This window comes from Chroicocephalus ridibundus, chromosome 1 (assembly GCF_963924245.1).
Source record: "Chroicocephalus ridibundus chromosome 1, bChrRid1.1, whole genome shotgun sequence".
NCBI classification, from domain to species: domain Eukaryota; kingdom Metazoa; phylum Chordata; class Aves; order Charadriiformes; family Laridae; genus Chroicocephalus; species Chroicocephalus ridibundus.
Genome location: NC_086284.1, coordinates 106278276 through 106340040, shown reverse-complemented (window position 1 = coordinate 106340040; position 61765 = coordinate 106278276). Strand labels below are relative to the sequence as shown.

At 41.8% G+C, this 61765-nt stretch overlaps 1 protein-coding gene across 1 annotated transcript; it reads right to left on the bottom strand.

Moving 5' to 3' along the window:
- Positions 1 to 8694: 8694 nt before the first annotated feature.
- Positions 8695 to 57307, bottom strand: ADAMTS5 (ADAM metallopeptidase with thrombospondin type 1 motif 5). The gene is made up of 8 exons (XM_063347154.1): positions 56236 to 57307; positions 44438 to 44570; positions 29385 to 29552; positions 23095 to 23378; positions 21674 to 21857; positions 21063 to 21238; positions 20041 to 20216; positions 8695 to 16521 (listed from the first exon to the last, which is right to left on the bottom strand). Exons 1-8 carry the CDS (start codon positions 57163 to 57165, stop codon positions 15945 to 15947), a joined length of 2628 nt encoding a protein of 875 aa, XP_063203224.1. The 5' UTR covers positions 57166 to 57307; the 3' UTR covers positions 8695 to 15944.
- Between the last annotated feature and the right edge of the window lie 4458 nt (positions 57308 to 61765).

The window sequence follows — 61765 nt, the reverse complement described above, 5'->3', positions numbered from 1 at the left end:
TGTTTTATATCTCTGTTTTAGAGCCTAGAAGCCCACGGTATGTTCTTGGCTGTGCTTTTGCTCACTGTGTGACTTAAAACAGGGTAATGATGACTTTTATGTCTTCCAGTTGCTTCATCTGGGAATCAGGGGTAAGGATATCTTCTGATGCCTCTTTGTTTGTCACCACTTCATTTGACCTGTGTCAAGCACAGGCAAATTCTCAAATCTTGCAGCTCAACTTCAGAATTAAGGGAAACTTGGGGATATTTGATTAGAATTATGCTTCAAATAGTGACACTTTCTTTTAGCTAGCTTGGTCCTGGATCAACCAAGCGTAACTTGTTTGGGAGAAAACCCAAGCCATGAATTTATCAGTGAATCCTTGGAGATACAAAATTAATTTTATTTTGCGGCACCATATGTATATGCTTTGCCTTTTCTTCTTATTTCTTTTCATTCTTCTGTTGCTGCAATGCACGCTGGCTCAAATTTGGGAACTGCAGACAAAAGCAGGAGCAGACATCCCTGTTGGTGTACAGCCTTCTTTTTTGGAACTACTCCACAGAGAGAGCTTGTGTAACTCCACCATTAGCCACACAACTCACTTGCACACTAAGAACATGCGTGAGGGGGCCACTTGATGACTCCGGCCATTAAGCTAACCAGTGGGAAGGGGTTTTTAAATACTCTGAAGTGCTATTTGCAATAGCTCTCTCTGTTTATTGTATAAAAGAAGCTCAAATGCCTAACATAGCCATATAATACATCACACACGTGGAGGCAGTGAAAATCATTCTGAAGGCAAAAAAGTCTGTTAGGTAGGTACCTCATGGGGAGAAAAAGGGTTTTGATCAGTGAAAACTGCATTGACACAGAGTACTAGGTGATGCAGTCTTGTTGCTGGGCTTGGAATTAAAACCGTAGTAGTATCAGCCTTACAGTTTTGGATTGGACCAGTGTCTCTGCTGTTACTGTTCCTTCCCCTCTAATTTTCATAATTTCAGGCTTGTGTAGTGTATGTGCTTTTGGGTGCTTACACTGTCTACACCGTGTTTCTGCAATTTTTTTTTGCAAAATATCTTGTAGGCTGAAGTTACTGTGGTGGAAATGATTAATCATCAGAATCTGTGCAATGCCTAATTAGTGCTGGAACTCGAGTCTTACCTTCTTCTTACACCATGCCAAAAATCTCAGAGACTTGTATCATGATGGTTGTGTTGCATTTTAATAAAACTTCCAAATTCAGTCTATAAGATAATTCCTGCTTTGTAAGTGGCTGTTCATCTCATTGTTATCAAGACTCTTGATCCATTCCATTTTTTGATGTTCTTATACATTTGTATTCATTCGCTCTACAGGGGCTTGAAAGACTAGCACATTAGACTGTTTGTTGAAGTGGTCTCTTGCAATGTTTTCTCATAATAAGAGAGCATGAAATCATCCAACTATCTGCTGGAAAATGTGCTAATTATTTTCTGAGTGGGTAAAAGGTCACAGCCAACAGGGCAAGGGAAAGACAAGCAAGCTCCACATAACTGTGCATTGGAATTACACCTAGGGAGGGAAAATAATATTTATAAAAGCAGTCCATAAAAATAATTTTAAAGCTTTTCTAAAAGCTTTACCATGTTGTCAAACAGGAAATATAAGAATTATTCTGTGTCAAGACCAGAAGGCCTACTCATAGAAGCAGAGTTTTGGTACTAGCAAAGAAAAGGAATATTTTATTTTCAAATTCATAAAGCAAACTTTGATCATCATGCAGGAAATACACCAGACTTCAGAAATCCTGCCACTGACCTCTATGGTAGAATAAAACTGAGAGAGAAGGGGAAATAACTCACCAATTTTTTAATTACTATTATGCCAAGACTTTTAAGAGAGTTTGAATTCCAAACGTGCATTCAAGAAAGGAAAACATTTTCTTTCATTGAAGAGCCCGGAGGGGTGGCTGGCTTTTCTCCCCCAACTCCCCTGAGAGTTTTTTTTTTTCTTGTATGTATGTGTAAAAATACAAAATCACTTGTAAGAAGTGCGCTTAATTCCTCACTCTCAGCTCACATTTGTTACAGATTTTGTTTGGCTTCCAGTTTGCCAGAAGGGAAGGGAAGAGTGTGCTCCAGCCAGGGAATGCTGCTGTCCACTGAAAAATGTGTTTGGATGGAGCAGCTCTTTTTCATGGATGGATTGTGGCTTTTGGCAGCGGAGGTGGCAGGAAGCAGTTGCCATAACTACTATACCATTAAAAAAAAAAAATGCTTTAAGTAAAGAGACATTTTTGAAATTATGCTTTTATTAACAATCCTGGTAGAATCAAGCAGTTCAATATGACGGGTGACAGGATGCTGAATGTGGTCTCTTGGGTGTAGGCTAAGGATACGGTTTTAGGCTATATTCAGGCATTGGCTTGTAAGGTACATAGGGGAGGAAAATATGTAGACAGCCAGAGAACTGAACATAATCTGCCTTGCGTGGGATTTCAGGGCTTGGCTAGAATCACACTATGGTGTTAAATAGCAGACTAAAAAAATAATAATATATGTTTTTCAAAAATTTCAGGGATGGGATTTACAAATTCACTGAAATGATTTAGAAACATGAGTTACATTTTAAGTCAACACTAAGGATTCGGCCTTAAGTGTAAGCATAATTTAATATTTATCTATATTCAAGTGACAGACGCTACTCAAATAAAAAAAAAGATATAGTTGGTTAACACTGAATATTACCAGAGTAGACCCAGGGATGGTTTATACTGGGTCAAACCCAGCCCAAGGTTTTTCATCCTCAACATTACACCACGTGTTATTGTCGCTGGCAAATTGCTTTGGCAGTTTTCTTTTTGGTGTTGTTGGAATCACAAAACATTTCACACTGCTAAAATAACCTCTGTCTATTGCCATAGGGATACCAACGTAGTTTTTGTGGTCCTCTAGCTACTTTCCTGCAGTGCTTTGAGACATGTCCCAAATGACCAAGCTATTTATTTACTCACGAGACCTTTACTGAACTAGTCAGGTGAATTGGACTCATATCCCTGCTTAAACACTGGTTCTCAGACAGGTTTTATCCCTTCATTCTCCCAAGTTTCTGAGGTCATCACCTATGGGACTGTCCCTCAATGAGCCTTTGCAATCCGTGGTCATGGTGCACCTTCAGCTGGGACCCTTACTCTGGTCCCACGGAGAGAAGTGCTCCCACATTCCCGTTTCGTTCAGCCAGCAGCTTTCTCTTGTGTAATGACACCAAGAGCCCTTGGGGTGCTTGTTAATCAAGCTTAAGCCTAAATCCCTTGTCTGTGAGGTGCATTTCCTATGGTACATCTTACTGACCCGAGCGGGTGTATCAAAGACGCTTTCTAGCCTACCTACTAACCCTTTGCTTCAAAGGCAAGTGTGGCACTAGGAAGTACACTAGGAATGACCAAGTTACTCCCACCCCTTTGTGAGTTGTAATGTATATTACAGCTACAATTGCTTCTATGCAAGAGTAGGAACCTCTTGACATATCTAATTAAATAAATCAAGTAAGACTTTATTTCAAGCTTTAAAAGGGCTTAAAATATAACACCATTTGGACTGCAATTTTCATGATTTTTTAGTAACAATATCCGCATTCTCATAAATAATCAGGCTATGAAGTCTCCAGCTACTAGTTCTAATGGAAATCCATGTTTATTCTTATAGAACCAAAATGTTCCTTACATTTATCTGATAAGTTTAATCTTGTATGAAATTATCTTAAACTGTCTGAGCTCCTTTCTTAGTTAGTTCTTGTCCCTCGCTGTACTTAACTGAAAAGTAAAGCATTTTTTTCCTCTATTGCTACTCCATTCTCTTATTTTAGCTGTTCTGCTTTATATTTTAAAGTTTACCCCAATATAGGGATTTCTACAAGATCCAAATTAACTGCCTGAGTTTTCCAAAGTTTTTGGATGCTGCCTGGTTATGGCTTACATCCAGATTCAAGATAGAAGAGATACTGTTTGGAGATACTCTTCCTTCTTAGAGATTCCCCCCCCCCCTTTTTCTTTTGTAGTTGTAAATGAGAAGTAACTACATCTCCTAATCTTTTTGCCAATGTCTTTTTTTTCCTAATCTACTAGGTCATTATCATCCTTTTTTACATATTTCTAGAAATCTGACTAGGTCTGAAAACAAACCAGGTGATGATTTAAATAAACATTGTGAATGCAGCCAAAGGAAATGGCTCCTGGGGTAGAAAGTGCAGGCTCTGGGGAACAGGAGCCCAAGACAGGAGTCATGCTGGAAATGCCTTCAGCAGGCTGAGGCAGGCAGAGACCTTTTGGAGGCAAAGTTGTTCCACAGTAACCTCACAACTTGTCTTTGGTTCTGGCTCTGGCTCTGCCTTGCCTTAAGAAGCTATTTTTGGGAAAAAAAATAGCCAAAAATACACAATGAACTCATCCCAAAATAATAATTATTTTGATGGAGAGGGAAGCGAAACATCCTTTGCTTCTTTCTCCTCTCCTCTGAAGGAAAAGTTCTTCATATATATTTCAGTTCACTATTTCATGTTAATCCGATGAAGGGCTAGGATTTTGATGGTGATTTCCGGCAGACATGAAGAGGCTGAGGTTTACACAGAGAAGTCCTGCAACTTTCCTTCTCCCTTTGAAGTGAAGCTGAAGAGCATTACAGCGTGTCTGCATGGCCAGGACTCTGACTGTGTGTTTTGGCATTTGAATGCCAGACTGGTTGGTAATTTCCCCTTAAATCCTTTCATAGCACAAATTCCTGTCGAAAGGACCTGTATCTCTGTAGCTGTTGGTTTACCATACAGAGTCTGTCTCAGCTATCTGCGGTCACTCTGCCATTCGGTCTACCCCTCAGAAGCAACGTGGGTTCACGTGCTTTTATTCGGTTGTGTGCAGCATGTATTTAAAATGAAGTATTGGCCGAAACCTCTCTCTGGATGGTTGTCAGATCTTCGCATGCCACATAAATATGAGTGTAAAAACATTCCTCCCAGCCCACACAGAATGCATCTAACACTGTTTTTTCTGGATGAAACCATCCCTAAGTACAGCGAGGCCTTCAGCAAAGGACCACTTCCAGTGGGCAGGGCCCTGTCTTAAATTGACCACTTTAAAGTGCTCTGAAAGTTTCCAGTATAATTTTCGTTACCCTTTACTTACGGACCACCTTTACTAGGTAACTAAGCTTGTTTGCCAACCCGTTGGGGAGCTGCCATCTAAGCAATTGCCTAGGTGGCCTTCTGCCAGCTTTCAACTATTTCAAGATGTGAGTTACCTGATGCTCCCAGGCACTACGGGACTGTAGCGATGTTCACCTCGTTGCTGCCTTCCTGCTTACCAAGCAGATGTTTCTCTGTGGTACCTTCAGGGCTTTATGGCTGCACAGGGTCAGTTTCCAATGGGCCTCTCTGCTGGATTGCCAGTCGAGGGCAATTTGCATATTTTTTTGCAAGGATGTGCACTTTACGCGTATGGCCCTTCTGTGGTTACCAGCGTAGCTAGGGCAGAATTTGCATCTGCAAACCTCACCAGGGCGTATGGCCTTCGATCATTACAGCAGATAAGCAGAATTATCTATGGGCATGAGAACATATGAGAAATTATCCATGGCCATGAGGATGAGACTCAACTCTGATGAGACCCAACCTGGAGTACTTCATTCAGCTCCGGAGCCCCCAACACAAGAAGGACATGGACCTGTTGCTGGAGCGAGTCCAGAGGAGGGCCACAAAGATGATGAGAGGGCAGGAGCACCTCTCCTGTGAAGACAGGCTGAGAGAGTTGGGGTTGTTCAGCCTGGAGAAGAGAAGGCTCCAGGGAGACCTTATAGCGGCCTTCCAGTACCTAAAGGGGGCCTACAGGAAGGATGGTGAGGGACTCTTCATCGGGGATTGCAGCGATAGGATGGGGAGTAACAGTTTTAAACTGGAAGAGGGTAGATTTAGATTAGATATTAGGAAGAAATACTTTCCTGTGAGGGTGGTGAGGCACTGGAACAGGTTTCCCAGGGAAGCTGTGGTTGCCCCATCCCTGAAGGTGTTCAAGGCCAGGCTGGATGGGGCTTTGAGCAGCCTGGTCTAGTGGGAGGTGTCCCTGCCCATGGCAGGGGGGTTGGAACTGGATGATCTTTAAGGTCCCTTGCAACCAGTTCTATGATTCCATAATAATTCCATATAATTCCATAATTCCATTCCATAATAATTCCATATAATTCCATAATTCCATTCCAGCTCCCATCAGCAGAGGGCCTGGACACAACGCCTGCTACTGCAGCAATTCAAAGCTTAAATGGAGTAAGGGCCTCAGTGCCTCCAGAGCAGAAAATGTAGAATCTGTTTTGACTGCGCTCTATCAAAGTAACACCACAAATGTGTAAGTAGGAAAAAAGATGATTAGCAGAGCCGGCGCTATAAAGAGAATTAATTTATGGTACACACCTTGTGTGAAGCACTCAGATGAGCTAGAGACAGGCTTGTCCTTGCACATACGCAGGATCTGAAAGTTCAGCCGGCTTCAGCCCTTGAGACAGCCTGAGAGCCGATGCCAGCAGGGCTCTGTCGCGGCACTGCCAGGCTCGTGCCCCTGCCCTCCTCTTCTCCTGGCAGCTGCAAGGGCAGGGGGTGCCGTTCCTTCCGTGCCCGTCCGGCAGCAATTACGGCTTCCCAGGAAGCATTTCTGCTAACACGAGTCTGTTTAGCAGAACTCAAGCTTACGCAGTCAGAGATGTGTGGGAGGGTTTGGCAGATTTGGGTGCTTTAGGTAAAGTCTTATTGAGACAGAGGAATAGATGGAAGAAATTAAATAAAGACGCATCAGTGAACCAAATTACAGGTAGGCAAAAATACATGCTTACGAGCTTCCTGTGGCAAAATACATTAAAAACAGTAAAGATTACAGAAAGCAACGCTTCTTACCCCTTATGCCTTCTGAAGCACCCCTCTCTCTCCCATAGCTGTGAGAGAACGCATGGAGAACATGTGTTCTCCAGAATTTCATCCGACTATCCTGTCTTACTCTATTTGTTTAGCAACACTTGGAGCAGTGAGGCCATGGTGGCAGCGGCCACAATGGCTGTTTTAATAAGCTCACCCTTAGGTTGCACATCATTGCTCCAACAAAGCTTTCTTGAGGAGCTGCTTAAGAAAATGTCAGTGTGCTTTCACTTAGATGCACTTTTCCCAGAATAATCAAGGGAAAGCAAAGAGACTGCCGCCCTGGTCCTCCCAGCATGGAAAATAATAATTTTTCCTCGGCTTTTGTTAAATTATTTTTTCCCACGCATTTACTCTTCAACCCTATCCTTGGGTCAGAGTAGAATGCTGAGTGGCCTAAGTGTGATGAATTTATTACTTTAAACTTTGCAGAGCACAGCATAAGGAGAGTGAGGTAACGGCATAAACAATGTGGAAAGACTTGAATATTTTCTAGTATAATTATTGGATATGTTTCGAGGTTTCCAAAACTTATGTGTTTTTTTTTTAAAGGATCAGTTTGGCTAGAGGAACAAAATTGGATCAAATCCATCGTGCATCCACACCTAAAAATGAGATTTGGGTCTGCAAGTTGAGAGTCTTGGGAACAGAAGTCTCCCTCCTCATATATAATTACGTATAGTTTCTGAAGAGGTGAAATGTCACATTATGAAGAGATGGAAAATACATTAAGAGAGAATGAGTTCATCTTCCTGATACAGAACAGTCCCTGCACAGTAATGGGATTATGACAGCGTTGGACATTTGAGAAAGTCTATACTTCTGTCTCTGCTCTATTTGATTTGTATACAAATGGATTTCCGTTCCCAGTAAGGGCCTTCTCTGAGCTACTGCAAACTTTAAAATGGGAAATAAAAATGGAATTTTGGGAAGATATGACCTGCCATAATTACTCGATGACATTGAAGCTTGCTACACAGACAAAAATACCAAGGAGGTACTGAAGTATCTCTGAGGTGGTAACACCTGTGGAGTTCCCTAAGTAAAAGTAGAGGACAAAGTTGTGGCATAGTTTGCACATCTGCTGTTTCTACCTGCAGGTGGGCAGGAGGAGACAAGGAGCTGGTGGAGGTTTTGCTCTGTCCCAGCCTCCTGGCTGAGGAAGGACACAGGGAGGGATGAAAACCTGTTAGTCAATTTTTACCAAAGAACGTAGCAGATAATTCATGTCCTAGACCCTTGAGACAGGGTAAATGGTAAAACTGCCTTCTAGCAGAGGTTTTTCACTTCACCCTTTGCTGCTGTTGACCACCGTGTTCTTTCTGAAGGGAAGCAACCATTCTTATCACTATCGAGCATAGATCTAAAAGCAAGATTTTTGGAAACATCTTTATATAGACTATGTAATAGTAATATTACAAATATCTAATATTATGCATATATATAGAGACATATAATGTACCAAGGAGTAGCAGAACAGCTCTCTTGTAATGCGGTTCAAGCAGATTTATATGTAGTGTAACAGATTAGCCAAATTTTTCTGAAGACCTTGGTACCGGCAGCTCTGTAAAGCTTCACTGCCGTTCCTTGAACAACCTAGGAAGAAAAGTTATTCCTAGGCATATATAAATTGTTTCTGTAAATAAAAGTCAATTTCATTTACAATTTGCAAAATGAAATACAGCAAAAACTCCACATTAAAAAAAGGCAAAATCCCAAATTCATAAAAATGCCAGGAATCAACAGATTAGACACACACATGGGGTAAGATTTAGACAGGATGAGTTTACTTCTACTTTTGGAAAGAAAGCATTGTTTTCGGGAACAAGAAAAACTTCAACTTAGCGCTGTGGAATGAGAAAGGATAAGCAAGAAATCAGCGTGCAAATTGAATTATAATGCATAATAATACAGTTCTATTAGAAACGTAAATCTTGGTAATAACGCCTGTTAAGAGCCGCAGTTCAATCGGAGTGGCGCACAACTGTCTCACCAGCCCAGCCCCCTACTTACTGCTCTTACCTTTCCTTTGACACATACGCGGTACCACCACTGCTGCACACAGCGTACACCGCCACTACCTGTTCTGGCAGGTATTTACTACTCTTAGACTGGTTTATATGGCTAATGACGAATCTCACTCTGAATATCTTAATCCGCGAATTCTGCGGGACATTGCGTTTGGACAGAAGCCACGGATTTCACGGGGGGCTTTGGGGATGCTCAGGAGATGACAGGTATATGCGATCTTTCTGAGCTGCAACAAACAGGAACTTCGTCTAAGGGTCTGGAGAGGCACTAAAATGCCGCTGTCTGCACTCTCCTGTTCTATTTCACGACCCACAGACACACTCCACCCCACCACAACTAAAGCGCAGTGTTTACACACAGAAAGAATATCAATGCCTTAATGCAGGGATCAGCTCACACTGTCTCATCTGTCTCTAGGAGGGCACAAATGGCAAACAGTAGCCCACAAATATACCATATAGAACAAGTATTTTGGACCTATGATACAGTTTATATTTATTACTTTTACTGAGATCACAGAATCAAATGTTTTAAGATTACAACTGGTAAATTATACATATGTAATAGTTTACAAAACAAAATATTGGCCTTCAATGTGTCATAGTACAGTGTAGACCTTGTACAATTCAGTTCAAATGAATTTATATTTTGCATAATATTTATGATGTAAACTGGCTGACATAGCAGTGCTCTATAAATGTTAACTCTCTTCGATTAGACACGTACTATAATGAAAAAAGGGTTTTTGACACATCTTGTTTTTTCAAAGGGTACTGGTATTTCATCCAAGTTATCTGCAATGCACAAAGTGACACTTCCCAGAATATGCCGAGTGTATAAAGAGGCCCATGAAATAAACCGAGCAAAACCAAACGTTGTGCTTTCCCATTAGTCTTCCCTACAATACCTCTCCTGTTTTATCTTATCTGATGTTAGGCAGATGACCTGGCAATAGCAATTAAATGGATTTATTGCTATACAGGAGTATTACGCCATCTCTAATTTACTTGAATTCAGTCTATTATTTCCTGTATCTGATGGGATTTTAACAACACATATATGCTTGACTGTCAATGAGTATGTTTCATATGATAAACTATCTGAAAATTTCACAGTTCATAAGATAAATTGTGTAAACCAGTTCCTATAAATTAAAAGACAAATTATGCTGTCACTTAAAGTGGTATAAGTCTGAAGCAGCTCCTGCAAAGCCAAATGATGTAATGAAGTTACTCAGAATTTACACAGGTATAAGTAAAACCGGTGTAACTATTTTACCCTGTAAGTGGGAGTAATGGAGACCCAAATACTCGTTTGTGTATATATGTACGTGTTTGTGTTTATATATGCACAAGTATACACACGCGCACACAAAAAAATATGCATTTGGCCACAGATAAGTTATACATGTGCCCATCTATGTGTTTCAACACGGGCTGCGCAAGGCTGAAGTACGTGGAAATGATTTTAGTGTCCTTACAGTGACCGGGAGCCTCTACAGACAACTTTCAGGGCAAATGACACTGGGAGTTTTGTTTTCGAACTGCAACTCTGCGGTGCCCTGAGCAGCGGGGCAGTACCAGCATGTGTGGTACAGTGTGTCTGGAGAGAAGTTCTTACACCACTCACCTGGAAAGACTAAGAATGTATTTGGGGCGTTTTAAATTTTGTATGCTATCACTGAAAGCTTGCACTGGTAATAAAATCTTCTAAACTACAAAGCTACAATTTGTGGTGCCAGCTGAGGACCTGACAATTTCGTTAAGAGTCATTACCGGTACACATGATAAACCAGAAATATCTGCATTTGCAGCGTTATTCAAAACAAGAATGTTGAAGTCGCTTTACTATACAAGCTAGTATCAGTGTACCCACAGTAAAAAACCCTTTTGAAAATGTTACCAATGAGAAGCATGAATGCAATGATGCACTCTGGCAACTCTATAAAAATTAAAAAAAGGAACAAACCCCTCCAAACCAGCAACTTTTTTTCTTAAAATTGCAGCCCATGCTCAGAGAATCTAATCTTGGCTCTTGCCATAGGCTCCATCTGCCTCAGTGACACAGAACCCCACGGCATTCATTAGCCCGAGGAGAAACACTCACCTGAACACATTGCCGAAACCCCACAATTATTAAGGCTTCACCCTCACAAGTCCAGTTTAAAGCCTGGCCTGCCCTAAGGATGGTCAAAGTCAAGGCTTATAGTAATTCCCTGGCATTTTGGAGTGGGTTTTAAGTGAGGGAGCATCACCCCCTGGCCATCGCAATTTCATCTAAAGCCTTGTGGCTGGCTCTGGGTCTTCGGGGGTGCCTGGGTGGCAGCAGACACTGGGCAGAGAGGCTGAGCTGGAATTTAACTCGTGTGAATGTGGGCACTGAGAAGCAAGATAGCTTTCAACAGTCTGAAATGGATTATTTGGGGTCTGTAGTACTGCCCTTATGGTGAAGCAGCTACAGAAGTCATTTGTATTGTTAAATAAACTGACTGTAGAAAAGCTGTAGGTTTGTCTATATTGCATTTTTTCCCCTTACACTGGGCCCAAAACAAGTTCCCTTGAGTACAGCAGTAGTTGGACTGGATGAAAAGTGGAAGCAAACAGATATTTTTATTTTCAAGGAAACACCGGGAATGCGTGCTTTGCTGGCTTTTTTGCGTCTAACTTTGCCTGACGTGGTGCAAAGAGCTAGAATACAACGAAGTAAAACACCGCAAAGCCTTCCAAATTGGGGTTTTGACTTTTTATAGCCATATATACATATTTATATATGTATATAAATGGTGGAAAGACGGAGAAAGTAGCTTTTTGAATGGTTCATCCTTCGTAATCACATCATACATTGTTTCAGCTCTATTTTTAAAGAGGCACCCAGGAGTTTCTCTGTAGCGTTTTCACTTCAACACAAGAAGCCGCATGAGAGAAGACGCCCTTGCCACCCTGACAACTCAGAGAAACTTCATTCCCATCTAGAGGACTCCCACTGACTAGAAGCCTGACCTTGCTCCCATTGACTCCTACCAGCTCCAGTGGTAAATCCCGGAGGCGTGCAGCATGAACCGCAGGCACCTGTGCGAAGTCAGTCTGTTGTCTGACTTCTTTAGGAGATGGTATGTGGTTGTTTTTTTTTTTTTGGTCCAGAGACCTTTATGACTTGCTAGTTGAGAGATTTTAGAAGCAAAGCGTAACAAGGAGCTTTGAGCTTGAGGTGTCACAAAATCAAAAATCTACGACTTCTCTAAGAAAAAGATGGTAGCAGAAAAAGAATATACATCTATACAGTGTGCACACATGTATACACATATACTCCTGTTTCATGCAGAAAGCTTTCTAAATAAAAATATACAAAAAATAACCAGTGCCATACATTATGTAAACTCACAAGGTGTACTTTCAACACAAATTTGAAGCATAAATTAAGAGAGCAAGAAAGAGAGAGACAGAGACGATAGCAAAACATTTTAAATATAGAATTTGCACAATTGGTATTTTTGTTAAATAAGAATAAATAAATTCATTACATCCGTTCACATACCAGTTGTAAAAACAATAAATTATTTTATTTTTTTCAGTGCTGTGTTGCTTTTTTTTTTTTTTTTTACAATTGTGATTAATCCACAAGATTATTCCCTCTCCCCCTTGTGATAAAACTGTTTCCACAGGAGGGCAGCTAAATTTAATTTCTTGTATACAGTCAAACCAAAGATGACAGGCTTTTTCCTAGTGAGATTGTCTTATTTGAGAAGCAGTTGCTCTAAAACCCACCGATGTTTACGGGTACAACTCCACGCAAAGGTGCTGGAGATGTGTGTCCCCAAAAGTCAGCAAAGAGCAATGCTCCGGGTTTCTATCCCCTGGATGCATTTTCTGAATCCTGTTTGGCAACACTCGGTGGTAATGTAAACAATGACATAACAGTGTGAGTGACAAGGAATTTAGTTGAGAACAGAAGCTGAAATGACAAAGTCACATACCTTGCACCAATTTTTTTCATCAGTTACATGAGATATAGCCATGACTGACACAAGCAAGGTTTGGAACTGGAATCTGATTACAGAGAACAGCTCAAAAGCAAGTGCAAACTAGAGCAGGCTGACCTAGTATAACTTACACTTTTAGGGTTGCTTCCTTGGTCTGTCTCCTTTGCCCTCTCACCATCTAAAGGCAACTGCTTTTTGCTCATCACAGAATCACAGAACGGTCGGGGCTGGAAGGGACCTCTGGAGATCATCTAGTCCAACCGCCCTGCCAGAGCAGGGTCACCTGGAACAGGTGAATGCCTCATGCCAATTTGCTTCGTTACTACACCGGTGAAAAGGGAAAAATCACTCTAGTGGTTTGTTCTCATACTTATTTATTTTTTATAAATAAACTCTTTCTATGAAAAAAGATACTCAATCTAAGGAAGCATTAAATTTATACCCGCGTATGGTATTACTCTTCTGGAGCCTGAATAGCATCCAAAAGCTTTACTCATCCTGTTGAATATATAATAAATTATTACTATGATGCAAACACAAATACTTGCACATTCTGTCTCTATTATGATAAAACACATGCCACTTAATACAGCAGTTCTATGTTGAGACAAATGTTAAGTCTACACTGAGACGCATTAAGTCTCCATATTTTTCCTCTCATGATGGTTTCTATTTGTTATGAACTTTTTTGAGAGGTTCTAGAACATGTTTAATACATATATATAAGTACAAAAATTAGATTATTTGAAAGGAAAATAAGACACTTCAAAATGATCCTCTGTTAATAGGAAGAGAAGGCATAAGTCTTAACTTTCTAGAACTCTGCAACTATTCAGAGCCTTGATCTCAGTTCTTAGGGTGGGATCACAGACTAAGTGGGGAATTTTCCTCAAGATCCACAATTTTGCATAGTCCTACTCCTAATAAAAAGGCCACACCATTCTTGGAAGCTGAAGATGACTAGTAACATTCGCTGGCAATTCATTTTGTCAGAGGAAGAGGCCCTGCCCCTATTACTGTTTATTTAGAACAGGCTACACAAATAGATACTTCTCCAGGTTTCATACTTGTAGATGTAGCAATTCTATGCTGTGTTGAAACCATCACATGCTTTCTTAGAGTTCATACAAACATGCCACAGTTGCAAAAACATGTTTGTGTCAGCCTGGAGTGAGACCTGCCCTTCTTGCTATGCGCGCCAACAAGTTTTCTCTCCTGATCTCACGACTGGGATTTTCAGAGGCGCCTGGGGTATTTCAGTGCTCCAGGACCACTGACTTACAGCTGCGAGGCTCGTCTGAAAATCCTCCTGCAGTCTCATACTCACCTGTGGGGATGAAGGGAGGAATGAAAAACAGACGAGATTCTTTTTTCATCCACTTATTACAACTATTTCTTTTGGTACCTGTTATTTTAGAGCTTAATTCAAAGCCTGCTGATGCAAAAGGAAGCGATTTTGACAGGGTTGCTATGAGGCCTCCACCTGTTACCTGCATAAGGTGAAATGCCCATCTCGGTCACAGAACTTCCACCAGACAAGAATGGGATTCAGAAGCTGCTGCCAGTGAAAACAATTACTAGTACGGTAATTGTTACAGTACAGCTACTGCCTGTACTGTGGAAACAGTCTTATTGGTATCGGGCAAGTCCTCCACATCCTGATGTGGTTTGACTTCCTAGTCACCCCTCTTCCTCCCAGATGTGGTAGACATACAAAACATGAATGCCTTCTGTAGCTTTAAAAAAACAAAACAAAACAAAACCAAAACCACACACACAACAATCAAAAAAGACAAATAGTTACAAACTTTTGCTGGTAAGATGAATACCAGAGTTAGACATGATGGACAAAACAGTGATAAAATATTAACTGCTTGCTGTGTTTTTTTGACCTTTATAGCCTCTTCAGAAGATCCAGGTACATTACACATTGTTAGATTCAAGGTGGAAGCCATAGAGAAAATAACAGAGAAAGCAGTTGAACACAGCCTCAGAATATCTGAGTTAGAAGACACTTGATTATCTTACCTGTAATTTTTGGTTCTCTAACTAGTTTCTACAAAATACAGTATGCCTTTGTTTTATGGAAAGAAGAAGCTGGCAGCCATTGTTCATCGACAACCCGGACCCCAAGCTGTGACACAGCTGGAACTAGTGGAAGGTTGACAAGCAAAGTGTACACAAATTCCTTCTAGCAGCCAAATCCTCCTCCTGTGTGCACCTGACACACACAGGGTGAGGAGTCACTGATGGTGCTGGTATTTCAGCAACGTACATGCGGGAATCCCTGGTCTGCAAGCTGCTGCACTGCTCCTTCTCAGAATTACTTGGTGGAAACACAGTATTTGTCATAGAGTAATGATCTGCTGTCAGGAAATTCCTAGCACGAAAATGTGTTTCCTTTTGTCAAAACCAAAAGGTATTGTTTTTTAAAACCAGCAGCAAGCTCTTCGTTTTCCAGTAAAACATCTGCGGCCCTTTCTGAAGAATGGATCGAGTCCACAAGGGCTGCAGATATACTTTGGTCAATCACTTTGCCTATGTACTTTGTCTTTTGATTTTTTAATAGAACCAAGTGATATAAAGTGACATACCAAATGAAAGATATTTACAAAACAGTATAAAACAAGCTACTGTGGTATCATGGGTACATGTGACGCTTTCTAAGCACATACTGTATTAGAGGTAGGTGAAAAAGGGGAGATGATTCTGTAACCTTCAAATATCCCAGGATCCTCCATTCACTAGTTTTTCTTCTTTTGCATTATTTTATTTTATACTTTTGCAGACACAGAGGGCTTATAACAACTTTAATGCTTAGTTTTTTGACATATTAAGATCACCCTACTATTACTTAAAGCAGTGCACATCTTCATTTGGTCCAAATAGGCAGATTCTGCCCATAATTTGAGACTGTATGTAAGTACATTGAAGCCTTTGCTTCTCTCTCTGGGCAGACCTAATACCAGTATGTCAACAATGGCTTAATCAAACCTCTTTCAAAGAAGGTCGCAACCACAGGTTAACACTTTTTCAACAAGCACTGTTTAAACGCTGACGGTCTCTGCGAGAGAAGACATCCCTTAGCTAATTTTCCATGCCCGTCTTTGCACTGGACAGTCCTGGTGTGCCATCCCGTGTCACATGTTCGAGAACAAGAAAGCCACGGCCCCGTAACCCAGCGGGGTTGCGTGAGCTGTGGAGTTACTTTGCTGCTGCTGCCGCCGCCACTGCTGGTGACAGAGTTAGTCATTTGCCCTTGCTTCTTTGGCACGAAGAAACTGTAGCGGACATCCACTGGTTGAGTGGGGTCAGTCGCAAGTATCTGCACAATAAGAACCTCTTTTGTGGCAGAGTGTCCCATCGCGTGCAAGAAATCATCTTTGTGACTCCAGCCGCTGTAGTTCATGACAGTCCCATTGATGTCAATGATTGTTTCTGAAGTGGAGATCATGTATTTTCCATTAACAAGGTACTCACCGTTTTTCTTTTTCAGGGCCAGGTAGGCAGTGAACCTGCTCTGGTCCTTGGTCTTGAACTGCCGAACTTTGATGTGGGTTGCCCCTTCCGGGATTTTCACTATATCCGTGTAGCCCTTGCTGAATGAAGGGAGAAGAAAAAAAAGTATTCAGTAGCTGGTGTGAAATAAACCTCAGGTCTTACTGGAAAGCCCAGTGAAGTCACTGGAATGACACATCTTGCTTCATTTTAGTTCAAGCCCTGAATCCATCTGGCTTGAGGCTCATCTAAGATTAGTTTAACAAGGTTCCACTGTTTGTCTATTGATTTGTTCTTTATGTTCTTGAAGAAATATCTACCACACTTGAGTTGCTTAATCTTAAGTTTTAGTAACGATTTTACGTGAGTCAGATACAAGAGGAATGAAAAATAACAGATAGCTTATATATTTCAGCAAAGGGTGGGAGATATGAAATACGATGCACGCTTTGCCTGCCAAGGAAAGATAATGAGATATGCATTGGTTACAGCTGTTTCTTGCTGTCTTTGCTATAATGATGATTAAGGAAAGCATGAGCAGAGTAACAGCTGGATAGAGGTACCTTGGGATCATATAAAAATAATCTTGATCACTGAGAAAAAATTTGTTTACTTTGAAATTCATAAAGCCAAAGATTAATTGTCAAGTGTCTAATACGAGGTGCACCCAAATGTTTAATTTGTACCACCACAGAGTTCTCTCAGTTGCTACTTATGAAGTAACTTAATGCAGATTAGAAAAAGGTATTTAACTCTTCTACGGAAAGTGACAAGCATTCAAAACCTGCAAGTGTGCTGGAACGTATCATTATCTCAAGTATGTTATTTGTTTTAACTTTACTGATATATAGAAAAAAATCTGAAGACTACACATAGCTATAAGCTACCAGCTGGACTTTGGAGACATGCATTTTTCGTTTCTAAACCTGTGACAAAACATTCTTCAAGTATCTCATATCTGAAAAGTTTAGTGCTGAAACTTTTAGAAAAAAAGGGATGAGAAAATATACTAAAAATATATAGAAGTGAAGGTGTCTCCCTTGGGATTGCCTAAAGAACAGACTGATAATTTCAAGAATTTTTTGGCTGTAGAGACCGCACAGGCTACAGATTAAACGCTTGTGCTATTCCCCTGCTATTGCCAGCCGCTATGGGACAATGAATAAAACTCTATTGATTTAGCACCTCCATAAACCTGAAGGTATATGGTGCAAAAAACAGGCTGGGGGGACTCTGCTCTACAGTACTGCATACATATTTTTACGTAACAGTTGCCAAAATAACTCTGTTATTAACATTAAAAATGTTATTAAAGTTACAAAATCATTTGTTTAAAAACTAAAAGCAAAGCTGGAGAATTCCAGTCATGTGCACAAAGAACTTTAACGCTCCACGTGCAGAAAGAAGCACTTAATTCTCCTGTTTCACAACTTCTGACTATTTGGCGTTACTGCCTTTTTAAGAAAGTTCTTAGGAAACAAGTTTTCCAGAAGATTATGTTTTGATTGCTTTAAAAGAAAAAAGTACAAACAAATGTTATTATGGCAATTGTCTGCAACGGGAAATACTAGTTTCCCCTTGTACGTTTAATAGTTTCCCAGTACATTTTAATGAACAGGTTGCTACAGTTCGGTTTCTAATGGACAGCAATGTAGGAGCTGCTATTTTTCAGTGTAGAAAAGATAATTTTACTATAGCCACTGCCATTTTATATGCATAAACAAGTTTACAGACAATTGAGTTTTCACTATTTTAATAAGGGGTTTAATTTAAAGTCAATTGCTCACATAAGGGAATTGCCTCAAGCAATATTTCCAGCAAAAACTAAATCCTCGTCACCCCAACATTAAATCAAAATCAAGTTAGAACATGCTTGTTACTTACAGGTTGACTATTACTTTCTAAACAGGACAATATTTTGAAGGCATTGAGGTTGAATTAGTATTTTACTGTCTGACCAGTCTCACTTAAGTTAAAGGTATGATTTGAGGAGTAAGATGGTAACTTCACAGGAATAATTATAATAGAATCTCACCATTTCCAAGTATATCTATGCTACAAATCTGGCCACACTGAAACTCATGGAGTCCCTTTAACATTTTTGCTGGAGCCTGGATTCCAGCAAAGGATCATTACTGAATCCCATGAAGTGTATGTCACACTGTCTTCTTCATTTAGACATCCCAGACATTTCAATATTTACAAATTGGAAAAGATTTGGTTTATATAATAACTAATTTGGATGGAAAGTCATTCTTTTTGGCAGAGGTGTTTTGGCATCCTTAGGTGAGTAATCATTGGTTTACCAGGAAGAAGATTAGTTATGTTTATTTTTAGAATAAATTCACTTTCAAAGCCATTTTTGGCTGCTATTAATCAGTATGTCAAAATGTATAGAAATAAAAGGTCATTTCAGGAGTCAGATTTCAACTTCTGGTAGCTTTCAATATGCTATGTAAGAATTTGGAAGATATAAACCAAAATCAAGTTTATGTACATTTGAAAAGATAGTACACTAATGGAGTCACAGATACCGAGTAGAAATTGTCAACTGAAAGTTTCTATGAGTAGATCACTACAGCAGTCCTGTGAGAGCTTAGAATCTGTATAAATGATAATTAAAAATCCTCATTTTCCTATGAATCTTTATAATTGAAGAGGGAGGGTAACAAGAGTTCAGACAGAAGGCAGACTTACTTGACATTGGTACCTCCCTACAAAGCTTGCTGATGCCCTCAATATGGTCAGGGAACACCATGGGGGCAGTTCCTTCTATTTTACTTGTATTAAGTTTTATTACAGTTAAAAGCTGAACTCTGACAGAAAGATGTCTCATGGATAACTGCTATAAATATTTTGACTTAAAAAAACCAACCCATCTGGAGATTGATATTATGCCAATGGACACGAAGGGATATAGGAAATGCCATGTTTAAGCCTATGTTTACTTTTAACATCTCATCTAGTCATCTAAACTCCACATACGCTCAGGAGTATGAATGTATTTTTAGGGTATAATCTCTCTCAGCTATGAAGGAAGACTTTTACAGCTGTGCTCTAATGCTGTCTGCTTCTCTCCACAAACTACACAAGGAATTAGTGTCGCTCAATCAGGTGGGATGTCCTCATTGTCATTCAACATCAGATGAGATGAAACATGCCCTCTGTGTGTACTTTCTAACACAGCATCATCTGGGAAATGCAGAGGTTTGGATACATCCAGATTATTCTGACTCCAAAAACTTTCTGATTCATTCCTCTCTTCCCTTCCTCCTCTCGTCTAGAAACCACAAGCCATCTGACCAGCAAGATTAGCAAGCAGCACAAGATACTATGGCTTATTCTAGGCAAACTTCCTATTACTGGCGGCTCACCTGTACCACTGGCACTTTGTGTCAGAAATGGACTGGGTACAGTGTTTTGCCAGTTGATTTTTAGGCATTTTCAGGGTATAGTTAAGAGGCCAGCTGTAAACATCTGGAAAGCGCAATAAAGCACAGGCAATGTACTTTTTTGTTCAATCTTCATGTGAAAGTAAATTGCATTTCGGGACAGAAAGCAAGCAAGCACATGGCACAGATGCACAACAGGATACATCTACTAATACTCAAGATCAATACCTCTTTTTGGTAAAGGTTCCCATGACTTTTGTGCAGCTGGAATTGTCTCCTCCACACACCCCACATTTGTCATATTGGAGCTTTGAACCAATGATGCCATCACAACCAGTTCGGATGCATTTTCCACGGACGCAGACTGAATTACTGTACGGTCGACACTCAGTACCATCAGTTACCTAGGCAATCAAGTGACAGTTAGTTAAAACTACCAGGGAAAAGATTTGCTTTTGTGAATCTGACTGGCAAAACCTAGTTGCTTATTTATGTCCCCCATACAGAACAGAGTGCCTACCCTGACAGCCCAGACTGAGTTTCTCTAACGTTCCCAGCACAAAAGCTGATGAAATTTAGCAAAAGGCTGAAAGTAATGACAGACAACTCCACTGTAAGGCTCTAAAATGACCCTGGCTTTAATGATGATCTCACAGCTTATTCCTAATAACAGTACTTGTAGATAGTGTTGCATTTGAGCTATCCAGGATGAAATGTGACCTTCATAACATTTCGAGGCCGAAAACTGCAAGTATAAGTGTGGGAGACATTTCAGTTTGAATTGCATCTGATATAACAAACTGGCCACAAGTTACATCTATGGTAATTGGCTAATTATTCTAAACTAATTAGCTCCATAAGAGTTACTCTCAACTCCCTTAACATAAGTCAGGGTAAGACTTATTCTTTTGCTCATATTACTCTTTCTTCTCCAGAAAACCCCAGAATGACAGATGATTCTCCAGGTAGAAAACCCTTTATCTACTACTGAAAACAAAGTAGTGCAGAGAGCACTAAGAGGCCCATATTTTTTATGATTCTACATACAGAGATGTGGAAAAACTTATCTCATTCTAGAGGCCAATTCTGGCCCTAATATATAACCAGTGGATCAAACCATTAAATCTAATCACGCAGTTAAATCTTTGAATCATATGATTAACTTCTTTTGCCTTGTTATAGGGAAAGATTTCTAAGATACAGGACACTTCTAAACTGGAGCATGAAATCATGATTGGAGATGCCATTACCTTCTGAGAAAATACCACATAATAGCCAGTTCCTTTGGCTCGGCAGGTGAGCTTGCAAACGTCTCCGGGAAGTACTCCAGCGTACTTGGGGACCCATTCAACAAATGTCTTGACACCCTTTGCGTCAGACTGATAGCCATTCCTTGCTTCACACTGCTCTTGTCGGAAAGATTTAGCTGTAGAATTATTCACATCATTAGTGACTATTTCAGACCACACTGCAAATATCATTACGCCCATCTATTATTTCAACTTCTTTTTTACATGATTTTTAAGTTATGTCACTTCACCTCTTTAGTTAGAACTGGCCTTCAAATCCTTCAACTGTTTTAGCTTGGAAATCTTCCCATGACATAATAAGCATTAAAGGACTAAAGTCTGCATTACGGTTCATTTTCCAGGACTGAAATTCCTTTTCATTCAAGTGTCCTTTCTATATGGCGTCAGGGTGGGGATGGGGGAAGAATTACAGTATTGTATTAATGATGAATGTCTTGCCTTGGTAAATACATTTTGCAGAAACTACAATGCACCTTTGTTGTTTCCTTTCACAGTAGCTGTTCAATATTTACTATCAAGGAACATAGAGGATGGAGCACGAAGGCACTTACCATTTGCCGGGCAGGGTGCGACGTTGCAGGAGCGGTAGATGGCCCTCTTGCCGGTGCAGTACCGGCCGTTGTTCCTAGGAGCTGGGTTATTGCAGTGACGATAAGCAAACTGCACTCCTCCGCCACAGGTACGCGAGCACTGTCCCCAAGGCCCCCAGGACCCCCAGTTACCATGGCTTGAAGCCTGAAATATATGGAACAGCAGGAAGTAAGGACATCATCCAAGCGCAAATAAAGGTCTCAAAAACACTGCTAATGTTTTCCTCAATTGAAGGTGATTCCTTGGTCATTTTAATCAGGCATAACAGGTCTTAAGAGCCTTCTTGCTCCCAGCACAGTTAATTTCTGTCTTTTATCCGCACATTGATGACATCTCATTTGGCACTGTGCATGCAAAGGCAATAGTAGGCCTTGCTCTGCACAGCTGCCTTCAGCTTGTCTCATGGAAGACACCCATGCACCAGAAATAGCGCCCATAGTCTCATGTGCTGTGGTCTTATTTTTTGCTATTCCTACCATTAGGGGCCATTAAACTAGCTCCAGGGGATTCGGCTCCCAGAATATGTTCATAAGGCTAATCTATGATTAATTAAATGCAATTATTGTGATGTGTAGGTATTGTTCTGAATTACCGGCAAGAGACGGACTTGTCAGATATAGTTTGCAACTCTGTCAAATTGGCTACCTAGAAAGAATATTGCAACAGCATGTAGAAGTATATAATTCCATGAAAACAGCTGTTATAAGGGCTGTAGCTTGATTGAACGCTTGCAATAGTTTGCAAATATCTTCACAAAGCTCTACAAGTCCATACCTTTTCTGTGGATGTAACAGAAGGGCCAGTGCTACTGTCTACCCGGTAAAGTTAGAAGCATCTGAACTGTGCAGTTGACAGTTCTCATGAGCCTGGGGACTCTTCAGATGTATAAAGTTGACAGAAGGGATTCTGTCATTGGAGGTACAAACTTTTCTGCTGCAGAAATTATGTTCTGGATGAACTTCATCCACCTTTCTCTTCACTACAGTTAGGGCCCTGGGGTTTCTCAGATGAGGGCTGTAAATTAAATTTACAGATTTAATTTACCTTGCAGGCCATTGACAAGAAGTTGGGAAGCTAAGAATAGGTCCTTGACAATCCTTCCGTATGAGACATGACTTACCGAATGGGCAAGTCCTCTACTCTAAAGGGATGCTCCCAGCTTTCTAGGAATGAAAGCTTTCATACTTGAAGAAGAAAACACGCTTCCTGAAACTCGGCAGCCTTTTTCCTATATCCCTCACCAACGACACTACAATTACATGCCAAAATATAAGGCAGCTTTCAATCTGACTTCCATAAAGTCCCCTTCACTCCCACAAAAGTCAACGCCTTTGAGGATCTTGCCTTCTAAAATTCCCTAGGGTCACAGCTGGTAACTTACTGAGTAGTATTTCTTCTTGGTTTTGTCAACGCATTTTCCCTGGAGGCAGATCCTCCCTTTTCCACATGGTGTTCCCTCCACAGCAGGCAGCTTCTTAGTCAGACAGACCATCTGACCTTGGCGCACAACTGCACACCAGAGGCGAGAGCAAACATCCATACCAGGACACACTGTGTATTCGGGTCCAAACGCCAGTTTGCACTGACGAATGGCATCGTAGGTTTGTCCCGGAAGCTCCTCGGGGCCCAGGATCTGCTTTCTCGGTTGGTCCAGCAAACAGTTACCTAAAAGAGCAAACCAACCTATTATTACTCATTTCCTAGTTTTCTCTGCAGTGCTGGAAATCTGTCATTCAAGTCAGACAGACCGATAATGACATCGAACCTTATTCAAAGGATGCTGACGTGAACGGAAAGGCTCTCTGGGGTGTCATCTGGTTTTGGAGAAGGTCATACTATTGCAACTGTGTTCTCACCCAGCAGCATACCAGGTGTTGAGCTGCTTATTTCCAATCTGAGGGTGTAAATGAGTTTTACTCAGGTCCCTTTTGGCCTTTTATCCTGCTTTCCTTTATTTGAATTTACTCTGAACACATTCCACTCTATTTATCAGTCTGTGATTTAAGGAATGATCAAGACTCATGGCAAGCTGTCATTTGAGTTTTGAGACAGAATGTCAGAAGTGGTAAAGCTTCTAAAGGAATGCCAGAAAACCCACAAAAAACAGACTTGTAACCAATGAAGCACTTAAAAATAAAAGAAAAAAACCCAACAGATCAAAGGAAAAATATAAGCTGTGTATCAAAACTAATGTTGGCAGTAAATCTGGACTGGCTTTCCTTTCTGGACTGGCTTTCCTTGTAAGGAATAATACTTGGCTGCTTCTGGAATTAGTTTGAAGGGGGCTATCCATTTTATACAGAAATACATAAATAACAGAAAGAAAAGAAAAAAATAGCATAAACTTAAAGAATTGTATATGTGTTTTGAGATATATTGCAGAGATCAAGATTTATCTGGCACACTAAAAATGAGAATTCACATTTAGGTTCTAGAGGGTCTACTGATAGATTTTTTTTTTTTACTATTGAAAACCTCAGTTGTTGACATGCAGAACTATTTATTCAGTGTAACCTCTTTTACACTTCATGAAAGGGATATGTGGTCTGGGCAAGCTTCACTTACCCTTGGCCAAAATAACTTACCACAATCTACCTCACTTTGGAACTTACACCAGTATTCTTTAGTTGGATCATGGGTGAAAAAAGGCTATCTATAAAAACATCACTACTTACATGAAATGGAATAGAATTGCAAGCTATGGCGGTGAATTTCAACAAACCAAATACCCCATCTCTCAATGGCCCGGGTTTCCCTCCAGAATACACACTTACTGCAACTGTTCTTTTCCTCTAAATACTAAGGCCAATTAGCCAAATCAGATGCAAATTCTTTCTGCAGCTCTTTCTAACTCCCTGTCTTGTTAAACCTGTTCCATTTGTCCTTTTCTGACCCTGATTTACCCTTGCCTTACCTTTAATCTGGATTATGCTGACTTTTTTTAATGTTGACAAGGTGTGCCAATGCTAACTAATGAGCTGAATGCCATGAGATAAAGACAATTAAAAGTACTCCAGCGTTCAAAGCCTGTCTAATGAGACACGGTGAGGAGAGAGGAAGCACAGATATTTTTTTTCTGGAGTTTCTGAAAATGACATAATTGGCCTCAATTGCTGTCAAAAAGAAACTTTGTAAAAGTAAGTAACAGTGGAAGTCCTACTTCATAGAACTTGTGGTGAGGCAGGAAGCTAGTACAGTGTTAGAGTGGCGATGGGAAGGCACTAGCATGTCAACACTCAGTAGTATACACTACTATTGTATATATGCTGCAGTTTATCAAACTCTCAAGTGGAACTCTTATTCAGTATTTTAAAAAATCATAATAACACTAAATTCTGCCATGACAGACATTGCTGTCCATCACCGAGATCTACCATGACTGACATGACTGGAAATATAAATCTAGAGAGAGAATGGTCAGAGAATGGTTTGCCCTGGGCGCCCTGATTGAGAGGGAAGAGAGGGCTTCAATTCACTACAGTACATTGCAACATACAGAGCATGTAGATATTGCTATTCCCATTTTTTGTCCTGAGTACCAAAGAACATCTGTGCGCCCTGCAATAGAGCAACATTGCTGGCTGATGACAGTGTTAATTAGAGTCATCTCATTATCTCTCCTCAATGTTATGTGCAATATATCTTGGAAAAAAACCCGACAGAGTAAGATCTGTGCAGGAAGCAGATAACCAGGATATAAATTAATTAAAATAGAAATAGTCCTTGTTTCAGGTTGCACAGAGCACTGAGCACTCTGACTAAACACAATAAATTGCAAGCAATCACACCACAGCCTAGTGGTTGGCATGACAATAAAGGCAATTAGTACCTTAGGAGAGTGTTGGCTAAAAGCAAATGGAAATAAATGTTACTGTCTTCTGGACACTAACTGAGCCTTTTCTTCCTAAATGTCGAACTGCTGTCTGGGGTCATCTCATGAGTGCAAAACAAATGGTGATATCATGACAATGATGTTTATAGTTCTCAGAGTGGGCCTCAGGAGACAGGGAATCAGCACCTTGATCCTCCCCAGACCTCCTGGCTGACCTTGGACAAGACATTTATATTGGGATTTATTTAGCTGACTTTAACTGTATGTAATGCTGGTGTCTGCAATTGAGTCAGCTGTCAGATGTTTCACTACTCTGGCAAATGAGTTTATAGTGTAATTCAGCACCACTAATGCAACTGATGAGATCAGTCAAACAACTGATGCCATTGATTAGACCCCTCTGCACGACGATGGGAACTTAAATACCCTGTTCAGGAGTAGCTGCCTACATAGTAAATACCCACATTTTATAAGATGAGTCCGCTGTCCACCATCACTTTCCAAATTTAGAAAACAGGAGCATCAGTACTTGACAAAGTAATGTTAAGGAATTAGAGAGTCAAGACTGTGATGTTTTCTATTATAGTAGTATGGGGTGAATATCTAAATCTATATGGGAAACTTACTTAAAGCTTTGATAAGACATTGACTGTTGTCATTTGTTGCCATTTGTAACAGAATACTGCCCACAGATCCAGACTTCTGGAGTTCACTCACAATTCATTATGCTTACCCATAAGGAGCAGCAGATGAAGCACTTTATTTATTTCCTCACACCAATGCTGCCATGCCCTGTTTGTCACAAAGCACAATTCATAAGCTCGTGCCCATTCAGACCAAAAGCCCAGTGCAAACTGCTTATCCTGCCTATCAGAGAATGGAAGAGTCTGCTCTTGTTCAGTGTTTCCCACAGAAACTATACAAAATCTGGTCGCAAACATCCTAAAAGAAAAGCTGGTATGCAAATATCTGTATTCTTTTGTTGCAACTGCTATTTCGTACCGTCCCTATCCACATTATGCCTGCAGCACTGCTCAAAATTACACCTGAATGGTTAACGATTTTTTCCTCTGCCTCACAGCACTTGAGAGAGGTAGGATTTTCTTCTTTCTATGGGAAGATCGCAGGAGAGCTCCTTCTTGAAAACAAAACGGGAGAGGAAACACTGCAACTATAGGACAGTACATCTGCGACAGCTAGGGAAAAAAAAATGAACAACCCGAAAAGCAGGCACATGCTTATTCTGAAGGAAACACAGAAATATGGCATGTTTGCACTGTATTGTTATCAGCCCAATGCAGCGTGTGAAAGGCAGTGTCGTGCTCTACTAGGATCCTGTGGTTTCTGGTACACTCAGCGTACACTACAAATGGGAATCATGGAGCTATGAATTCTGGCTGGAAGAAGAAAATAAAACCAGAAGCTCCCTTCCTAAAAGAACGCATGTCCTTTCAGCGCAAAAATTTGAAGAAACTGCAATTTAAATCGTTAACTTCCCTTTTTACTTCATAGATAGTGTTTGTGTGTTAAGACAAATCTTTGATTTAAATAAATAACTGAAAAACGATAAACTTCAACAGAAAAGGAAGACCGTTACTTAGAAAAGGTCTCTGAAGGCCTGATCTATCAAGAAAAGAGATTCCTGAAACATTGTATATTTGAAATGACACCAATTGCATCAGTAATAAAATCAATTCCCCAAGGACTACGGACCTCTATGATGAGAGGTTCAAATTTTCTATGAATTATTTCATCACATTGACAACTCTTTGAAACTACATGCCTGAGCAGTAACTACTCATGAGTATTAGAAACGGCAATATACCCTAACCCATCCGTTAACAGACTGACAGATCCAAAGCCCTTTACGTGCAGCAAAGAATACATGACTTTGCGAAAAGCGTCAGCAGTTGAGGACTGCCAAACTTCTTGTACAGGACAGGCTGAGAGAGTTGGGGCTGTTCAGCCTGGAGAAGAGAAGGCTCCAGGGAGACCTTGTAGCAGCCTTCCAGTACCTACAGGGGGCCTACAGGAAGGATGGGGAGGGACTCTTTATCAGGGAGTGTAGCGATAGGCCTCAAACTGAAAGAGGGTAGATTCAGATTGGATATCAGGAAGAAACTCTTTCCTGTGAGGGTGGTGAGGCACTGGAACAGGTTGCCCAGGGAAGCTGTGGATGCCCCATCCCTGGAAGCGTTCAAGGCCAGGCTGGATGGGGCTTTGAGCAGCCTGGTCTAGTGGGAGGTGTTCCTGCCCGTGGCAGGGGGGTTGGAACTAGATGGTCTTTAAGGTCCCTTCCAACCCGAACCATTGTATGATTCTGTGAAGTCGGCGCTCATGATGAACAAGGAGACCATAATGCAGCTCTGGAGGATGTGAAGCTCCTACCTACTTTACTGAAAAAAACCTGGCCAAGTTATAATCTTAGACCTGTAGAACATTGAGACTAGGTCCAACTCATGGATAAGGGTCCAAATTTCAAGCACCACCCCAGGTACAAACAAGGCAAAGGTGAGGTGGGTGGGAGAAATGCTCTCTTTGCTTTCTTTATTGTTGGAGACAGTAGCTAGCTGGATGCATAGTAAAGAGAAAAAGTCAGGCCACAAAAAAAAAGGGAAACTATGAGAACAGCCTTTCTACTCGCCTGCAGCAGGAGAGGAACAGAAGAGGAAATATAGTTCAGAGTTCCTTGCGCTCTCTGAGAGATCATTCGTGGATGGCAAAGGAGGGCTCTTTTTTTCACTCCAGTGAACTGTACTGTACCTCAGTAACTAAACTCAAAAAGGAAAGTTCTCTTCACATGTGGAAACTAACTTGGTAATATTAAGTCAATGCCAGAGCAATATGGACCATAAAACAGGACGGTACAGATTAATGGATCTAATAAAATTGAAAGAAAAAATGAAGTCATTGTCCAATAGAGGAAAAAAGGAGAAAATATTTCAGAGCACACTGAAATTAGCCGACAAAATATTTAAAAGCAAAAAAACCTTTACATTCAGCAGACACACCATACTTTTTATCCATAAGCATTTCAGTTACCATAACAACTTGATCCATTCACTCAATTATGTCATTTTTATCTCAGCATTTTGGAATTTGAATGGTTTGTTTAAGAACTGCAGTTGCTTTGGGAGCACAATGAAGACTGCAAAATTCATGAAAGAGCGAAGACTATGCTTTTTTATTACTACTTTTGGAGAATGAAAGTTTTGCACTTGTTCTCCAAAGGGTAAATGACATATTTAACAAATATTAGTCACATCAGTTGGAAGGTAAGCTTCCAAGTAAGAAGTAATCTTTTATCACATACAGCTCAGAGGAGTCTTAATTCTTGCTTACAGCCCCTCTACATAGACATAATAAATACAATGGCATTATAGACATAATAAATATAATGGCGTTATAAACATAATAAACGTCATTAATGGTAACAAGAACACATACACTCTGCTCATATCTGTAGTCTAACATTAAGTAGCCTGTATCACCCGTTTTAATTTCTGCGAGGAAAAAGCCATTCTCTTGTGTCCTCAGTTTAAAGTACTCTCTGAGCTTCTATCTGTGGCATTTGAGAAGACAAGACTAATTTCAGGCTTTTAAAAAATTACTGCCAACACACACTGCATCAACTTTTTCTTTTCTCTTGCATTTAAAACATGCAAAGGGAGGGTGAGCCTCTGCCAGCCTTTTAGACCTTTGCCTTGTTTTGCAAGCACTTCCAAGATAGTCCTGAAGATGAGCAAGGAATGAGCAAGCTGGTGTAAAATGTTCTTACCAAAAAAACAGATCACAGTAAAAACTAACATGTAGCTGAGGCAAGGTGTGATAATACGTACCATGACCATCATCGAAAAATTCTGTTATAGTTGCCGAAGTGCATTTGGACCAGGGTTTTGAAGCATCGATGCTAGTCAGAATGGAGGACATCAGGCGCTTATCTTCCATGGAGCCAAAGTTCTCCTCACAAAATTTGGAGTCGTCATGGGAAAGCCCAAGCAAGTGCCCTATAGAAATTAAACAAATAAATAAAATGACATGACTATCCATAACTGAGTTTACCAGCTGGAGCTCAGAGTCAAAGTAAAATGAATTGTGTAATTCATTCTAAAATTTTGAACAGCAGCCCAAAGCAGGCCACCTGAAATGTGGTATCTCTGCTTGAAGACAAAAAAGCTGTGACAGTTTACACTATTGCATATAGCAAGGAAGTAATGCCATCAGCTGACATGTCATTGAACTGTGCTAACTGAAATCTGATGAAAACTAAAATGAACTGCACTCCTTTATATTACTCAACAATTTAGTTCTGTTTTTCCAAATCATCTTCAGCAAGAAAGACTAATACTTCACTCTGTAAACATGTTCTGCAACTGTCTAGAAAGGTGCTACAATGTCTTTCTAAATGGACAAAAATGCTATTATTTATGGAGCAATCAAACAAACTGTATGTAAATTCTTAAAGTGCACTCCTCACTGAGGTGCGAGTACTCTCTACAGTACATCAACAATCTGAATATTTTCAAACAGTCACATCCATACAGACACTCTTGTTTTGTGGGAGGGTGCTTTTTAGTATTGCTTTGGTTAGGGTTTTAGTTTTGCTGGTTTGTTTGTTTTTTTATAAAATGTATAAGGTATTGGATATTTATACTCCAGAAACAAAATAATGGCACACAGAACAGCACATGATGGAACTTGCAAAAATCCTTAATGTCCAGGGGAGTTCAGTCCAGTGCTAGATGAGTTCTTTTAAGTGCAACTGCAACCTTTTCTGTAGATCAGTGATCCCCATCTTCTCTAGTCCCAGGGCAACAATAATAGATTGCAGGCAACACACTTTGTTCCCCCTGTAAACATCAGGTTTAACTTTAATTTCCATGCCCACACTGGATTATTTTATTATCCAAGAGCTAAAAGATTGAACGGGAACCAAAGCCACAGAGAGCTCAAGCCTGACCTTAACACTCACAGTCTTCAACCTAGGCCAGAAGATGATTAATCAGACAACCAGGGCTAGACCAAGAGTGCTTTAATGATAAGGACAAAGACCACCCATCAAAGAAACTACACAGAAATAAACCTGATGCCCTCAAACAGCAGCTGAAGAGACACAATGTACTATTCTGCAATAATTAAAAGCCTTCTACATACCATCAGATTCATGTTTTGGTATAACGGCTGTAGACTCCTGTAAGGTGACACGAGTAGGGACACTGATTGCAGGATATATTCTAATATCCATAGTAATATGCATGACAGTGGTAACAACAATACAAATACCTACAATATAGGTTGGAAAAGAAGAAAACCAGCATTTTTTATCCATTTGCCTTATATAAACTTGCTGTTACGTTGTTTTCATCTGCTTTGGGGGAGAAGCCAAGAGGAAAGACATGGAGGCAGCACTCACTGCCGAGCTGTATCTGAGGTGAAAGAAGTAGCTATCTGACCAGAAGACTGCGTTAAGGCTGCAGGAGATCAGAAAACAGGGTTTCTGTCCTGTGAGAGAAGCCAAGGTATCATCTGGCAGCCTTACTCACATGTTGCGTTCCTGACCTAAGGACTGAGCTACAGGAAAAGTGACAAGAGGACCTCCATCTATCACTTCTAGATTTATCTGTGGTGACCGAGAACAGCCAGTCTGTCTTCTGCAGCAACTGAACCCCCACTGGAGGGGAGGTGGGATGGAGAACGAAGGGGGCATTTCTCTTGTTTTCTCTCTTCCCCTGATGTGCACACGTTTACCAACATCATTCCAATACAGCTCCTGTTTGAGTAAAAGGCCCTGTAGTATTATAAATGCTAGCAGGAGTTTATTCAAGGAACCTGGGTTAACAATGATGAGGGTTAATACTCCTTTCCCTGTTACTTTTGTTGCTAATTGCTATTGCAATGCTGTATCACAGGTAAATTTCTGCAAAAACATAATGAATCAAACTTTTATACTGAAGGCATGTCTAATTACTGGTGCGTTTTATATGCAAGATTTGGGCTTATTTTTTTTCTGACAGGTAAAACCACTTTCCTTTGGCAATACTTATTATATATGGGCCAGATAATGCTATTTTTATTCTACACTGAGACACGGCTGAATATCAGTAGGTACATGTCAAGTTTCAATCTGATATAGCACTATATAAATACTTGCTCTGGAGAGAAGACAATCTCTTTGTTTTATTTAAGCCAAATGCTGGTGTTGAGCAAAATAATTCACTAGTAAGATTATTATTTCGAACAGATGCATTTCTCTGACAGAGTAACCAAATAATCAGTGCATCGCTTCTAACCTATAGAGCAAATTCTGTGGACGTGTCACAGCCTAAGTGTTTAATGAATCAGCAGCTTCTGTGCCAAGAAGGACTGACTACCTCTGACTTTGCCAAAGTCCTAGACACTGACAATGAGTGTCTTCGGGAAACTTAAAGATGATGTTATTTTTGGCCGCTGCTCTATACAGCGTTATTGCTGAGCCTTTATTCATCCTAAGGCCCTGAATGGTACCAGGTCACACCTCTTGTCTGAGAACTATGAGCAGAGCTGACAGGTTAATGAACCTCAACACGTGCCTAGTAGCAATGTAACTAGAACCATTTTCTGCTGACATTAAGTAACTCCTTGTAGCATGTTTCACCAGTGTTTCACTAACTTAAGCAAACATTTACTAGAGAGGGCTTTAGGCCTGTCCTCAAGCTTTTGTTGACGGATCCCTCAAGATGCGGCGCAGCTCCCCATTTAAATCAGGAGGGCACACGCTCTGCTCTGCAGGACTGTTCAGGGGTTTCAGCCAGTTCCTCGTATTTTACTTGAATCCGTGCACTTGAATATGCATATACTACCCATCAATTACACAGAAATATTTGCAAAAAATTAGCCCAGCGAGCAATAAAACAGCATGCTGGTTAGATCTAAGCCTCACTATAGCAATCTCCTCTGAGACAACTTGTATGCTTAAAGGTTGCAGGAAGAATGCTCTAATATTTAATGTCCCAAGACTGCTAGTAGTTGTAACACTGCAAGAAATTACTTCACTGCAGCATGCTTGTGAAATAAGGTAATGAGGTTCTGTGAGTGAAAATGGAGTCTCATTTCAAAGCCATTGGGCTTGGTACTAAACAGCTCTGGGCGAACAACAAAAGCTGGAGAATTGCTGTAAGAAGCTTGGCTGAATAACACCACGTGGCACACAATGCACATTCGGTGTAGGACGGGGATAATAGTTGGGTGCAAACCAGCAATCTGAGAACTTAATTTTTCAGAGCGCTCAACATTTTATAGCACCATTCAGAACTATCCCAAACTCTGTGATGTGAAGGATTCAGTCTTATAGGGCAGAATTCAAGTTTCTTAACCTTAACATCCTCTGACACCACTCTGCAACAGTCCACTCATTTAAGATACAACTTTGCTCTCTGTACAAATCCCTTTCTTGCATAACCGTGCTTCACCTTTCCTAACTTGGTTCATCTTACGTGACAGACATCCCACATGAGCACATGATAAAAGGCTTAATACAGAGCAGATACGCACAGGCCTGGCCAACAATGATGCTTCTGAATGTGCAACTTGGACATCTCTGTGTTCTTCTGCTACCTATGACATTCTTTTAACACAGTTTTTGTGTGTGTAAGTTCCTCCTTGCACCAACTTCATCATCCCTGGTTTTGGAAAGACCTCTTTGTCTTTCCTACACGTGTTTTTCAACCCCGGCTCCTCCAGCAGTGCAATTTGTAAGCAACCTCAGCTTAGACTACCTACTGCCAGAGCAACGTGGTCACACCACATCAAACTACGGAAATCCTAGAGCCAAGCAATGTGCATGTCCCTGGAGCAGGCCAGGGAGCATATTGTGCTTCAGCTTGCTCCTGGCTTCCCTGCCTAAAGCTGGTGTAGTTTCCTTCCCTCTCTACTCCGAGGCGTGCTGGCTCTGCAGGGAATGTAACCGCTGGACTGTGGACTGAAGTCGTCCTTTCTTTTTCCTCCTTCATATAGACAAAAAAAAAATCATCCTTCAGATATAAGAAAGCTTGCAGCCAAATTTCAAGCTCTTCACTTTGAGCAAAGAGACTGAAATTTTTTGCATAAAATGATTGCAAACTAGTCTCCCTCTCATAAATGGCCAGACAGTCTCTGTGGAGTTGTTCAGAATAAAAAAAATAAAATGAAATGCTTCTCAAGCAACTACTCAGCACAGAAAATTTCATCCCAAATGATCGGGCAAAAGCACAGGAAACTGAAACAGGGTCATCTTCTGGAAAGTGTCAAGCTACTGACTTCACCTTTAATTAGAGTACAGCATAACTTCTCTACTTTACAGTGATAAATGGGGTGAACTGAGGACATACCTCATTAACAGTGTCTACTTTGTCATATTAAATCAGACCATTGTTCTATTGCATGACGAGAACTAAGTCACTTACTTGGCAGACTTGAGCTTTTTGAGGAGAAGCTTCCCCAAGTATTTGTAACTCTCTCTTGTTATTTTTAAATTTTTTTAGAAATTATTTTAAAAAATCATGACAAGGAAAGAAGTAGTAAGTAGCGAATAATTTCCAGAATAAATTATTCTGATTGTCTGTAGTTGAGCCTCTAAATTAGCCACCAGTGATGTTAGTAAGGACAATAGCTGTTTATAGCATTAAATATATGGATTTTAGCTCTCCATCATACTGATTTGCCAGTTACACTGATTTGCCAGTTAACTTTGTGTGCATGCTTAAAACCACCATGAATGCAACTTTCAAAGAATTCTATGGAACTAAAATTCCTAAATCTTATCACAACCTAAACCTTGCACCATCTTAACTTTGCCTTTTAAGGCATTCTGACCAGACTTAAAGCATATTAAAGCATATGGCAAATTTCCAATGACTCTTAAAACTGTTTTTGCATTTCATGAAAAATAATCAAAATTCAAAATACTGCCTAGCCAGGGTATGCCTTTTTTAGCACAGAAGTGAGAACAAAGTACTTCTACACCTGCAGCCTTTGTCCTTTTGCATCCAAGAATTAAAGAAGCGACACTTCCCTTCCTACCTGAAAAGTCTCCCCCACCCCTCGCAGGTATGAGCATGCTGGTATTAAAACATATTGCTCAGGACATTAGGGTGGTTTCTGGAATTTACTGGCGGGGTGCTTCCGTTTATAAGAACCAAAGTGAAAAGGTTACAGGTGATCCTTCAAGTGATTGTGTATGTAAGCATAAATCCAGAGAAAGCTTTGGGCAAAAGCAAAGACTTAAGGAACATGAACCTTATTAAGAAGGCTTTGAAAAACAATGCCAGCATCACACCATTTTGTACTACTATCAACTTCAAACTAGGCTATTGAAAAAAAAAGAAAAAAATAGGCTCCCAGCAGCTGTGTAAAATGATGACTGATTGAGAATGGGCTAGTAGATCATCTGATGTTTTCTACTTAATGAAGCATCTTACTGGTGTTGACAGTTCCCACTGAGTGAAAATGACATAATATAATTTTACCAGCAGGATGGTGTTTAGTTAAGTTATGCTGTAGGAATGCACAAAATGGTAAAAGAAACAGATGGCGAGGAGGCAGGGTTTACCCTCGTGCAAGTGAAGAGGAGCTAACCTTCTTGTAAATTGTTTCCTTCCCAAACAGCAAAAAGACCAACGACCTACATGGACTGACAGCCTTCCCTTGCAGCCTTCCTTCTCCCCGTGAGGCGAGACAAAGTGTGTCTACGTCGGTCAACTGTTGCAGGTAGTATGAAAGCAACCTGCAGACTTTAGACCCTAGCATATTTTGGAACATCTCTGCAAAGGGCTCTTGGCACAACTCAGTCCGTTGGGAATCTGAAGCAAGAAATGAAGGAGTCAACAGCAGTCATCAGCCCACGGATCCCAGCTCACCGGCACTGTCTGCATCTCTGATAGTGGACCTTGCACTGCACAAGCTTCCCTATCCCAACAACTACTGAAAGCCAACGCCTGTTACAGCCCAACAGGAAATAATACCCCCAATGGGTTAAAAAAGAACTCCTACACCTTGTAGGAATGGGGTGTACATTTCTAGTATAAGGTGGGGATACTCCAAAGCAATTATGACAAGTCAGATAAAACTTACATCTTCTCTAAATATCAGGACACAAAGAACTCTGCAGGCAAATGAGGAGCGCATCAGAGCTATGTTGGATACGTGGTGAAGCACATCGCACTGCCGCTATTTTCTTTTCAGGAGCACTGGGAAGAAAACCTGAAGTTTGGATATTTCTAAATTTTCTTAAAATATGTTGCCAGACTATCTGTAGAGGTTCTCTGAGTGAACAGCATGCCAAAATTTCTCTAATCTGATTTATGTTCCACTCGTATCTCAAGCATAGGAATAAAGAAAACAAAAAGCATCCCCCAATGTCCAGCAAGTAATACCCAGCTTTTCCTAAAACACAAATCATCGTGGGTCTGCTGGGAAAAAACCCAACAACCTTGTTTATGGACATACACAGATCCCTAGTGCTTGAACTGAACAGCATGTCAAAGTACAGCTCTTGCACTGAATTTGACCACAAGACACATGCAAAGTGACACAGCACGCTAAAAAATGCTGCAGGCATTATAATTTGTTTTCTTAGAAAAGCTCAGCTCCGATGAAGCATGTGTTTTTCAGTGAGGTCATGCCTTTCACCTAATTTTCTGTGGGGATGACTGGGGTGCAAAAGAAGGTCAAGTGATTTGCCCAAGGTTACCCAGTGAGTCACTGGCTCTCACGGGATCAGGATTCAGGAAGCTCCTGGCTCAACATTCCTTGGTCTAATCACCAGCCAATGCCTTCTGCATGAGCCTCTCGTTCTCTCCTTTTCTAAACAAAGATTGCATGCCGTAACTCTTTTAAAATAAAGCCATTTCTTTCTGCACGTACTGTTTTTCTAACTTCTGTGAGTACCTGACTCCTCGTTAAGAACTGCATACTGATACCACTCAGAAATCCTCTTGAAGTCATAGGAATTTTGCATAAAAAATGATGGACCTAAGCAATAACAATTAATAAAGTTGGGTTTTTTTATAAAACAGAGTGTTTTGAATTACGCCAGCTTACAAAAAACATGCATAGAATAGAAAACTGGCTATTCCTCTTTCTTCATACTTGAACTTTCCTTCCAATTTTCTTTTCTTTGACTGCTATCCATCACTGATGAAAGAAAAAAGAAAAAAAAAAATCACTCTCTCTTTTAAGTCTCCAACCCAGAGGCAGTTTTTAATATTTCTGGCTTAAAAGAGTTCCTCAGACTGAATGAAACAACAGTCTGAAGTGCAGCTTCTTTTCAGGAGCAGACATAAAAAAAAGCCACAATCAGACATTCATACACCAGTCCTGCAGACTTTACACAAAACAAACTTCTGCTGAAACGGCTTGTTATAACAGACTTCTGTGGGAGATCACAGATACATCACCCCCGTCAGACAGACAACTTGCAGGCAAGATTCTGTCCAGGCGATGCAGAGTAGGCAATCAGAAACCACTGTGTCCACACAGATGCATATAATCATTAAAAGGATGTGGTCTTGGAGGTCCATGCTACATCTGCTATGCTAATTAATGGGGCATGTAGAAGATAATTTTAATGAAAAAGTGGGAGATGGTGACACCCATTTCACATCTGTCCAACTCAGAGTAACTGACAAATAATACAATTCATGGTTAGCTGATGGTAAATGAATGAACTCTGGGAGAGCGGATACTACAAGAATGCAAAAATTGCATTGCCTGCTGACTGTTTGCTGGGTAATTCTGCCTTCCCCTCTGTACCAGAAGTACTTTCCGCACAAAAACTATGTGATCATACCAGTAGCATCTACATGCCAAGGAGGAAAGTAATCCCTACTTTACCCTAAAATCTGGAAGACTGGGGATTCAGGCACACACAGACTTCTTTCAGAATCATAGAATCATTTAGGTTGGAAAAGACTCTTAAGATCATTGAGTCCAACCACAAACCTAATGCTGCCAAGTTCACCACTAAACCATGCCCCTAAAATAACTTTTGATAATGATTGTTCTGAAACACTAGGCAAAACACGGTTTCATTCTCAGTTCCCTTATGGTTGCAGAGATACTGATATTTCACTCTATATGTTTGGCTTTAAGTTATGATGTTTCAGGATCTGTAGCAGCTTTTGAAAGCATAGCACTTGTTTAATCTAATTTTTCATGAGGTTACACATACACAAAGATCAGCAAAACTCCATAAAAACCTCAAAAAACTCGGGCAACATTAGTGCTGTGTCCGAGTTGCTTCCTGAAGTCTCTGGTTAAGAACTTGTCTTTCCGTCTCCTCACTGCTCTGTCTGAATCGCTTCACAGATGTTAAGAAGGCAAAGACCCCCAACCTACTCAGACTTGAATGTACATGGTAGATAAAGAGAAGCTCAAGCATATTCAGAATCCGAGGATTCATTTTTTTCTACATCATACCAATTTCCCTCCTCATTCTCTCCACTTTTCCATACAAACTGTGTCAGTTTCACTAAAAAAAAGTTTGTTTTAAGCACCATGTGTGCTGCAGGTGGAACAATTATCTGTTACATATAAGTTAATCCAAACATTGTTGGGCAACCCAAGAATTTGTACCCAAAATTTTAACCAGCGACCTTTTGTACAGTTGATGGGGTTTTTTTGAAGCATCAGTTAAATTTTTTGCCCCACTCTTCATTCACCTCTTGTGAAGGCTTAGCTTTGGCTGCCCATGCTTCCTCCTAACCAAAGGAAGTATGTTCATGAGAGCTTAATTCAACAGCTTTTGCAAGCAGAAGTTTAGATAGAACTTTGAAAAAGGTTCAAAGAGAAGGAATCAAGCAATTTTCCTGATGTATGTCATCAGAGAAGACTTGGATGAGTGCACTCTCTCTTTTTTGTTGTTTTAAGAAAGCAAATCTGCCTAATTATGATTACCTGGATATTTGCCTAAACTTTGTCTGTCATGAAGGAAACATAATACAAAAGTCAGACAACCTTCACCATTTTTTCATGCGCCTATGAGATTCTGTGCCCTTGGCAACGTATCCTCCTTGAAATGAAAGGCTACAAAAGATTTGTACCTGTCAAGTCTGAAGCTTGTCTTTATCTGCTTTATCTTGACAGCCTTGAAATCAAAGGGCTACATGTTCAGCAGTGGAAAAGAAAAGATGACCGTATTTAGTTACTTTTTGAGTGTATACAAAATGAGCACGTGGGAAAATATGGAAAGGGAGTATTTTTTTGACTCTTCTATGGACACCAAAAACAAGATTACCATTTAAATATCACAGACATAGTTCTTGGTTTCATTTTTTTCTGAAGAAGGGTCAGAATTTGTTTGCTATAAAGGTTACATAGGTTAGACATGGTTGACATGGCCTTCTTTCTAGAGAGGCCTACAACTCAAATACAGGCTCAGGGCTCTGAATAAATACTTTCAATCCACTCAGAATTCAGCAAAATGGTATTTGGATGTATTTCAATGAACCACCTACGTAGGGACCCCAGGAGCAACACCTCACTTCTAAAACGGCTTCCTTACATAAAATTATGCTCTCTAATAAAGCACTACACTTCACTGACAGCACTCGTGGCATTTTTGTCCTCAGAGGTGGCAGATGCCACAGAATGAAGGCATGCTGAAAAAGATTTGGTATTAAGCATGGTATTTTCTAGTTTTAGTTTCTGTACAGTTCCTTGATTTTAGGTGTTATACAGTAGGGCTGTGGAGGAAGCTGTGATAACTTCACCTGACCACGGCAAGTGAGGCCGAGAGGAGACCTTGAAAAGCCATCTTGTGCATCCCTCCGCCCTAGGGTAGGATCAGCGTCCCTTAAGCCACAGCTGTTTCAGCCAGCCGGCTCCTGTGAACCTCCAGTAACCAAGATTTCACAGCCTCCCCAAGCAATTCATTCCTGCCTTTAACTGTCCTTCTGGTTAGATGATTTTGGCTAATGCTTAAAGTAAATCTCCCTTGCTGCAATTTAAGGCCATTACCCCTTGTGCTGTCCCAGGTGGACATGGAGAATGATTTATTACATAAATTTTCGCAATGATTTTTTTAATATATTTGAAGACTGTTTTAATGCCTCCCCTTTGGCCTTCCCTTCTCTAAAGTCACATGTAAAAGATAAAAGAAAACTAATGAACAGAGGTTTAATTAGTTCCATGTAGCAATTTTAAAGCTATATTCTAAAAATAAAACACTTGGAAAGAACATCAGTAAACCATATCACTCAGGAGGATAGAAGGAGTAATGGCATGCCAGCGTGGTTGCATAACAGAGAAACAGGAACTTTGCAAAAGGTCAAATGAACATTACCACTCAGCAAAAAGGCAGCGCTTTCTCTGTATCTCCTCTTAAAAAAAAAAGGAAAAAGAAAAGTTCTTTAAGATTGATGGAAAGAATAAAGATACATATAATTTAAGTTATTGGACACTTGAAACTCTCACTGAGCTAAACTGGAGCTTTGCCTGCTTAAAGACTGCAGGAAGGATGCTTTTGTATTTAAGGGCTAGATGGAAACTCAAGAGACAAGTTTAATACTTGGCTTTCCTTGAGACTTCGTGATTTTAGAAAATTACCTATTGATAAAACAAGCAGTAGCTTCACTTATTTTCTCTTGAACTCTTCTCATTCTGTTTTTGTAGAAAACAAACTCTTTAGAATGGTGGGCTGTCTGTACTGAAGTATGTGGGACTCCAGCATAGGAGAAGCCAAAGTCATCAGAAACTTCTGACTGTGACTGCATCGCAAAACACAACACCAGGCTACTAAACAAGGAATTGCCAGGTACTGGATATATCCCATTGCAAGAGATGTTAAACTGAACTTCAAATTGATTGGCTGTGTCTGTTGGTGATGTTGGATCATGCTTATCTTCACAGGATGGCTTGTAACTCAACACGGTAAAGCCACAAATCTCCAACCCAGAAGTCCAGAGTATTAGAGTGAGAATCTAGTTATTTTTGTTTCCTGATGGTTATTTTAATAAGGGATATACGGAGAAGCAATATGCTAGTGCTGAGCTATGAAAAACATTAAATAAATGTTGAGATTACAAGCAACCATGGGTTCTTTAATGTTTTTCTCCAGATGTCTCTGTGAAGCAGGGATGTGCATGAAATAAGGAAACACCTTTTTTTTTGTACGAACAATAGGGTGATGAAAGCAAAGGCTTGGAGAATGTCTACATACTTTGCCTAAGCTAGCTAAGACATCCCTGCAAACCTATGGAGGCATAGCTGAAGGAGTTGCCTGAAGTCAAAAAAGACTTCCATATGCCATGACATGGAGCTGAACTGATGATTTCAGGCAAGAATCCAGAAGACTATTTTTTGTGACAGCAAAGCTACTGCTGTCCAAACTGACAGCAGCATGTCCCCCACTAGAAAATAACCATATATGGATTTACCATTAGTGGCTAGATGTCTTGACAGGCTGTGATTTAAAAATAATGTTTATGCCATTAGCATTGCTTCCTAGCATTCCATAGCACTGCTTCCCTTTATTCTGAGGAGAAACTGGATTATCATGTTCAAAGTTACAAGGTCTCCTATGTTTTGCTGCATTACCCTGATTTTCTGCATTTGACACTGGACACAAATTATTCCTGTTTTTCATACATAAGATTCAGGTCCTACCTCATCAGTCTTTACATATGGATCTCCATCTCTTACTGTCAGCTAGTCTATTGTACGAAGAATTTCATTGCATCTATTTCTTTTTGTGCTCTTTGGAGATTTTGCCTGTTATTGCTGCTTATTCATACTCTCCCCCTCAAAAACCACTGGTCAAAATCCATCTATTTTACCTGAAAGAAACAAAATAAACATCTAACACATAATGTGGTAGACAACCTGACAACAGAAGCAGCAGTACCTTTATTCTACAGCGGGCTGCTTTTTGGCTTCCTATGCACGTAACCAATCTGAGCCCCTGGTCTGTGCATCATCCTGTTTAGTTGAGCTGCAGTCCCATTTACTTTGGTTGCCTTCCAGAGAAAGAATACGATCCTCACAAATGCTCTTGAATCCTTCAGAGCGGAAGCAAGAGCATTCAGATCCCCTTGAAATCAAAGCAAGGACACACAGCCATTCTCCGGATCAAGTCCAGGTTAATGATGCTGCATCTGCTACACATGCACACACAGCAGGGTTATTTAAAAAAATGGAGACGGTGACTCTGATTCACCTAGCAGCTCACCTCGCTCTTCCTACTGACAGAAAGGAGCATCTTTGACTTAGAGCCCTTAGCATCCCCTCGGTCTTGCAGGGCATGTCCTATGCTGGCAGGTGAACTCCACTGAATAACTAAGCTGCTGTAAAATTAAAGCTACACCCTACCCACAGAACAGGGGGAACTTTAAGACTTCTGAACTGTAGGAAGAAATCTGGTCTCCAAATAAAATAAAGCAGGGTTTTCCCCAAAGTGCTTAACTAAAGGGTATCCATGCCACACTTTTATTTTTCATCCTTTTTTGACCTTTAATTTAATGTAAGTACTCAAGCAATTTTAGCTGTGTTTTCTTCTCAACTTCTCCCACTTTAGGCCACACACACAAAGATCATTCTGTGACTTGACACCCCTCCTTTCTTAAAATCTTATGGTGAGGAGAAAAAAGGATGTTATTTTAAACAACCTCAGACTAGAGTTTTTTTGTCCATTACGGTACTTATTTATCCATTTCAATTCATGCCTTTTTTACATTAAAATTATAGCTTTTACAGATTCCTGTAAACTTCTAGGTATGAAAATGGCTCTTTTTCAAAAACGTGCTTCTAGATCACCAAAAATAATTCACTTGTGTTTACATTTTCTTTGTGTGGAATTCAAGGTCCCAATATGTGTATTTACTGCTCATCCCTTTATTGATCTATGTTCTTTCCTTTTTAGTTTATCTAAACATGTATTTATTGCCAATAAAATGGTAGTCAAGATGCACTACCCACCTCTTACACATCAGACATATCAACACTGGCATCCCAAGAAGATTCCTCATCCAACCTCCCCAGTGCCCACTAACCTTCGGCAGTAAGCATTATTTCTGGACGCGAGAGGATATGAGCAGTCCCTCTAGCAGCCTGGCCTTTCAGTGACAGGCTAAGTTTGCCAATCTACTTGCCCCACTTGTAGAGTGAGATGGGTCGTTAGCTCATGACGGGTATTAGCTACACACCATCCAGGTTTAATGCCACTAAACTCATCTGATGTGAAGTTGTATTTGATGTATTGCTGTACTTATCTCCAAATGCTCGGAATTAGTGATTCCAGAGGGCTTTTTCTTTTACTACCAAACCACAGAACCATAGAATTGTCTAGGTTGGAAGGGACCTTTCAGATCATCTAGTCCAACCATCAACCTAACACTGACAAAAGCCATCACTAAACCTATGAGGCACTATGTCTACCCGTCTTTTAAATACCTCCAGGGATAGTGCCTCAACCCCTTCCCTGGGCAGCCTGTTCCAATGCTTAATAACCCTTTCAGTGTAAAAATTTTTCCTAATATCCAGTCTAAACCTCCCCTGGCACAACTTGAGGCCATTTCCTCTTGTCCTATCACCTGTTACTTAGGAGAAGAGACCGACCTTCACCTCTCTACAACCTCCTTTCAGTTAGTTGTAGAGAGCAATAAGGTCTCCCCTCAGAGTCCTTTCCTAGAGGCTAAACAACCCCAGCTCCCTCAGCCGCTCCTCATAAGACTTGTTCTCCAGATCCCTCACCAGCTTCGTTGCCTTTCTGTCCTGGGGACTCATTCTGACACAATATTTTATGTTTTCATGCAACATATGATCCTTCTCCAGACACTACCGATTTCATTTCTTTGAGACACCATAAAAGCAGCAGGGTTAGGTTCACTAATTGTTGAAGGGTCAAGTCACTGACATGCCAGCTGCTTTTTCATACTTGGTAACCTCCGGTTGCTGAGCCAGGTATATATAAGGCACACAACTCTTGGGCTCTACCTGCTAGCTACTTGAAAACTGAACTACTGCAATGATACTCCCAAAGCAAACTTTACTTTGGTTTGGCATGAGGTACAAGGCAATTCAGAAATTGGCTCTCTCTGAAAGTTCTCCTTTCCTTGTTATTTCCTTCCAAGAATGTTTAAAAAAAAATAGAAAATGTTCTCCACTTCTAAATTGCTGTTCACTCACCAAAGTGAATAGCCCTCATACCAAATGTATTTCCAGTGAACACAGCTCAGAAAACATTAGTAAATTCAAAATAACCAAGATGGCAAGCAGTGTCTCTCAAGGAATATATCATGACAGACGTAATGTCCCAGAACATGAACTTTCTTCCTACATTAAATTGCCGTCCACTGGGGTGGAGACTGAAAGAAAGTTTTTTTGACCAAACATTTATCACCTAAATACTATTTCACTTATTTCAGGAGTCACATTAGTACCATATTTTACCATGAAAGTGGAATTTCCATACAATTAGAAAAAGATTAGAATCCTGTTGTGGTTTTTTTTTTTTCCAAAAGCCTTCTCTGCAGGTAGTACAACGTCCCAAGAAAAAGTTTCATTAACAGTAGAGCATGCAAGTAGTTCAAAAACGTGAATTATTTTCCAAAGTTCATGCAGTAAATGCAAGTGAATTACAATAGATGGGCTTTCTCAGGGGGGACACGTACTGACATCTTTGGACAGTAGCAGCAGCCTTTGAATTTTCACTTCAACTACTGCTTAGAAACGACACTGTCAGAAAGGAAACACCTACTGTGCGCCTTCACTTGCCTTCTGATCCCTTATTAGTTAACCCTGAAGTGCATATGTATACAGCCTTAATCCCCAAGTGAGTATCTGGACCAGGGGAAATCTGGAATTAATTGCGAAGTATTTTGGTTACTAATGCAGCTGTTACAAGTGTTTGATTTGGCAAGCGAACAGAAAAGGCACTGCATACCAATTTCGTGAGCCACTGTAAAAGCTGCATGGAGGCCGTCATCTTCAATCACTGCACAGCTGCGCTCAGGAGAGCATATGGTCCCAACGTCTGCCATTCCCAGAGTATCACATGAATGATGCCCACATAAATCCTGCCCAGGAAGGAAGAAAAAAAAATAAATCATTAAAATAAATTTTTACACCCATAGGTAACAACAGGTTAAAGTCACCAACCCTTTGCAAACAGCAGAACCTGGATTAAAAACATCAATATATGCTTCCATCTAAAGACGTCAACGCAGCTTAAAAGCATGACGACCCAACACCATCTCAGGTAAAGAGTCAGTGATAATAGTTTCATTGACTTTAACAGGATTTGGATACTTTCTGTAATTAATTATTCTTGGTTTGTATTTCTACAACGCATACAGAAACTCAAACTTGCATTGAGTCAGGTACTCAAAATACATGCTGTAAAAGCATTTCTTCACTGACGATAAAAACAGAAGAAATATTCTCTTTATTTACAGAAGGTGAACCAAGACCCAGAGAGAAAGCTTCAGATTCCTGATCAGTCCTTGAACCAGACATCACCTGTCTTTTCAAAAGGCAAGCCTTATACTTGCACTTCAAGGAACGAGATTATTATATATTAAACCTCATGTCACACCTGTCAAGTAGGATAATGATTAATAATGTATTACCCAATATACCAAATATTTAAACAATTCTCAAAGGCTGCTTAAAGAGTCAGTGATATGACAGCGCATAAAATCCCTTGATTCCTAGTGTCACTAGCACAACAACTCGATCACATGAGTCCTACTTGTAGATATGGGATGTTTCCAAAAACCATACAGGTAGCATTAGGTTTTTCCTTTTCATTCCAGGATGACAGTGATAATGATGAAGGCAGCCTTGGTCAGACATACAATGTTTTAATCATCAGTAATAACTTTTCAGTGCTTCTAATGAAGCAGAGGGAAGAATACTAGCCTGAATGTACATATATATGCTTTTTTGGTTGAGAAGGAAAAACAGGTACCATGCCATTTGGAACAATCCTAGACATTTCATTGTGGTTGAATGAAAATGTCACTTTCAAGACATGACAGTATTAACAAATGTTATTATCAAAACGATCAAAGAGTACCCTTCCCCCTTAATTTTTAAGATTCTCTTCTTCCCTTGAGATCTCCTTTTATAATGACTTCCTTTCATGAAGCCTTTCATAATTAATCCATCTGAATAACAGATATCCTGTATGAGGCTCCAGGTCAACAACCTTCACTAAATATGAGTTTCAAATTTAGGCAAACCTGAAAATGCACAGGATTCAAATCCCACTGAAAAACACACTGAGTTCACAGATACTACGACAGAGCATTTCTTTACAAAAAAACCCTGTAATTTTCCCCCCCCCACACGTTGAAATTAAGAAATTGTCAAGCTAAAATTACATAGCAACATTACATATATGGAGTAAGAATTCAGGATCAGCTCTTCTGGCTTCCAGGTGTCTGGGAACTCTTCTTGGTAAGTGCACTCTTGGTGCTACTTAATGTCAAGATTTAGATGTTGCAGTACCAATGGACAAAACAGTCCCACAGAGAAGAGAAGGAATAAAGTTCAAAAGTGTTTCAGTTCCCAAATGTTCACAGGTATAATCCATAGTTTAAGAAAAACTTCCATTCTGTAGTAATGCACATAATATGCAGGGAATTTTCTCTCTAACCCCCTGGGCTCCCACCCTTGACATCAAATTAGCTCCCCAGATTTTGCTTCTGGCCCTGCATGAGTTATGGGAAGGTACAGAAGAAGGATGCCCTGTTTCAAGTACCTTAAAAGGAATGCATTTTTTTTCCATTTTTTGGGGGGGCAAATAAACTAATCATTTGCAGCACCTCTGGACCAATGCTGGAAGAGGCTCTAAGTGAGACCGTGTCACTATAGCGTCTATCATCTGGGGCATATACAAGGAAGATGCAATCCTTAAACTCCTATTACTTTTGCTTAGGTTCATGTCCATTTAGCCCTTTACTTCTGAATCTGGCCCTTTCAGTCTCAGTGTATGTTTTACACAGAGCACACTCTATGTAAACGTAACTGTAACTGGTTCACCTACAGCAGCATGAGTAACAAAACCCAGAAAAAAACCTATGTGCATAGTACCAATAAAAATACCTTTTCGGGGTGATACAATCAGTCTAAATAAATGAGTGTAAGCTGTATAGGAAGTAAGATACTTTTATACTAGGGCAATTGGAACTAAATCCACACAAGCAGTTGAACTGAAATTCTTACACAAGTACCAAAAAGCACCTAAATCAGACAGAAAGCAGCTTACTGGAAGAGGTCTAAATTATGCTGAGGTTGATAGTGCCAAGGAATACATTAGTTAATTCAGGCCTTGTCTCTGCATGCAGATTCTGTGTCATTTGGTCTTTTCTTGTATTTGGGTGTCATTATTACGTAGATACTTGCATCAGTACTATTCCCAGTATGGGCACAATTATATCAGCCCCCAGATGTCTTATGCCAGTGCATGATTTATTTCCATTTGCATACAAGAAGAAGCTATGCCAGTGATATGGTATGAAGCTATACTAGCAGATGCAAGCAGACCTCACTATGATTCTCCAGATTTGACGACACAATTATAATTAAAAGAATATAATCTTTCTAAGCAGGCAATCTCATAAACTTCCTTAGAGTTACTTCTTATGGGATGTGTAGAGTATGGAAAATTATGACAGGGACGTTAACCGCAAGCAGCCCTTCTGACTCCTGGCTGGTTAGTAATCCTAACCTCAACATTTCCAAAGCTATGCACAGGATTGCGTTATGCCACCTTCATTAGACATTATAAAAAAAAAAAAAAAAAAAAGCTATGTACATATACAAGCACTAAAGGACATAGCAATGTTTGGTTACTTTTCATATGTTACGTGTTACTGACATTTCACCACACTGCATGCCTGGGTCTTCCTCAGAACTCCAGTCACTTCATCAAACCACTGTTCCTCTATTTCCATCATTTCCCAGAAGGTATGACACATATCCACACATCTCAACATGCCACTAGCAACTTTCAAGGCAGTGCTCATCTGTTTAACAGTTGGGTAGACAAAACAAAGCAAGCTTTATGCTTTCTTTATGAAATACCTTGATTTTGGGTCAGATAAAATGCTTTTCTTGAAGGGCTGTATTAGTTAAAGGTTGTTCCTAGGAAATCCCACAGCAGAAGATAAGCGATTCTGAAAACTGCTTATCTGTAAAATTACCTAGCTCCTCCAACACTCCAGGGACAGCTGGAAAACAGCTGTCCGCAGGTGGCGTGGGACCAACGATCCCCATAAAGGAGAAGAGAGGAGAGCAACTACCCTGTGGTCAGACGGCGGTGGAGAGTGACAGAGTCAAGCCCCATCCCCTTCAGCCGGCGGAGTGACCACCTCCGTGCTGCCTCGCCAGCAGGCTCAGCAAGGAGGCTCCCAAACCCTAGCTGGGCAGTGGCGGAGGACGCTTCTAAAGGGTTTTGGAAATATTTTCTGTCCTTAGCTGCTTTGAGGGACATCTATGGGTTGCCCATCTGCTGCTAGAGCAGGGCACGCGTTGGCTATGCTTTGAACAGAGAGCATGTGCTGAGCCTTCTGGTTTTCGCTACAGACTTCATTCCTCGGCGACTGCACGAGGATGCATTTTTTAAGCTAATTGCTGACATTATCAATAATCACTTAGGCAGAATACTGAAGACTCAGCTCCATTATGTTCTCAACTCATATTCTCATTTATTCTCTATTTCTCTTGCCTCTGCATGATTTCAACTTTACACAGTATATAACGTACGCATAATCGAAGCCTATCAAGTGGCGTCTCTGAGACAAATATTCTGAAAATTTTGCTATCAGGTCAACTCACCATTCCCCAGATACATGGCCTTTTCCAACAGCATGATTTCGAACGATGTTATTGAAAATCGCACCTGGTTACACTTCCACTGGTTTAAATCTTTATGGCAAAATTTCTTTTGACTTAGATCTCCTGTAGCTGTACTGGCCATGGATTATTTGTTACCAGCATCAATAGCCAAATTTTTAGTTTTCTTGGGCAGTCTTGGAAAGCAGTCTCAGACTTTTATGAAATAAAGTTTCTGGAAGTACATTAAAAGTTTTTATTTCCCTTGAAAATAATTTTTTGTTAAAAACAGACCTTGATGTAATGATGCAATCTAAAAAATCTGTGTGGGTCTCCTCAACTTTTCATACTCCAGCTAAAGCACTAAGAAATAGGGGACTCACAAGATACTTAAAACTAGTTTCCAATGATTATTTCACTCTGGTGTGTAGTTTCTATTTAAAAAGTTAATCGCATACTCAGATCTGTCTATTCATTTAATTGTCTCCAAATAGCAGCAGAAGCGTTGAAGAATAAGTGTTTCTTGATATTTCTAAAGAAGGATTGCAGAGTCTGGCCCTTAATCTGCATTACAGTAGTTTCAAAATAAAAGAATGACAAGGAAATACATTTGCTACACAGGAGGCCATAGATGTTAAGACTTAAGCTTTGGCAAAGGAATGACTTAGGAAAAGTGAGCTGTACATCATAAGACTAGTAGTTAATTAGACAGCTTATTAAAGGCCAAGTTTTCTTGGCATTTGTAAGAACATCAAGAGCAGCTGGCTGTCTGCCATGTATACGTGGCATTGTTGTGAATGAAGATAACTGTCGTGGCTCCCTGTTGGAGCAGTTAATTTATTTTACCTGAAGTTCTTTGATTTGTGCAGTAGGCTTAAAAGCAAGAATAAACTGTTTAGTGAAACCTGATATTAGGCCAGAGCCCGTGGACCGGATCCAAAACAGGATTTAAGCACCAATGCAGACAGTTTGGTGGAATGCAAGGGCAGAAGAACAAAACTGGCTCATATGTCTTTGAGTTATCTACCCTTCGCAGGGCTTGCAGTTTGTGACCTTATAGGCCTCAAAGTGCCTTTTTTATATATATATATGTATATAAAGGCCTTATAGGTCTACACTTTTACAGTGGTGAAATAATATATTTCAGTGTCCTGGGATGACGAGTGCCTATGGCCCCCGTACCATGCAAGGACAGAGTAAGAACATGCCTAAATATTGAGTCTGGTGAGGAGGTAGTTTCTGAAGCCATCATACGTAGCATGCACGTACTAAAGTTAGCCCAGCAGGATATCACCCCTACATTGGGTTTTCTTGTGTTTCACCTTACCTAGAATTCAGAAAGGCAGCTTAGCACTTAGCAGCTCACCTGAGCAGCTTAGCTTATACTAAAGCTCGATTAGGTTTGTGATGCTTAATGTTTCTCAGTCTTTGCCCCTGAGGGAACTCAAGCCTACAGACATTCTCAGATCAGATGTATGAGAAACCAACAGGATGAGGCTTCCTGTTGGGCACAGCTGCACATCATCTTCTTTTAAAGCACAGCTTTTACATCTCTATGTGTTTGTTCGCTTGCTTTCCTGATTTCTTTCCAATGGCTCATCAGTCAAAGCCTTTGCCCAATAAGAAGGTGCTTCAAATTCCTTTGAGGGATGAGGATACTTAGAAGCACATTTCTTAGGACAGTGCTCTATGGTCTACACTAGGCTATGGTCTACAGTGAAGGTCTTCACCTATACATACATGCAGGGATCTGTGGCTCCTCCTGTAGCAGACCATGCACAAAAGGTTTCCCTAGCCCTGACTGCAGTTAGTGCTTAGGGCGCTTGGTGAAGGGACTTCATATTTTGTGCCTGTTCCTCATCCTGCTTCTGTATTTTACAAGGAAAAGTCCCTCGGTAAATTACAGAAACAGCCTTCTCTCCGTGCTTTGGGAACACAGGCCGCCTTGCTCTAAGCGGTGGGCTCCAGTCAGCGGCTTCAGGTCACGATTTCTCTCCTTCTCACCATATGAATCTTGAATTACTTGCTAAACACTGACATAGCTTTGGTCAGAGGGGTGGAAAGTTTCCTTAACACCTGGAACAGCTTACAACCTACCGGTTAAGGACCTCTCCTGGGAGGTGGGCGATACAGACCTAAAATCCCTCAAGCAGAGGAAGGAATTAAATACGACTTTCCGACTTCCTGCAGCAGCGTTCCCACCGCAGGCCTGTAAAGAGAGGGTAGGGCCAGGCGGTATTCGGGACCCACACATCCACCCTCCTCTGGAAAGTGGGTGGAACTTTATTAATGTCACAGCAACGCAGAACGGCACATGCGGAGGAAAGTAAGGTTCAGGCAAATAGAAAGTATTACGGTTATCACCCAAGGAGTGCATTATGTCTGCAAGTCAAAGAAGCACAGACCTAAGACAAAAGACCACCAAAGCTATTGAAAATAAGGGCTAACTGGTGAACAAAGTAGTCAGGGAATCATCTATTTTACCCCTCAAATGATACTATGACACTTAAAAAGAGAGACTTCACAAGCCAAAATGGTGGAAGGCTGCCCTGGAGGAAGGCTGCTGTGAAAAGTCCTCTTCCTGAGACACTGGTAGGTCTTGCTTATGCGGATGACCAGGTTAGGGCACCAGGGAGAGGGTCTGGCTATCGCTGTGAAGCGAGGAAGGACTCCTGTCAGACTCACTGAGATACCCGAGATACTGCTGGTCCTCCCATGGCCATATTTTGAGAAGAAAGATTGAAGTCCAGTTACCTTTCGAGGAAAATAGGAGTGGTGATACCTCCCATACTGACCAAAACAAAAAAATCACATCTTTTCCTCCAGTAGTTGAACTTAAAATAGAGGTCATCTTCCTTTCAGGTTAATAAGCTAAATTCAGGACTAAGTTTTGGGCATTTGAATCTCAAATGTACAGAGCTGTCTTTCTGAATTCTAGGTAAGGTGAAACACAAGAAAACCCAATGTAGGGGTGATGCTGGGCTAACTTTAGTACATGCATGCTACATATGATGGCTTCAGAAACTGCCTCCTCACCAGACTCAATATTTAGGCATGTTCTTACTCTGCCCTTGCATGGTACGGGGGCCATAGGCACACGTCAGCCCAGGACACTCTGCAACAAAGTATTAGAAATAGAGTCTAAACTGGATTAAGCTTTTACACTCTGAATATATGGATTAACAAAGCTTCTTTTTTTCCTGAAGTATATCAAGAAAATACATCAGCGTTACGTAAATGACAGATTATTTAAAAAAATCGACACAACGCACATAAAGCTTTTGGACACTGCATGGGGAGGGGAAGAGCAAACCAAGTTTCAGTTATGAAACCAGTGACTGGTGAACAAGGAAAAATGTGTCATTTAACTTGCCTAACCCATCGTTCCTCTGTGGGGAAATTCCACACCATCTCTAGATTAGTGTGAATCATGCTAGTTCTCCCACACATTATGTCCCACTTTATTTTCCCCAGGGCATTATCTAAATGTATTAGATTTGCAACAAAATTGGTGAAAACAGTACGAAACTGCTAGACACATCACATTGTAATTTCTTCGGAGTAATAATAATAAACATTAATGAACTATATTCTATTGACCATTGGTACGGTGACCTGCTTTACTAATATGCGATAATGATTGTGGGAAGATGATAATATAGAAAAGAAAAGAAGAGATAATATAGAAAAGAAAAGAAGAAAGAGCTAGAGCCAAAGAAAGCATGTGCTCCATGCAATGAAATTATCATCTATAGAGCTGAGATAATCCAAAGCTCACTGTTAAATTTCAACAGCACTGTCAGATTGACAGTTAAACTAAATCACACACCCAAGACCCATATAATTACTGTGTAGAAAAAGGCAGGACAGCGGCCTTTGGCTCTAGCACGAGCTTTTTGTTAGAGCCAGGCATGATGGTACTATCACAGATGATGCTAACAAGCACTCAGGAAAGTATTTCTTCTTGCTCTTGCTGCCTGTATCTACTGTGAGAAATATCTATTTTACTTTTCACATGATTCAGAATTGGGGTGAAAGGAGAAGAAGAGAACTGGATTTCATCCAAAAGCATTCAGTAGTTCACATGAAATTTAACTAAGGGTCACTAATGAAATAGACTGGATGAATTCTAGAGGACAATTGCAAAGCAGGCTAGACCTTGGAAAAGAACAGTCTGAGTTCAAGTGCAGTCTGCAAGTCACGTCTAATATGTTTTTTATACCATGACATATAATCTGGCCAGTATTTCGTTGCACCCATAAAAACCTGAAGACTGAAGATAACCTGTTTCCAGATTCTGAGAACTGTCTGCGATAAAAAAGCCTAAAAACGGACTAAATTCTAACTTTGCCTCTGACTTCACAGCCATTGCGAGCTAATCTCCAGGGGAAGAGGGCTTTACAAGCTCTTCCTCCTCCTCACCACACAGCCGCTTCTCTACCACCACACGGGGTGGAGGACTCACCTGGCCACCAGACGATCGAATCCTTGCATCACCGTATTCTGCAGAGGATGCTCTGAGGATGCATGCGGCCCAGAAATTTACAGCTGCTGTGAAGGACTCAGCCACAAAGTAGTCGAACAGCGGGGGACCCATTTATTCTCTAAGGTTGTTAAGGCCAAACGGCTTTAGCGAGAGCTCTCTGAGGATTTATTAGAAAATTATCACCTTTTGGTAGTGACAAATCAGACCTCTGTCAGGCTTGATACTGGCCATCGTGGGTCAAAACAACAGATTGAGACTACTGGGAAAATATAATTCTCCTTATTAGATTTGGGGAACTTCAGTAGTCACTGTGGAACCCAACTATGTTTCTGCAATATTTAGTGACAGGTAAGTTATGTTCCCATTGAGGGTTTTTACAATCTTCTACACAGGTGATAACAATGACCAGACATGTTGCTGTAGTCTTCCTTGCAGTTACAGGGTAAACAGATTCACTGCAGCTAATGGATAGTTATATGGTTCTTGCCACCACTGATAAGCCTTAAAATAGTTTTAACACCATCTGCCTGTGAACTGAACCGATGTTCATGTTTATTTACTATTTACTGTGCTCTGCAGCACCATTGCTTTAAAGCCTTTATCAAAGTAAATACAGATTATGACCAAAAGTGAGTGAATGTTTTAATCCGGAATCAGTAAATCTCCTTCTAAAATTTTTTTTGCATGGGAAGTACTTCCTAGTATGAATGATGATGTTAATAATTTGAACCGCCAGTACTAATGATATAATAATGGAGAGCTGCTAGCATGCTCTCAGTCGATGAATGGTTGTTAATTTATCTCTAAACAGGTAATGACAACAGAAGAGGAGGAAGCGATGGTGCTGAATTTTGATGGGATTCTTTCTTTCTAAGGAACTCGAGTAAAGCTACTATCTTTTCAGAGGGACTCTTTTGGTGTCAAAAATAACATCCAAGTAAATGTCACTCCAGAAGGATGATAATTATTATATTAGAGACTTGTATGGTGGCAGGCACGCATAATTTAGATTCTGGCTACACATAAACAGTTACATACAGCTGAGGACATGCATTCAGCTGACAAACGATTTGCAAATATTATTTTGTTGACGCAGAGACACAAAGTTCAAGGTGGTCCCAGTTAGTAAACAAAGACGGAAAATGTACCTCACACATTTACCCCATGCCTAAAAAACAAGCCATTTAGAAGAAGACATCTGGATGTTCAAAAATTAGCATGACGGTATTCGGAGCCCATCAAAACATGCAGCCATGGCTTGGCGTCTAGTAGCTAAGCAACCTACTTCATACATTCAAAACATAGTTGTAAAAGTTGGATGCTCCTGCCAATTGCTGCCACTCTCATCGAAAAGCTAAACTGGAAAAAATCTCTCTGTAGTTCAAAGTGGGGCTATTTTCTCCGGGAAACATCTCTACTGCTTTTTCATCCTTTAACCCTTTTCGTGTTTACATTCCAAGAGGAGCAAATAGATTCATGTTGACATTTCAAGTGTAAGCATATAAAAATCGTGTGGACTCACACATACTCCCTGCAAAGAACATCATGAACACATGTAGCAAGAAACTACAGTCTTGTGCTTATTGAGTCAAATACTGAAATGTAATGTCAAACAACCTGCGTGTGCACACAAGCAAATCACTAAAGCAGATTAAGTTATACTAAATTGCATTGAGGAGCTAATCCCATAGCTAAACGTGTTAAAATGTAAACCAAGAAAACGGAAGCCTGTGCTTTTTTCTTGCAAAGCATTTACATCCCTAAGTAACAGTGCAAGCAGTATTTGCATCTTAAGAGTGGAAGGAGACCATGGGAACTGTGACATTTTGTTTAGTTTAGGTACTACTTACATCCAAAAGAAGTAACTCTATGCATGGAAGATGTATTGCTCAGCCTTTGAAAGTGGATTAGTGATTAGCAGCACACTCTTATTCTGGCAGGAGGGCATCCATGCAAAGAATTACAGATAAGCATCTGTAAAGCAAGTGCACTTTAAATTCACATCCTATCTCAAACCAAATTAACTTAATAATTGACTTTAAGATTCACAGTCTGCCACCCTAAAAGTTTCTGAATTGTAATAAATCCCAGGGAAACGAATGGGAATGCTGGCAGAGAAAAAGGCTCCTTAGTGAAAAGCGATGGATTCTGGCCCAGGCTTAATTAATAAGCCATTAGAAAGGATGTTTATAGCGAAAAGCAAGAGCAGTCTGACGCAGCCTAGGTAGCCTGCTTCCATTCAGATTATAATGATAAAAAAAGGAAAGCCTGCAAATCGGACCGATGGGCTTTAAACTGCTAAAGAAGGCTCCTGCTGTACAAGTGATGCCTGACTGACACAGAACCTAATGTTTCAACTATTTACAGCTTTAAAAGCAAGCCAGGCGCTTTTTTTCCTCCTTCTGGAGCAACTCCTTCCACAAACCATCCAAAGCATCCTTTTTGGCAGGCTCCTATGATGTAGAAAAGCAGGCGAACTCAAACGAACGGAAAGTCATGCAGTTATTTTTTTCGTACTTGGGGAAAGGAAAAAAAGAAAACACCAAACCCAAACCGCTGAAGGGATATTCTTACAGAAGAACTTCATTGCATAAACTCGGCCACATGTCTACTAGAGCAATGTCCCTTAACGACCTCTGGCAATGCAATTAATTAACAACTGGGCAGGGAGCAAGGCACAGCTCTGCATGGGTAAGACCGGCCGGATCCGACCCGCTGTTGATCACTTGAAGAATGGGAAAGAGACTGCATCCCCTTGCCACCAGCCCGACTCCCTCAACCTCTGCAGCTCTGTTTACCTGCGGTTTGCATTTACGTCCTACCCTTGAACCACAAGCGCTGCCAGCTCCCAGTGTGGTGGAGCTGTTCTTGCTGGAAATAGCATCTCAACGCGCTCAACAAGGAAGTCGCGTGGACTTTTAAGGTGTTCTCCACCATTTTTCCCAAGCAGCTTTGTCGGGGGACTAATTTAGGCTAGCGAGGGCTATCAGCCCTTCGCCTGGACCACCTCCCCGGAGAGAGAGAGAGAGGGACCGTGCGTGAAACATCTCACTGGGAAAGATAAGATGCCACCTCAGCCGAGTCCCCCAGTCAGGCACATGACCACCTCTCTGCCTTGGCAGGCATCCCAGCACCGCACTGGCAGGAACGACTGCGTACCTGCACCGGGGGGGTGACCTCGCAGGGGAGGGGGTACACACGCATACACAATTTGTGGGTTTTCAGCCCCTCTTCCATCCCCGTCCACTACGTGCATGGCTGCTGGTCCCCGTGGCGCAGCGCAACCCGAAGGAAAGGATGAAGGGGTGAACAAAGAGGCAACCACTGGGCTGGAGGGCTGCCACGTCACAGCCCGGTCACCCCACCACACATCGCTGGAGGGACAGCAAGTGGCCGTCGGTGGGGGCGATGCCTACCTCGCGGGTGAAGAGGATGGCGGCGTCGTAGTGCTCGTCGTGGTCGTCGTCGAGGCGGTTGTGCTGGTGCTGCCACTTGCAGAAGTTCTTGAGGGTGGTGGCGGCGTTCCTGTTGACCTCCAGCCCTTTCTCCTTCTCCCCCAGGGCAACCACCTTCACCACGGCCAGCCGGACGTGGTTCTCCAGGCTGGCGTGGGCATAGAGCCGGGAGGCGATGGAGGCCAAGGTGAGCAGGTAGTGCTGCAGCCCCTTCCCGTACTTGCGGACCATGGAGGCGTCGGCCACCAGCAGCAGCTCCACCTGCCGGGCCCGGGAGACGGAGCGACGCCGCCGCCGCCGCCGCCGGCCGTCCCCCGCCGCCGCCGGCCCGGCCGGGTCGCGGGTCTCGCAGCTGGTGCGGGCCGGCACCGTCTGGAAGCTGAAGGCGTCCCTGCGGAAGAGGTGGGGGGAGCGGGCCGGGCCCTCCCCGTAGATCCGCGGGTCGGCCGCCACCCCGCCGCGCCGCGCCGGCCTGAGGGTGTAGCGGGAGCGTCCGACGGCGAAGAAGCCGTCGAGGCCGCCGCAGAGGTTGAAGACGGCCAGGGAGCGGGGGCTGCCGTCCACCCTGCCGCGGTAGTAGCAGCGCGGCGGCCCTCCGGCCGCCTGCCCCGCCGCCTCGTCCCGCTCCAGGTCGAGGAGGAAGCGCTGGCCCCCGGCGTAGAGGACGTAGCCCGCCTTGCCGCCCCCCGCGTAGGTCGGGTCGAGGCGCCGCACGATGCCGCTGGCCCCGCGGGACGGCCCCGGGGGAGGGCCGGGACGGGGACGGGGTGGCGGCGGCCGGGCGGCGGCGGCGGGGGGCGGCGGGGCTCCGTCGTCGGCAGGTGCCGGCGGCTGGGGCAGAGCGAGGTGGAGCTGGGCGGCCAGCAGCAGGGAGAGCAGCGTCGGGAGCATGCCTGCCTCGCCGGCAGGAGCGGACACGGACGTGGTGATAATTAATAGTAGTAATAATAATAATAATAACAACAAGAGTTGGGGAGGGAGTGGTGGTGGAAAGAGCCGGCCGGCGGAGTGCGGTAAGGGAGTTAAAGGAAGGGAAGAAGGAAGGAAGGAGGGGAAAAAAAAGGAGGGGGGGAAAAAAAAAGGAAAAGAAAAAAGAAAAAGTTCTCCCTCCCAAACTCGAGTCAAGTGTGAGTGGGAGAGAAAAAAATGTCAACAAAAGCCGCTCGCGTGTGAACTTTGTGTTTCTCTGCCGGGAAGAGCCGGGAGCACATGGAAGGAGAGAGAGACGCAAAAAAAAAAAAAAAAAAAAAAAAAATCCCAAATCACTGCTGCTGGGGAGGCAAAGGAGGGGGAAGATGAGAGAAAAAGGTGGAGAGGAGGCTCGGACCCGGCAAGTAGAGAAGTTTGAGCACTTCCCACTCCTCTTCCACTTCTCTGCTGTAGTCACCGGATCATCACCAGCAGCAGCAGGGGCAGGGGGCAGGTCTGCTGCGGCTCGGCACTTTCTCGGACTCCGGTGGGCTCCCTTTCCTTCTTTTGCCCCCTTTTGTTTTGACGAGAAGGAGGAGAAAGGGAGAGAAGAAATTCAGGCACCAGAAAACCGCCTCGATCGTCTCCGGTGAGATGGTTAAAAAGGAATATATTAAAAAAAAAAAAAAAAAGGTAAAAAAAAAAAGGCGCAAGAAGCGGAAAACGTCCCGGATTTTTGTAAAAGCCCCCTCCCTGTATCTTTTCTGTTGTTGTTGTTGTTATCCCCAGTCTGACGATGTGAACAAGAGGAGAAGGGAGAGAAATGTGAAGATGAGAGGAGGTGGAACAATGAATTTATAGCGGAATGCCATCCTGCAATGGCAATTTCAACAATTCGTCACTGCAGGCTGCCTCTTAAAGGGAGAGCTTCAAAACCACCACTCCCACACTTCCTTCTCATTTAATCAGACAGAGGGAGAAACTTGAGGGGAGGGGGAAAGAGAGAAGGGGGGGGGGTTGCGGGGGGAGGAGAAAAGGAGGGAGAGGGAGCGGGAGAGAGGGCGGCAGGAGAGGGGAAAGAGAGGGAGGAAGCCGGGGAGGAGAGAGAGACCGGCAGAGAAAAAAAAAAAAAGTTGGTGTATGAAAAACGCAAGATTTCCCCTCGAAACGCTTAAAGCCACAGAGTCACCCGGTGTTCGAGCTGTCGCCGCGGGCCGGGGGCGGTGGAGCTGCGCTTACCTCGCCTCCTGCCCGCTTCCCCCTATCTCCTGCCCGCCGCTGCCGTTCATTTTGCAATGGGAGGAGGAGGAGGAGGAGGAGGAAGGAGGAGGAGGAGGCAGGTTTACTCCTGGCTCTCGGAGGGGAGGGAACAGGCTGGGGCTTTTCCGAGAGCGCCCTTGGGGCGGCCGGGGGGAGCGGAGCGGCTGCCCGGGCTGGGGGTCGCGCCCCCGACCCTGCCCCTGCCCCCCGGTGTCCCGGCTCGTCCCCTGCCCCTGCCCCTTTCTGGGGTCAGCGGTAGCACCAAACTTCCTCCCTTTGTTTGGGCGGCCGCGGCTCGTCTGCACCCAGCCTGTCATTAAGTCCCGGCAAGCTGTCATCTAGTTTGGGCGGGCTGTGATTTCCCCCGAGCCCCCGAGGAGGAGAGAGGGCGGGGAAGAGTTAATGCTGGCTTTGACCTTTTGAATGACTTCAGATACTTAGATCATCCCCCCCGCTGACTGACACACGCATCCACTCACCCTGTCCCCTCGGCTTCGCGCTCCGACAGGGACACCCCAAAGGGCAGATGTCTGCATTTACTCTTTCATCCGCCTTTTCCACCTTAACGCTGCCCGGAGAGTGAGAGGAGATTGGCAAACAGCTCGCTGTCTGCCGAGATCAAGGGCTGGAAGGCAGCCTGGGCTCCGGGAAGGGGAGAGGAGCGGGACCCCGGAGGAGTCTGACTTGTGCTGGCTTCCCTCCTGCAGAGGTACGCGGCCCGGCATCACCAGGTGCCTTGTCTTGCACTGAGTCAGACACACGGGGAAACAAAAGTGCTTATTATCTCCTGTTCCCTCTCCACGTCCCCAGACGGGTGGCAGGAGCAGGTGCTCTCTTGTTGCAGGACTCCAAGGGGGATGCAGCTCTCCAGTCTCCTCCTGGCCTGCCAGCAGCATCTCAGCCTGACCGCTCTGTCTGCAAGGGAACGATGTGCACATCTGTAATACCTCGTGGGATGAGGACCGTGGTGGCAGGATGTGCAGAGAGTGGCAGGGCAGCAGCTGCTTCTGTAGCTTCCAGAAGCTGCTTCGAGAGTCTAACACTTCTGTAAAGAACAGGTTAACTAATGCCACAAATGTTTCAAAAATTAATATTCCCATGTAAATGATTACATTAACATAACCCTGAGGTTATGCCTATGAAATATGTAACGCACCAAAGTTTTGCAGGTGTGCTTTCTTCTTTTTCCATTTTTTCCGGAAATGGTGATACCTACCTGCGAACACAAGTTCCTTTTTTTTCAACCTCCTGGTATTTCTTTTTCTACATTTCAATATTTTGTCATCATCAAAAATTCTTGACTGGAGTCAGTAAGTTCCAAAATTAAGAGTTATATATCAGGAAGGTCACATGACGTTTTTTTGGCATTGGTCCAGGACTATTCAACATTTTAAAATTTAAACATTTTCTCAGTTACTTTAGTTATAAAGTTAAGACAGTTGAAAAAATTTCAAAGGGAGGGAGAGAGAAGAAGAAGGCATATTTTGATTAAAAAAAAGAACCTGTAATTTGTCTCCCACTTTGTCTTGGATGGCTTTTACTTTTCATTTGAGGCTAGTAGATATCTGTTCAGCACCAACAATGTTTTTATTGACTTCACTGGGACCTGATCAAGCTCTGGATTCGCATATATGCCTGGGTCCAAACTCCCAGATACCTCTGGGAGAGGGGCTACAGATGAGATCTGGGATAAGGAATGTAGTTTGGATAACAACCTCAGAAACTCTCATTAAAAAAGTGTTAGTTTGTCAGTGAAAAGGCATATGGTGCACAAGAGGCCAGTGTAATGTTCTCCCATGCTACAGCATAATTCCAACTGTCCAGCCTAGGAAAAACAGGAATGCTTAGAAGGGTTAGCGGTAATTAAATGGTGCATCTCACTGCTCATCTCTTGTGTTTTCTTTGATTTCCCAAATGACAGGAAAAGTTGGCTAAGCCTCCGCAATGCCCTGTCTCACTGAGCAAGGAACCAGGCTTTCCGGGAAGGTACAAATTAGCCCAGGCAGATTACCCCATAGATTATGAAGTCTTTCCTATTTACATTTCAAAACTGTAGTAACTCAGCAGTGCAATCATGGAAAGACAGGTCAGTCATGCCTCATTCAACAGGAGGAACCCTCTTCTGCTCTGAGAGTCTTGAAGTGTAAGGATAAATCACTTAAACGAGTCATCTTCTTTTTCCTCCCAGTTTTGCCCTCTTAGCCTCTTTTTTACAGTTACAGCATTGCCTTTGAACAAGAAAGCCCGTTAGCGTGTCCCAAGTTGTGGATGACACTAAATCCTTGTCAAACAGTTCTGACCTGGAAATCTCAAAGCTGACCTTTCCCAGACGAGTGATACAGAGCTGCAAATCCTCAAGTAGCTTTAAGGCACAATGCAAGTTTTGTACACTTTGGGCCAAATTCAATCCTGATGTAAAAAGAAGCAGTCCTCTTGAGTCTCTGCGAGCTGCAAGCTGCTTTCATTAAGGTTGTATTTCACCCTTTGGGTTTGTCCATGAAACCCTTTAGGATTGATCCTTTGAGTAACAGCCTCAGTAGCGGGGGATTCCTGATAACATCAGAAATATTGCCTTAAGCATTATAAACACTTATATGAAGGAATAGCTTGAGACATATGGAGATACTGAGAAAGTTGCTAATCATTTTATCCACGTGTCCTTCAAACTGTCTTATAGGAGGGTCCCATTTTACATCACCTCTTTTTCAATTCTCAGTCCCTTTACTAGGGGTAGAAAACCATGAATCCAAAGTGTCAACAAATTAGTCCTGTGTCTGCCTACAGCCCATGGTCGAGGCCTAGCAGAGATGTCCTACCCAACACCACCTGTTTTTCACCATTAGCTTAGATCTTTCTCCTTGGGAATGAAAAAAAAATAATTCTGTTCAGCTTTTATTGTTCTGGTGTTAGGAGTGTCTGACATTTCTATGTAATTCCACAGGGGAGATAGCAATTACTATGGGAGATACTACTTTTGTCTATAGAATTATAGGAAGATCCAACCAAAGTGCCTGCTCAACGTGTTCTAAAGTGATATCAAACAAAGAACATTTGATAAACTTGTGTGTGGTCAACAGACGCCTGTAGCTGGGAACTGGACCCAGGTTTGCGTAAGTTCCTATCCAAGAATCTACCTGTAGCAACACGTGCCTTAACATGGGACAGCTTTGTACCTCCTGAGAACTGCAAGCCTTGAAAGCCTTCCTGGGACATTTTTAATATGCATATCAGCAAGATCAAGCTTGCCTGCAACAGGAGGCTATTTGCATCTTTATCCCACAGAAATCTATCAGTGATACTTTGCTGCCTTTCAAATCTGCTC

What these genes read in the sequence shown, in the direction of transcription:
- ADAMTS5 (XM_063347154.1), bottom strand. Translation starts at nt 57,165, where the DNA reads ATGCTCCCGACGCTGCTCTCCCTGCTGCTGGCCGCCCAGCTCCACCTC. An exon ending in TACAGTGGCTCACGAAATTG is followed by an intron (nt 29,553 to 44,437) that starts GTATGCAGTGCC and finishes TAATTTCTATAG; the next exon opens with GGCACTTGCTTGGGCTTTCC. An exon ending in GGAACCTTTACCAAAAAGAG is followed by an intron (nt 16,522 to 20,040) that starts GTATTGATCTTG and finishes CCCTTCATTCAG; the next exon opens with CAAGGGCTACACGGATATAG.